Raw genomic sequence first — 68486 nt, 5'->3', positions numbered from 1 at the left:
GAGTTGCTTTGAGCTAGCATAAACTGGAATAGCCGTTTCTATCACTTTTATTGGATTGAGATCTATAGATTGTTGAATAAGAGCTGTCATCGATTCAGATCACAAGTCTTTTAAAATCAGATTCTCAAATGTCTACATTTCTTCAATACTACACGAAGAATAGCATTTGGTCTAGACTTTGACATTCCACCTTAAGACAGTGTGTGTAAAAGTAGGTGTTTCTTAATCATAGAAGGAATCTTGTAAATGACAGGAGTGGGTCACAGTCTCTAGGGCAGAAGCTACACTGAAAACAGGGAGAAAACTATTTACATTGCTACTTATTTGGCTTTTGTTAGGCTTCAATGTTTGAATGAGAACAGTTTATTCCTGAGGATATATAGCAATAAACTACCGAATAAATGACTTAGAAAGAAGAACCCTTCCTTCCTGTCTCTCTCTGCCTGCTTTTAAAATGCACTAATGCAGAAACACTGCAGTCAGCGAAAAGGCCCATGGGTGCATGTCTGACACACAAAACAAAATAGGATCAAGGTGTTAAAAAAGTCTATCTATGAAAATAACAAAATTCTTCATCCTTTATTTTAGTTTCTCAGTCTACTACTCAGAAAGATGTCAAGAATGTTTTGCTGCAAAATTATTGGAAGAAAGCCCAAGTTAAGAGATTAGAGCATTGTACAAGCCTTAATCACAGGATTTCTCCCGAAAATCTCCATTAATATACCTGATTATCTTCTGCTTTTCTTAAAACAACGAGAAACTCTAGAATAGTGTTTGGAAAGTCTCAGCTTTTCAAACTCTATCTGATGGCAATTAGCTCTAAGGAATAAAAATAGCAGAAATGTTGTTTCCTGCTCTTCTTGGGAGATGGTACAGGTGTTTTCTGTGCCACATACGAACGGAGCTAAGAACTTAGCATTTTTTACCACCGATTTTAAAACAGTATAGTCCAGAAATCAGAATATTTGCTCAAGGCGCAAAAGATCCAGGTTCTAGTCTGTACTCTGCTGTACTAGATCAAACTGACTTACAGGCTTGTCAGTTGGAACAGTACCCATTTGTATGAATAATTACATAATTTATGGTGAAGAAATATGAGCTGGTTTTCCTGTATCCTAGAGAGTACTCCTGTCACTGTGCTACCGACCGTCTTCCGGAAGCAAAGCAGAGAGTTTTATCATCAGACATTTTCTGAGGATTCTCAGTGAAAGTCCAATCCAAATGAACATATCTTCAAAAACAGATTCATTTTCAGTTTAAAAACAAACTATTAGAATATTCCTGACCAACCCTACTGAGCAGATAAGTAATCCAGAAAGTTAAAATACATCATGTTTTAAGATAAATTTGATGACAGTGTTTTCTGGAACTAAATAGAAGAATAACAGACCTGTGGTGAACAGGTAAAGCATGACGCAAGTCTATACCCATCTCCCCTACTTTCCTAAGGGCAATTCCATTACGGTACAGTCAATCATTTCTTGAATTTCTTTCCTCTTATGCAGAGTAAATAAAACAAAGATCAAATGGGAAGGTCAAAGAAACAAAAATTAACCACTGCTTTTTGCCAGTGTTCAGGTACAAACTACATACTAGTTTCAGGAAACAACTGCCCACGGGGAATTTTTTTTTACCTCATATGACCTGGAATCTCCAGCAGTTGTACATCATAATGACGTCAAGAGTGCTTGAATTTCACCAGTGAATCCTAATCCTACCAGCCAGCAGATCTTTTCTGTTCCTTTTCTCTTCCTTTTCTTCCAGACTATTGTTAATTAGTTAATGATTCCTGAATTGTTAACAATATATATAGTTATCCCTGTTTCTATTCATTTGCATTGAAAGATAAATGAGCCAGGAAATGCAAACTCCCTTTGGGAAAGGAAGTATGCACAAGAACAAATAAGGATGAAAAGGGCAAGAAACAGAAGGGTTTGTACAGCATGTATTAATGAGTAGAACTGATTTGAAATGGCTTCCATCTAGGTGCATTTTAGTTGTCTTTTTTTAATCATCAAAATAGTTATTGTTTTAGTGAGTCATGCAACAAAGTATTTTTTTCCATTTTTTAATAATTGAGAAACATTTTTGTTTTTGATTTGTCTTTTAATGTGTTCTCTCAAAGTTATCTAAAATGAAAAACTCTCTCAGAAAAAACATTTCAATAAAAAGTTAACATTGTTAACAGTGATAGTCAGGATTACATCATTTTCATGCTGTGATCTTTTTTCAGCATCCCAGAAGGCACTCTTAGCTGGCTTATTTTTCTTAATAAAAGATATATCTTATTAAGTTGGGATGTTCATGTTGGAAAAAATACTCTAAAATTGTTTGAAAAGCAGACCTGACAGAAGAAAAGGAGCTTCAATACCATGGATGGAGTGCGGGAGAAGTCAAAGAACATCACTTACTGCATCCTTCATTCTTGGACAATTCCATCTTGTTCTTTGGCAGTCAGAGAGTGGTAACATCCTTCTATGTATTGATTTATGTTGCTGTAAATGAGATAGATACCGACAGGATTTAACTGGTAAAACATCAGTGTCGGAAAGGTCAGAATCATTCTCCAAAAGGTGCTCTAAAATGCTTTTTTTGTCATTAGCTCCTTAATATGACATCAGATGTGAAAACTATCTGCTGAAACCAGGAATGACTAAATGTATTTTGTTAGTTTTTAACCTATTTTCTTAATCATTAAAATGTTAAATCGAAGGTCTCAGCACACTGTAATGCAGTCCCATGTGAGACAGACCACATTCTGTGACAAGGATGGTGTTTGATAGAGCTCCTTCACAAATGGCCCAGAAAATTCAGGAGAGACTATATATAGTGAATTTTTCTTTTCAAAAGTAGAGATAATAAAAAAATGAGATAATAAATAAATGTTCAAAGGTTTTTTAGAAAAGCCAAAGGCAATGAAGAAATATAGAATCTATAAGTAGAGAGATCAGTAGTCATCTCTATATTCATTCATCTCTGTAGTGATTGGTCTCTCTGATATATAAAAAAGATCTGAGAACTGGGAAGGAGACATTTGCTGATGCCAGTATAGCTATGACAGCCAAAGGTGTGTTTCACAATCTTGCCAGAAGCAGAGGCAGCAAGTGACTTCTGTCTAAATTAAATTTTGTCTGATTTGCTGGCTCAAATGCATGTGATACTCTCATGCTCCTTACAGATTTGAAAGATCTCCTATCAACCTGGTGAAATTTGTATTGTCCTGCACTTTTACTATACATTACCTTCTTTTTTTAACTTCAGAATATCTCAAAATTCAATAAAATGCCAGAAAATATTAGACGCAAAATAAGTTAGTAATACTCTTTTAATCTGGTCTGAGCCAGGCTTTTCTTACCAGCTAATTGGCATATATCAAAGTTTAAGTCTCCTACAAACCACACTGGTAAGATAAACATTTTGGATTAAATGCAATAACATGAAATTAACTTAAAAAGTCTAGGAGAAAACATAACATTACAAATGTTTTGGTGTGAACATGAAAGGCATCTTTTGCAGTGCTCAAATCTTGCTGCTCAACAAGGAGAAATTTTCACAAGTTTGCTTTTAGCTGAAGTTTATATGCTTCACTAGGCTCTAATATATGTCAAATGAAGATTGCACTGTAGCTATGTTAAGAGAGTAGAAACACTTCGAAGTTTTTTTTAATCCTTTTTCTGTTTTCTTCTCCTCTCAAAAGCCTATTAACATGCTCGTATAGCAGTGTCTGTACCCTATGTCAAGGAGCTGTTAAATATTTTCTCTGCAGTTACCTCAAATGAAAAGCATCTCTTAGTTTCAATGACTGATGTGACAGACAACCCATTGAAGAGGGCATGCAATAAAATAAGAAGTATGCAGTTTCCACAGGAGGGACAGGCCACACTCAACCACAAGACCTCAGAACTGAGTGCTCCTGGCTAGGAAGCATGGACAGTGAAGCTGGGAATATTCAAGGTATCATCTATGTACATTCTTCTAGTGAAGCCCTTGTTGACACATTAGTAAAGATTAAATCTACCCTGACATCAAATACTCTATGATCCTTACTGTTCTCTCAGTGAAGTGCTCTGGGACTCAGGGCTGTAAAGGAAGACCCTCTTTATAGCTTTTGGCAGTTGAAAGGCTGAGTTTGACCTTCTAACTATAGGCTCTCCTGCTGCTGATTAATTTGAATAATTTTCTGGAAAATGAAAGCTTTTGACCATCTTTAAATTTCTAATTTACCTTTTAGAATAGTGCTTCTGTGAAGTATCCTGATGCAGCTTTCCTTCCGTGGGAGAGAACATGGATAGACAAAATGACTCCCCACTCTGTATCACACTAACATCTCTCTGGGTACTCCTGTATGGCACAAAGTACACCAATGGGGCTATATGCCCTGCTTTTCAACCTTAGGGGAGCATTTAGCTAACAAGGTTATCCTTCTTTTATCTCAACTAGCTCAGTTGTCTCTATTTGGCATTGCAACATCCTATGCTGTTCTTCAGTGAGGTGAAAGAATAAACCATTTTCTTCTGTTATGCACAGACTATAAAATATCTGTGCACCTTTCATGAGCCCAGTTTTTACCTCTAATGCACTTGTAGAATTTATTAAATACAATGAGAATTTCCTAACAGCAAAGAATTTACCTGAGTATAAATGTGGGTCCAACTGCCAATTAAACCTCTGAGTCATGCTACTTAGAGTTCTACTTTAAGTCGCTATGTATCTTACATATAATTATGAAGTATACTCCTGGGGAGAGAAAGATAGAAAGAGATCTTACACATTTCTGCCACATTTAAAACAAGATCTCAGGTTTATTATCCCATGATTTCCAATGCATAATGCAATACAAATAAATGAAAATCAGAATACTTTGTATGAATCCTGGGCCCACTGAAAACAACAGACATTTTATTACTGGCATCAATTAGACAATGACTTATGCATTTTTTTTACATTTCAGTTAAGCTCCTAAAATGCAGTCTTTTAGCTCAGCTAGAAAGTAATGGGAGAGAAATGCACTTAATAAACTGCAAGTTCAAAGTTTTCTTTATCTGCTTCCTTGTCTTCGCTAAACTCAGCTAAGTGGAACCTTTAAAATTCAGGCTGGTATTTACAAGGATGGAAATATATTAAAACTGTGAACCTGTTTGAGCTAAACAATTCATTTGATACAAATTTCTGATTGTTTCACAGTTGTTTAGCTATCATAAAAAGTATGTTTAAAATACTCAAAAGCTTACTTCTTCAAACGCCTGGCTTTCTCCATGGGCTTCCAAAACACCCCCTCTCCCTACCTCTCTCGGAAGGTCACCAGCTTAGATGGAAGGGAAGAAGATAGATCTTCAGAAGCTTCATTCCTCATCCTGGCAGGAACAGTTGTTTCCTTGGAAGAAAAGTGTCATTTTTGGTACTCATACTAATCTGCTTGTCCAACCTCATAAGCCTCTTTTGTTCAGAGAGGATACTTCTTTGGGTTCAAAAGTCCCTTTTAAAAGTTGTCGGCCATTTTAATGCCAGTAGGAGGAAATGGGGCCATCCGATTTTAGGATGTTTTGCTAGGGAATCTCAACACTTATTCTGGGAAACTGCAGAGAATCTCTGCAACTCATCACTTTTCCAATATTATTCTGTATGTTAGAGCCAAGTGAGAGCACAGACATGGGTCCAGTCAGTTAAAGAAGATTAAATTTATGTGATAAAAAGTCATGACATTATACATGCTAGTTCTTTGCTTTCTAACACATTTTAAGATTAATAACACATTAGAAATGCACAAATGCTAGCTGCAGCTACATATATGTAATCTCCAAAGGCGCCAGTGGGGTTCCCTGAGTAGAATTTGTAACAGAACTTCATAATCCTTGACATGAAATTTGTGCTGATTTGATTTTTCTTTAAAAAGGGGAATAGAAAACAGAGTAGGTACAGGATTATTCCTTACTCATATCTAGGATAAAGCCTCAGCAGTATTTAGCAAAAGCTTAATCATTGAACCAAAAATGTCATAACTGTGTGACTTAGTTGCACAAGTAGTAAAGTAGCCTATTCCAAGCCTTTGCATTTTGTCATGTAACTTATTAAGGAAAGTCATGAGTTGATCATGGCAATAAGGATAGTGTTGTAACATACTCAAAAAATATACCAGAGTCATCTTTTTTGTCTACTGATAAAGAACTCTGAATTTTTTAAACTATGGCTCTTACTCTTGTGTTTTTTACTTAACAAATCATTATTGTTATGAGTCCCTTACAGCTGAAGGTCATGACATTGAAATGGGGTTGAGAGTAAGAAGTGTTCTCCTGACCTACAGGCAAAGAGCACCTCTTGTTGCAAAATTAGTGACCCTTTTCAATCTATAATATGGTCTGGTATTGCCACCTCATTTTTCACCTCAATACTTGTCTTATCCTTGCCATGCTATGATTGTTCAAAGATGCCTTGGCTTTCCCTCACTTTGGATATCTGTTACTGCTCATTCATAGTTAAGACCTCATAGTCATACCCAACCGTAATAATTTTCACCTGTTTACAGACACGTGGAAAACAAACTGCACACAAACAAGGAACCTGGTTTGTTCTAGAAAGGCACTTTTTGGATTTTATTTCTTGTAATATCTAGATAATTATTTTTATTAGAAGCTGCATAAGCTGTGTTAATTATATTGACAGCAGGATTCCAAACAGCTTTTTAAAAATGTGCTGACTAACAAGATACCTGGCCTCACTGAGAACAGGCTGATACCTTCTGGAGCGAGTGGGACATCATAGACTAGCTATCTGCTCTGTTCTGGTCGGTCACCAAGCTGTGGAGGGGAGATTATGCTGTGATTGTGTTTGGAAAGCATTAATATTCAAGGCTTTTGGTGAGAAACATTTCATGACAAATTGGACTGAAATCTGCAGCAAAACCCTTGGATACATGAGAAAGCCAGGAAGGCTGTAGTATGCAGTAGTATGATTTTCACAAGGAAGAACCTCTCACTTTCTGATCAATAATTATGATCACAGGCAGTGCCTGGGTTAGTTACTTAAACATTTAATTCCATCAACCTGCTGCTAGCTCATGGTTTTGGCCACAGATGTTTTGTCCTGAGCTGCTATCATGAATCAAAGTAGAGGTGAATATGAACTGGGAAATTTAGGACACAGTGAGGGAGGGACTGGGAGAAAAGTGCATTGCCTAAGTAGGTCTTTAAAAATCACCAGAAAAGAAAGACCAAACAGTATAGCAGACTATATTGCCAACAGTCCCAAAAGGCAGTTCACAGTTTCTGTTTCAGGGAATGACAGGTTCAGGAAGATCAGTCTGGAACACTTTAGACTCAGTTCTCATTTCCAAAATTGTTTTCCCAGACAAAAGAATTGTAAATATTTTTATGAATGTAATTAAAAAGCCAGTACTCTACAAATGGGTAAATATTCTGCTTGGGTTCTCTAACATGGAATCAGGAGTACACAGAGTCCTGAGATCTGTGCTATATTAGTCTTCCACCACTCAAAGAATTTGGCTAAGAGAAGGGAAAAATGCAAGTTTCCTCCTCCAGGGAGACAATGATATAATTGTAATTAAAAGCCCTGCATGAGTGTCAGCAGGAAATGTTCATCCTGCTATTGTGGTACACAGATATTACAGATGTTAAGAGAGAATGGTTATTGTAAAACACCAAGAAGATTTAATGGCTGTGGCAAAGCCACAGTGAAAAGGATATGGGATGAAAATAAATAAGACATTGCTACTACATTTTTTCCTGATCTATGACTGTGTTCCTTCAGTTTTATGTCAATATAACGTGACTGAAGTCAGTTTTTTTCTGGCAAATTGGAGGATTCTGCATCCAGCTGGTTCCTTTACTACAGACTAGCAGTTTGGTATAGACTCAAGGAATTTCCTATGAGGTTTAGGTAGGTAAAGTCCTTCTTTAGTGCCCTCACTCTTGGTGCTTCTGAGGAGAAAAGGCAGAATTATTGAGTGACCATCCATCTCTCATTGTCAAAAAACTCATTATTTGACGAAAATACATCATTAGTCAAAAAAAGCCCCAAAAACCCTCACATGTATGTCCGCCAGGAAGGCATACAAGTTCTGCATGGGCTCATGAGTCCAGGGTGAAAAAACGTCTCAGAGCTTCTTGCTGGGTTTGGGTCTATAGGTCCCACTCATGTCTGGTTCTTAATCTCAGCTGGAATAACCTTCTCCCTAGATCAGAACTCCCACCTGGCACAGTTACAGACTATGGATGTCCTGCTAAATAACACAGGGCCAGGCAGCAAGCGAAAGCACTGTAGTGACTGTTAGTATGTGGCATGGCTTTGGTCTGTGCCAGCTAGCCCACTCTGAGACAATACCTGAGCCCAGTTTGGGAGATGGCAGACTGCAAGGACCATTCCTACTAGGCATTAAGAACAAAACAATGCCAGGTTTGGCTCCTCCACCCTACACAGTCCTCCAACATTATCCCAGAAGACTTTGTGCCCTCAGGCACTCCTACCTATCCTTCAGGTGACTGCTGAAGGCATGCAACACACCCAGTTCATGTCACGTTATCAAACCGCCTCCCTGACGAGTTACAACACAGCACTTAAATTATTTCAGACACTTTGAACTCAAGAACAAACAAGCAAACAAAAAGTACTGTGTCCTAGGACCTCAGAAGCTGTAATGCCTAGGACAGGTGCAAATCCAAGCACTATGTGGTATCCTCACTGTTGTCCGAAAAGCGGATTCGTTGCCCGATGTGCAATAAGCCAATAATTACACACTCAGGAGAGACATTTGTTTATTTATTTCAGAGTTGCGCAAGCCTGGGTGCTCGGTGGTTTCCCACAAATCGAGCACCCCTCCCCAACTTTTCAAGTAGCATTTATATACACAAATTGCCAGATTTACGACTTTCCCTTTTACACTGATTGGTTAGTGATTTCTTCATTCCCTGGATCCCACCCCTGCTCCTCGAGGTCCTGGTCAATTAACACTGCCCCAGCTGGGTCAGTAGGTGTTATCTCCCAAGGCCCTGAGGAAGAAGACATAATCCAGACCCCTTAATCAGCACTGTTTCAACAGTGACAGGAAGCTTTGCTTCCCAAGGTCCTGGTGCCCAAACAGGCCTTATTTCTCAGCCTTGGCATCCTCCCTTTCGGAGAGTGGGGCACAGGAATGCAGACTGCTTGTAGCTCCCTTATCTTTCCAGCCTGCACCAGCTCTGAGGCCCTTTCTTACCGAACTAGGAGCGTGGCCTAAGGCTTCAGCAAATTTAGCTACTCATGCTAAGCAAGTGTGCGGCTACTCATGCTAAGCAAATTCTATCTAAGATAGAAGTTATCCAAATCTACCTACTTCAAACATTCTTTTTGAGCTTCTCAGGGTTGTCTTGTAACATCACCAAGGCCAATCTGTTCCACTTGGTACTGTTTTATTTTGCAGTGTGTAAGTAGCTGTAGGGTGTTTGAGCTCCAGACTTGCTGGGCCTGGTGAAAACAAGAAATGGTATTTTTGACAGGGATAGAGAGTGGGGTCAATCTTCACGAAGCACCAGACAGTGGTGCAGTTTTATTCCCTGAAAACTTAATACGTAACATCACTGGGTGAAATTTAAATACCATTGATATGCATCAGGCTAGATTTGATGATCTAACAGTTCACTCTGACCTTAATATCTGTGAAATATGCCACCCAGGATGCTGCCTCACCAGGAGTCGCTTGAAAGCAAACTACAGGCCACAATAGAAGTGGCCTGAATTGTTTCCTTCAGGAATTATTTTAGCACGACACATCACCCAGGTAATAAATTACTCGGGTAATAAATATTACTCAGGTAATGAATGTCATGGGTTTTTCTCGACTAAGAAAAAAAACCATACAGATTATGAGAAAAAAAGCACTAACACAACACTGTTATAGATAAGGTAACAGCAGTATAACATTGAGTAAAATTCTCCCGTAACATCTACTAGTATGTAACAATGGTTATAATGTAGGTATTATCTTAGGCATAACATGTGATGATACTGATTGCAAAAGAGGCAGTGGTTGAACAGCAAACAGGAAAGAAATTCTTCTGCTTATTGCAAGCACAGAAAAAAAATTTGTTTGTAATAAAATAGCCGTGATTAAATTATCATGCTATCATCAATTACACTTGATTAACTGCCACTTATACTATGCAAAACATAATTTTGGCAAAGCATAGTACTGGCACAGTACCAATCCTACCATGCTCATGAGGCAGGCATATGTGGCTCAGTAGAGAAATACACTGGTGTTAAACAACTCTAGGCCCTTTTCATACTATAACCATCTGAGATCAGAGCTTTTGTGCTGTGAATGGCAGGTGGGCACACTGTCAGTGCATCTCTAAAGGGTAATCCCCCAAATCCCCATATGTGATTGCTGGTGGGTGCTTTGTCTTCTCTATGTGTTCAGAGGGTAAGTACTCACAATGAACAAAACAGACAATAGAGGAAAACAGAGTGTTAAGTAGCTAAATAAATAGTGCAAACCAGTTCTACATGCTTTCAGTAATACATACTGTACCAGCATCATGCTGCTCATAAAGGGACTTCACCTAGATATTTGATTATAGGTGCATTAGCTAATAATAGACACACCCCATAGAGAAATACAGGATGGAAATTTTTAGGTGCATAATTCCAGTTTAAAACCAGGTATTGTTACAGTTCAGCATGTTGTTGTCGTTACAGTGCTTTCTTAGGTCATAGTAGAGAGAAAGGGTTTCACAACTAAAGAAATTCCTGCTATTGACTTCCAGCTAGAAGAGTAGCAAAAAGGAAACTCACTTTATCTCTTTAGGAACCTGGTGCCATGGTGAAATCAAACCATTGCTAGTTGTGTGAAAACAATTAGGATGATTCTGATTTATTTATTAATTCCTCTTACAATATTCACATAGCATTTTTTTATGCTGCCACCATGATCTAATAATCTAAAATTTAATGATTTAATGTAATTTAAAGTGAGCTTCACAGCCTGGTGCCAAAACGAACAGGTATATTCATTTTCAAAAAGCCTATCTATTATATTTAGCAGAATCTGGCACCAATTAGAAAACCACTCCTAGGAGATGTTATCTTTGATACCCAGATTCTCATTATCCAAATTTGCTTTTCTTTGCCTTAAAAATATGCAGACAGTTAAGAATACTTGGCAGAACTTAATTCATTTTGCTAAGTCATTGGTACGCTATATTCTAAAACCCCAGTATTGCAACACGATTGCTTAATACATAATGCAAGATGTCCCAGATGTTAATATTTATATTAGTTTAATGCCAAGGTTATCAGTGGCTTGAAAAGAATGATACCTGTGAAAGCAGGCTCATCTTTCTGTAAATAATCACTTGGAAGCCAGCCTTACCTTTCCATGTATTTCCAGGCAGAAGGAAAAGATTTCAAAAAGAAAAGGCTAGCTCATAAATGTGGTATCAGTAGAACCGTCCAGCAGTGCCTCATGGATGCTGCATTCCACGAAACTCTCCATGGAACGGGGGAAAACCAGCAGGGTGACTGTATGCTTTACTTTCTTTAAAGTTTTTCTCTCATAAAGATGGGAGCAGTTCCTTGTCTTTGGAACAGAAATCCTTTGATCTGTAATGTCCGTACTCTCTTAGCAAAGAAAGTACTTCGGTCAGGTCATTTACAAACTACAGTGCAAGGAAACAGAAAGAGCTACTATGGAAAGGGTAAGTATCTTCTATCTCAGGACAGCATTTCCAAAGCTCTGGCAGGGCCTTGGGATGTCAGGATGAGACTATGTGGGAACCAAAATGGAGTCAGTCATATTAGAGCTAGCAAGTGCTGACTGGTGAGAGCTTGTTGCTCTCACTCTGAGTAGGAGTGCACCACGTGGACATCCATCAGTACCACAGTCTTAACAGGGACAAAACAGGCATCTTCCACTGGGAACACTTTGATTCATCTCAGGGAAGCACTATTCAAAGATACCCTAATCAAAAGCCATGATATATCTGTGGCTGAGACCTAGCAAAAACTAAGCAGATTCTCATCATTGTCAGCATCTGAAATCTGATCAAATAAAATCCAAGAACGTCTATCAGAAGACAGAGCATGGCTGAGAAGGAACTGAAACTACCATTATGAATTTCAGACTCTGTGACAGGATTAGGTTAATTTTCTCAGTTTGATTGAGGTACACATTGCTGCTACTTGCTGTTAATAATTGTTCTTTTTCAGCCACTTGTCCAATATGGGTACGCCATGATGTCTTTTCTCGGCAGGAGGAGAATTTCGTGCAAAGTCCTGGAGTCTGTTAACAGCCCAAATAGTGGGAACTGGTACTGGTTATGATATTGGTCTCCCCAAGGTCCCCATGTTTTTCTCTGGAGGAGCAGAATAATCAGGTGAAATATGCAGAACTCAAATCATACAAAACCAGTACCCCAACCCCTGTTAATATGACAGGAACTTGGCTCCAAGAAGTAAACTGTCTGTACTTCTTCTTTAAAATCTACACCACTGACACACAAAAAGGGCTTTGACTCTTGATTATAACACAGATAAGAACTATGAACTTTTAATTTAGAAAGAAACTCACATGGGATGAAACAAAATTTTAATTTACAGATTGTAAACAAATCTCTCTCATGTGCCTTTACTAGGCAGCTCCTTTCCTTCTGGCCTGCTCTGAACATCAGCAAACATCAGCAGTTTCCTGGTTTCCAGCAAACTCTGGGAGACCTGTCTCCACATGAATTCCCCACGGTAACCAGTGCTCTCCCTGCTAGGCCTCTCAGCCCGCTTGCCTGCCTCCGGCTCTCGTGGTGTCTCCCAGCTGAGTGCATTCGGTCACGGAGAGGGCAGGCACAGCTCCACTTTCATCCAGAGGGTCCCCCACGGACCAGGGTGCTGCGGACTGAACAGTCCAAGCCAGCAGTCTTCCCCTCTGCTGCCCAGCCAGAGTCTGTTAAACAGAGCTTGATTCATGCTACACAACCAAATGCAACAGCTGTACAGTCTATCAGAGTGACCAGCAGTACTATCTTGGACATAACATCGACAACTCAGCTCAGCTGAGTTTCTACACATCCGTCATGGGCCACAGTCTGATTTCCTTTCTGGTACCCTGAAATTGGCTTCAGAGGAGTTCCCCTGCACACCTTCAGAGGTGAGCGAACAGGAGATTTCCCAGAGCCATATGATTTTATAAGAGGCATCTTTGAAAAGGGACAAAAAGAGAGACCGGAGATAGAGACCTGATCTGGAGACTACAGGTAGCCTCCAGATGGCCTCCAGCCTGAGTCCACATATTCTTGTGGTAGGATGTTCTGGGAGGATGCTGAGATGCTGGCCAGAATCGCCAACAATGGTCAGCCTCTCCACAGCCCTGCCAGAAATACTGCATGTGAGTGGATGAACTGATGATATTATCAAGCGAACCTACTTCTGCATGTGGAAGCATTGCTTCTTCTTCTTTAGTGGCTGTGACCATCTGCAAGAAAGACAAGAAGAGTTGTTGAAAGGTACTTCTACACTGGACAAGTACTGAGCAAGCCTCAATTTTGTCAGTCACCTCCCTTGTAGCAGGTATGCCATCCTTCAGAGTTTTTCTGGCATATCTGCATCGCCAAAAAGTGTTACAGTCGTTATGCTCACAGCCCTATTCAGCATACACAGGCTAGCAAAGCCTGGAGACAGCCAGGAGACCTAAGCCTGCTCAGGTTTTGACCTCTGGGTTAGGTGCTGTCCCCATGTCCCTGGAGCATTTTGCTGTTGGCACACCCCGCGTTGCCCTTGGAGTCCTGCACACACTGCCACTGCGGGACAGCCTCTCCAACATAACCACACCAGCCCGCTGCAGTAGACTGCCTGCAAAACTGAGCAGCAGTCAGCTGGCAGGGCCAAGGAGCATAATTCAACCTTGACAAACCTTCTGCTCATATCAGTCCTTTGTTGGCTCAGCTGGTCACGGACTCTTGCACAGTCCAGCTGTGATGTTCTTTGTGCAGTGGTTATCAGGGCAGGATTAGCAGCTCTCTCCAGTTCCAGCTCTTTGTACAATTGATTTTGCTGTTTCTTTATGCACTGTGGGTTTTCCTTCCCCTCTGACTGATTCTCTTCTAACTTTAACTGTAATAAATCAAGTTATGTTGACCACAATAACTAAGAAATTAATTTAATTTGTGTTAAGTCCTAGACCATCTGATCCTTTGTATAAATAAAGACTCATTAATTCACGTTTTGTTTCAGCATCAAAGCCACTGTACAAACCTCTAGTTTTTCAGCCTTCATTTTTTCTCAATTTATCAACCAACTCACTGACTCACTTCATATGGTTCAACTCCTATGGCGACTGCAGGTGCCAAAACTGCAGTACATCCATCTTCTCCCAGCACCTTCTCTGCTTGGTTCTCTCAACAGTTCCTCTTTCTTCCATTACAAACTGAAGACTCATCACCATGTATTTGATTCAAATTTGATCAGACATCACTTTCTCATAAAGGATCGTTACAGACTTGCCATTATACAAATAAATACTATATAAATAAATTCAGAATTTATGAGTGCCTATTTCTGATATTATCCACCTTTTTATCTCTTCTTTTCGTCTGCTAAAGTTATCATTTCTTTAGGGATGATTACTGCCCTCGTACCTTTTTTTTTTTAATCTGACACAATGTACTGCCTGTCAACCCTTTGTTGAACAGTCTTCTTCCCCATTAGACATACTGTCCCTATTCTATGGTACTTTGTTCACTGGTGGTACTGTATAAACGAAAAGTGGTAGAAGAAACCTAGGTAGCCTGCATGTGAACATAGCAGAGATGTGAGATATATTTGGCCAGAGCTGTGAGTTAGCCTAGCATGTGCGCTGCAGGTTGAAATCACAACAGAAACAGGTAAGTTGCTTCTGAAACAGAAACAATTTCCAAGTGTCAGTCTGGATATTGTAAGCTTCAACTGAAAATACTGGGAAAACAGAAGTAAGAGATGCAAACTGACAGTACTGCTCTGCCATCTGGTGCTAGAGCCGTGTCCTGGCAGGTCACTGCATCTACTCTTCTGGCATTATACTCATTCTTGGGATTAAACCTAACACTGAGAGTGTGTCTCCTGTCAGTGCCACCTGGATTATATCTTAAAACTTGGGAAATACGTACACCATGTTACCAAATGTAACTGCCAAAATGTTTAAACCCTTTATGACTTCTAATACTAGTAAATGTATGTTCTTTGCATAGGGCAACTCCGGTGGTTAAATCATGTCCTTTGCAACTGGTTGCAAAGAAGGAACTATTCATTGTCCCTTTTTTGCCATCTATAATTATTATTTTCATTCTCACTGTCTAAATCTAGTAAATATCAAACACATGTATAAAACACATGTATGATCTGATATGATGTGTTCTTAATCTGTTACTTACCTCCTCAATGTTTCTATTTTACATTTTCACATGTTGCGAGACCTCTGTGGTCATAAGCCAAAGCACTGCTCATCTGCTGTGTGCACTGAAGATTTGTTTTTTAAATGCTTGGAAGTGAATTCTCAAGAATTCTTGAAGGAAACTCTGAAGATGATCAAAAATACTCAGCAGAACAGGCCATCTTCCATCTCCAAGTAGACACTGTTGGGAAAATTGTGGAAGAGTGTCTCTAAGTAACTTCAACTTGTTTGAGTGCAACTACTTCCCCACACCCTTATTTCCCCACCCTGAAATCACTTACTCCTGCCTTATATCTGTATCTTGATGAAGTTACCACCACGAGAGCCTCTGCACTAATATTGATACTGAAAACTAAGCAGAGCAGGAACAAACCAGTACTGCTCCCCAGCAAGTGAGTGTACTGTATACTAGACCTACAAGGCAACACGTTGCAGCAAGTACATTGTTGTATAGGCCATACACACATTGCAGACATTATACAGGCATAAGTTACCTGGGGGTGGGGGAGAAATCAACTATGCTAAATCAAAAATTGGTGTCATTTCTTGCTACCTTCAGAGCATGTGAATCACAGCACAGATGCCTGTTACTGAGGATGCCTATTCACCCTAGGATGTACATGCTTCAGGGTACTCTTATCCTGAGGAGACTCTCTCCTTCCCATTTTAATATTACACAAGCCTTATAGAATAAAGCAAATCAACAATAGACCTAGCTGACATATTAAGGTAGCCGGATTCTTGACAGCTCAGCATGAATTATTTCAATAAGCTACATTCTCTGGGGCTGCTAAATAAGGATGACTGATTTATTCATGTGGCACAGACTTGCTGTAAATCATGCAAACCAGGCAATCTGGAATGACAAGCATTTCCGGGTTTCCAATAAGAAATATCTTTTGGTATCAGAGATAAACCACATTTCACAACTTTTATCTTTCTCTAAGGAAAATCAGAACTAACCAGTCTAATTCATAGACATTTAAGGACTGACTGCCCACAGTACATGTTGGTTAGTCCGAATCAATAGTAAACACACCTACTGCAGGTGTTCAGGATTACCTAAATAGTATGCTTAGTAGCCAGCTAGCCTGCAGAATAGGAAATTAAAACAGCTAATGCTGCTGAGTGCATGTGTGTGTGTGCACACTCATCTAAGCTTAGCTTATATAGAGCTAGCATGAATCATGAACCAGAACTTGATGCAGGAACCTACAGCTACCTACAAGTCTCCTATCATAGGAATGTAATGTGTATTACAGCGACATGGTTGGATATCTCAGGAAAAAGACCATAAATTCAGAATGCGTTTAAAGAACGTTTCACTTGCAATATACTTCCTGTAAGTTCCAGGCCACTAGGCCATAAAAACTGAACAGTATTTCTTCTACAATCTTTGTTTTAATGGAGAAACATAGCAGTGCTTCAGATATTTATAACAGCACATATAGCAATATTATCTTCTGAATTACTTAAGGAAAGGCGGACCTGTTGTTAAATGGAGGGAATAACCTACCTCCACACAACGTGGAAAAAGCTCAAGTGCTCAACACTTTTCTTTTTTTTTTGGCCTTGATTTACACAGGCAAAGCCTACTCCCAGACCTCTGCATGTACCAGCGTGGTCTGAAGAGGAGAGGGGAAGCTATCAGTAGGTAGCAATATTAGGGACTACTTAAAAACTGAATGTATTCAACTTCCTAGGGCTGTGATGGGACTCGCACAAAGCTATTCAGAGTTGGCCAGCATGATTATGAGATAGATAACTATCAACCATGAAAAAATCATGTTGATAAGGGGAGAGCCTTGATGACTGGAAAATGGCTAATGTATGCAATAAATGGCTGCAGCTTTGCGGGTGGGGGAAAGCACCCAGGAAACTAGAGGCTAACTCGCTTTCACTGCAATCTCTAGATGGATGACGAGTCCCATTAGAATTCAATCCCAAAGACTTAAAAGACAGGAAGAAACAGTTAATACAGACTTACAAAAGGCAAATCGTGCTTCAGCAATGTGATAGCTATGAGTTTCATCATAGATGGTGATGTGGATGGGGGAAACAATGTAAATGTGATAGACTTCAGACACCTTCGCCCACGACACTAATTTAGAAACAGAGGAATGGGGGCTGGAAGAATGGACCAACAGGGATGAGATAATCAACATCTCAACATCCAGCTGGTGGCCAGTAGATAACAAGTAAAGTATTCTAGGGTGCAATACTAAGGGCATATTGTTAAACTTCCTCCTGGCAGCAGCACAAAATATAACACAGGACAGTGGCCACTAAATACATCTTGGGAGTTTTAGGTTGAACATTAGGAAAAGCTTCCTCAGAATAGATTACTCAAAGAGGCTGTGTAGTCTCCAATGTTGTAAGTTTTCTAAGACTATGCTAGGAAAAACAAAACAAAACAAAAAAAAAACACACAAAAAGCCCCACACAAGACAAAAGAGAGAAGAAACAATCAAACAAAACGCCACACAACTGACCTGATCTAGTATTGTTCATAGCCCTGCTTCAAATACGACATTAGACTAAATGGAGGAAGGAAGGGCACCTTCAAGGTCCTTCCACCAACATTTCTATGAACTGGTTTAACTGATCCCAATTCCTGTCAGTAGAAACACTGGTATTTCGCAAAGGAACTGTCCTTTAGGGTGTGAAAGGCATGTATTTATTCTTTCACTGATGAGCTGCATTCCTGAGCCTCTCCAGGGAGCCTTGTTCTCTTATCATAAGCATTTGCTCTGCATATGAGAACTTAAAACTTGTCCTCAGCTCAGCCAAACTGCATCATTCCACTCTTGGGAACAAGAAAGGTACCTTTCCCCCCCCCCCCCCCCAGTACGCTTTCATTGCAGAGATAGCCACAGCTAATTTTACCATAGGGAAAAGGTTTGTTCAGCAAATCCCTCCTTGTGCCACAATCATGAAACAGTATCTGCAGTGACATACTAACACATGCTTTAGGATACATTTTTAATCAGAGAATCCAAGAATTTAGCTTCAAAAAAAAAGCCAATTCCAGCTTCAAAGACCCTGTAGCTTCTGATTTTTGCTTAAGAACAATATTAATTTAAGTAAGATTTTTGGGTTGCTACCCTCACTCCAAGCTGTAATAGTTAAGCAAAAGAATTGAGCAGAGGAATAGAAGTTGCAGAACATCTGTTGTGGGTCTATATCTAACTCTCATCACATATCCAACTTTCTACAAAACAAAAGTCTATCTCCAAATGATTTGTTATGTCTTTTACCTTTGCATTTATCAAAAGCCGGTTAAAGACACCATTTAGGATTTGCTGCTGATATTCCACAGAACAGCTGCTGTTAGCTTCTGGCTGACAGCAAAGACCAACTTCTTGGAAGGCCAACGCTCTGTATGAGCACAGCAGAAATGGAACAGGCAAACAGGATTAAACCACACTGTTAAAGGGGGAGGGGGAAAATAATTCATGCAGTACAGCCTTGTGAGGAATTACAGGTCACATTCGTTTTCCAAATCTATCCCTGGCCTAATTAAGCTGTATTTTCACTGTAAAGCAGGCAAGCTGCCAGACATGATGAAGTGAAACCTGCTTTCAAGTAACTTCTGGCTAGACCTTAAATCACATTCATGCCTAAAACACAAGCCTTTAGCAGTAAAGGGGGCTTGAAAAGCAATGCTTGGTCAGGGCTTGAACTAGCATTACGAAACTAGACTGTTGATACAGCAACATCTAAGGGTTGGGGTTTTTTTTCCCCCTCTCCTCCTTTTAGTGCATTCCTACTTACAGCCTTAATTTGATACAAGTATCTCGCGTATTTCCTTTTGAGATCACCACAATTTGTGCACCACTGCTAAACAAACAGAATTTGGAGAAAACAGGACTCATGACAGTTCATTCCTGCTGTTTGTTTCACAGCAGGCCAAGAGTTTGACAGCTTGCCTCAAGAGCAGCTCGCTATCAGCTGCCATCTCTGGAGCCTCTCTCTCTCATCACAAACAGCCAGAACAGGGTTCACAGAGACCATGAGAACAGAGGAGAAATATGACAACTTAAACAATCTTAAGCTTGGCCAGCCAAAAGAATGGTTTCCATTACTACACACAGAGTTAACCTGACAGTGAACAGCTGCCCCTATCCCTTGTTTTGCAGAGGTTTTGTAATAGTCTACAGTTTTCAGGCCAAACAGGGTTTTTCAAGAGAAAGCTTAAACTAACAGTGATGCTCTACTTCCACATAGCTATCTTCAAGTTCTGCATTCTCTTTGGAAAAGAAGATCACTTGTAATATAGCCAAACAAAAGTTCAGTATTTAGTCCCCCTTTTAAAAGAGTAGCATTGCTAAACATACACCTGGCATTTTAAGCAGTCACTGGAAGTCATAATAAAAGAAAAATTTAAACTTTGGGGGTTGTTTGTATAATTGAAATTGGAAAACAGGAGTCATGCTGTAGCTGGCTGCTCTTCCCTGACTCCCCTACCTCTAGGTTACTATTTCTTGACCTCCAAGTTTAGCTTAGGAGATTGCACTTTTTCAGCCTGCTGTACAAATACAAGTAATCAGGTGGCCTGATTCAGAAGAGTACAACTGGGCCTCTTTAACTCAGTTTTTGTTCTATCTACATTGGATCAACAAGTAGCCTGTGCATTTGGTGTAGAAGAACATCTCTTCAGTTCTGTAGAGTCAGGATTTACTATATAAGACAACCATATTAGCCTCTAAGGAATTCAAAACTCAGGCTATAGGCCAATAAACAAATCCAACGGAAGCTGAAGCACGAACACCCCCACACTCCGGCATCCGAAAATGAGTCATAATACAAGGTTTCTAGCTAATAGGCATTCATCATGATCTTCCAAGAATCAGAAAACAACTTGCCTTACACTTATACCACCTTTTGGACATTGCGCACCAGTTCTGAGGTACAGGAAAGGATTGCCCCCTCCAGTGTGGTAGGGGATGTCAAGAAATTCTGCTGTTTCCCTCAGAAAACCATTTCACTAGCCATAACCACTTCTTACAAAAAGCAGAATTTGTCAATGAAATCGGAGTTATTTGCCCATAGACATCTGCATTACCTTTACTTCTCCTTTTATCATTACCTAAATGACAGGGATTCAGCCACCACAGGAACCCAGTAGGCAGATTCAGTAGCATCCCTTCCAGATCTGCTTTAGGGAATGGTTTTGGAACTTATACTTAATTTCAGATATGCCCTTTTCCAAAACTTCTCTTCTATTCTACATCTCTTGTCCTTCAGCTGTTAATAAACAGACATGCAAAATTCTAATGGAGAGGGGCAGAAAGCACAAAGAAACTGTGATGCAAAATATTCTGCTTCTTAGGTAAAACCTGGCTGAACTGTTCAAATCTGTAAGTTGGTTTATGTACCAGAAGACACACTCATTCTGATGAAATTCTGGTCGCCACTCCCAAAAAAGAAATCAAGTTCTTCCCTTTTAAAAGATGTCTTGCTAAGCCATTTTTGGCAAGCAAAATTTTCAGTGACTGAGCAATGGTCCATGGGATGAGAGGCAGTAAAAGCATTTTATTTGCTGTACATTTAGTGTCAATAGATTTTAATCATTAGATATGTATTTTTATCATTAGATATGATTTGTAAATAAACAACATGCAAGTCCACACAGTAAGGAAAACTTAATACAACCTAAAGAGCAGTGGAGAGGTGGTGGTGGTGGAGGTGAATACTTAGTAGAAAACAAAGTTTTAAAGTCTTTCAAAGTTTTGGACAGCAGCAACTTCCTTCTGCCACAAAAGATGGTCACAGATCTACCTACTAATTTGCATCAGAGTCTCCTCCTCAACCCTTGTCAGACTGACAGGATAAAAATCACTCAAATGCACTGTAGAGTGTGAAAAGGGAACTAAATACATAAGATCGTGATCTGTTCATATTAGGTTACAGCTTACATGCAACTGTTCCGCACATGCAAATGCATAAAACTTACTCAAACAGCTTGATTATCTTCTCAAAAATCACTTCAAGTCAAAACAATGCTTCACTTAGTTTAATTCCTGTACTTTTAAAAGGTGTTAGAAGTACTCCATTTTTTTAAATAACATGCTCCTCCTCCTTCAAACAGAAAATATCTTTAATCTTTCACACAAAGTGATTTTTTCTGACATTGAAATGACCAGACATTCTTAATTCATAAAAGTCACAAAGGTGTTTCTGAAGCAAGAAATTGCCATGACAGTTATTTGTAAACATTAAACCCACAACATTAAGTACATCAAAATCCCATACTTCCATCCTAAAATAAACCACAAAGCTTTGACATGAAATACATAAAAAGTTTATTATGTATGTATCCCACTTTGTTTTCTGGAGAAGAAAATCTGAGGCAACAGTTTGGTGCAGTACAGAGAAGCAAAGCAATATACAGTAGCTGCACACAGCATGATTGGTTTCAGATAACAACTAAATATTCTTACTATGACCATTAGTACAGAAATGTTCTGTAATTAGAAAAAATGAGAAGTATTACTCTCATGCTGTACAATCTCACGTTTCTTGGTTAGAAAAGAACGACTGATTGAGTTTGAATCTTTCACGCCAACTTGCTAGGCTGTTGCCTCTGGAATGTTCAGCACAAAGGTTAAGCTCCAGACATAATTTAAGTGCTTTTCATGTGCAAACTGTTACTGGCTAAAGCTTTCAAAGTACATTTAAATACAGATATGAACACCCTGTAGAGATATGAGGATATGATAGAAGACCCAGAGGCCAACAGAGATCCTTTAAGAGAAATGCTATGTTCCACTGCAGTAGTTCTAGTCCCTGATTAGGTCCTTCCAAAGAGGGCTTATTTCATTGGTAGGAGATAGACCACTCTTTGACAGAAGCATCATGGGATGTTGTTACCAGAGTACGTTCATCCAACCATGCCAAGCCGCTTACATGATGTAGTCTGTGAGCATCTGTATGGCAATGCGAGATAACAGAAAAGAGTTAGGAAGGCTAAGCTGACATAATATCTTCAGCACATGCTCCAAATGTAATTTTCAGTTGATAAAAAAATACACTATTAGTATTTAAGAATATACAAGATTATTTTATGAAATACAAGAATGTAATAGAGGAGTTCTAGCTATTTTAGCTAGATAGAAGAGGCTGAAAATTAAAGCAGAATTAGTTTGGAAACATTCAAAACAATGTATCTGGCTTACCATTTAGTTCTGGAAAATATGTACTGTGTTACATTTCAAAATAGATTGGCAACTTTCGAAACAGATCTTGAAGCAAACATACCTGGTATCTTGACTCTGGTCTCTGGATCACTTACAGTCCAAACATATACCATCATGTCCATGCCTCCAGAAGCAAAATGTTCATTGTCTGGTGACCAGGCAATACAAACAATTTTTGCATGGTGTCCATAAAAAACATTATGCTCCTATTTCAACGTGATCAGGAATACAGTGTTACTTCATTCATTTAACACATTTTAGTGTACAGCATAACATAAACAATGATAAAATCCTGCAAGACTCCCAATATTTTACATCTCAGGTGCAGACTGATGCCCCAGACAAAGTAGTTTTGCAATGTGTAAGGCACAGACAACTGCAACAGAGCTCTTTTAAAGCTTCATCTTGTGCCACTTATTTAAACACTAGCAGGATCAACAAAACCCAAACCTTTTAGTAGAAATGGCAAAACTGTTTCTAAGAAAATTGAGATGGTAACGTGCAGATGCAGCAATTACTCAGGAGCCTTTAGAATAACTCGATAGATGTTTCTAAAAGCAAAATTCTTTCAGGTTTTACTTAGAAAACGAAACATTTTTCTGGAACAACACCCTGTATTTTTCTTTTCAGTGTGGTTTCAGTCAAAGCCTAAATGACTTAAAAGGCTGATTCACAAATTTACTATTCAGCTTGAAACTGGAAATTGCCAGTTACTTGGCTCTTGATTAAAAGACACTAGATCGAAGGATGGAGCAAGACTGTCTGTCCCTGCGATATCCCTTTCATTGCTTAGTTCTTACCACAGAGCTGTATGCCACAGGCAAAGTTTTACTGCCAAGTCTTTGTCTCATTTACTTCATTAGTTTTACTGTACTGTATGGATTTATTGTACTGCACAGATTGCATGGATCAGATTAAGCCTACATTCTTGTCCATTTTACAAAAGCGCACACAAATTCTCTAGTAAACAGAAACACCAAATACACATCAGTGATCTAACAGCTGTACCTCATTGGCTACATCACATTTCACTACAACAGATCTTATGTCAACATATATCAATTTTTTTTTTCTTCAAAGAACGACTGATACAGCAATTCTTACCGCATAGCCATCAGTGACACTAAAGACAGTGACAACCTTGTTTGCATCACAGACTGCAAGAAAGGCACCATCGTGAGAATATGCCAGGTCAGTCACAGGACCTTTAGCTTCCAAAGTCTTCTCACTTTTCAAAGAGGTTCCTTGGATTGAATACAAATAGACATTTCCATCCTACAATTTAAAAGTGGAGAAGAGGGGAGGGAACAAAAACCACTTTACAATAGAAACAGGAAGGCTTACTGAGCTAGCAGGGCTCTTTCACCAACTCCATCTGGTACTACTTACATTGGGAAATAGTTTAAAGAACCTCTCATTCGTATTAGCTACAGTTCACCAAGCCTAGAATATACAACTGATTTCTAGAATTTGGGCAAAATTCTGTAAAATGCCTATTTCAAGCTCATATTGAGTGGAAACATTAACAATTTAAAGACTGCAAATACAAAAGAAAAAAAAAATCAAACAGATGTTAATAGAGTCACAATGAAAGCCCATGAATTCCAACTGCACATAATTTACCTATTTCAGTACTGCTGCTGTAACAGCTGTCAACTATTACTTCTCAACAGAAACAGACCTACTATTGTTAAATGCTACTGTTAATAGTTCAAGTGTTCACAGGAGTTTTAGAAGTGCAACCTTACCGCTCCTCCCACTGCTGCTGTGCCTCCTCCAGGATGAACAGCTACAGCTTCTGGCTCATAGCCAAGATCGTCAATCGCAAAACATTTTTTCTTATCTTTCATCAACACAATCTGTAAATAGAGAACCATGAACTACTAAGATCCTTCTTCCAAATGCCTGATAAATGACTGTGACTAAGCTATGTTGCCTAGTCATAAATACAAATCCACTCTGCTCAGACCTTCACTGCATTTTGACCTAAAGCAAAAGCCGGGCGGGGGAATGCCTGTGTGTGGTGACTAATCCGCTATGTTGCTGTACTTAAGAGTGATTTAAATGCTCTAAATTAAGTAGTACAGGATACACTCTATTGCATTCAGCTTCACCTTGCTTGGTCAGAACACAAAAGAACATAGAAAAAGCAGTGTTTTTAGCAATACTTATTAACGTCCTGATTCACTCTTAGGGGAAGGGAAGCAGGGTCAAGTTAGCAGGCAAGCTTGTACTACGATGTGCAACTGGAGTTGTAACTCACATTGAAAACACACATTTGGACAACACTACTGAAAACCCTAGACACAGAGCCAAGATCCACATAGAAGGCAAAAATCATTAGAAGTTAAGCATGCTTTGACACTGAAATAGCCCTGATGACACAAAAGTCTCTCTGGTTTTGCATAATCTGAATACTACTGGCAAGCAAGCTAGAGATAACCACACTGTACAACAGCATTAGTTTGTTGGTTAGCTGCAAAACAAAAGTGCAGAACTGAGAAATCCTTTCCCCAAAATTGCCTCACTGAATTTATCAGCTAAGAGCATTACTTAGAGATTAACATGCTTATACAAACATATTTGTTAATTCCTATTGTGTATCAAACAAAAAATAAAAAATAAAAATCACTTTCATAACATGATCAAAAATACATATATATCAGAAGCCCTAAACACTTAAAAGCAAACATTGTTCTTACAGGTCACTTAATGGTACATAAAAGATGAGAAGTGCATTTATTGCATCCCAATTACATGACAGAACAAAGTTACCTTTCCCACTTTACCCTTTTCTGCTTCCCCCTTTTTTGGCTCCCTCTCTCCAAAAAGGAAAGAAATAAGGGAAAAGGAAGGGAAGTAGAAACAATAACTTTGAAATTAGCAATTCAAAGGTTTCAGGAGCTCTCTACTCTTTACTTTATTACTCTTTACTCTACTCTTTACTCTTTATTAGTCAATAGCTAAGGTAATTTATTTCAGAAACACTTGAATCCACAACTTAAAGCATATCTAGTCAGTTTTTTTTATTCAGCAGGTAAACAGTGTTCTTTCTTCCCTATATAGATTTAGATTGGTGTAGCCTTCTAGCACAACGCTAGATTGACAATAATAAATTCAGATGCATCCACATTAGGGACTACATAAAGTTTAAGTCTACAGATAAAACAGTCAAATTGGTACAAGAAGCAAAAAGAGAAGCCTGTAACAAGTATCTTGCTTAATTCTGTTCTCATGAACTTATTAATAAATGCCCCAGAGGCATGAGGTGATCACACACTAAACAAGTTTCCATCACAGTTACCATCATGTTACTGTATACTACATTATCTAACAGAACAATTGTACTGCTAATCCATGAGATAATACTTACTTGTCCAATGCATAAAACTACAGTATATCCACCAGGACCCACAGCTAAACATTTTGGTTGAACATCCATTTTCACAGTATCCTGGCCACTGGAGGAAGGTGTAGCAAGATGGAGAAACAGGAGGACAAAACAGAAGTATTCCATGCTTATTATTTAAAGAATAAAGTATTCCGTGCTTATTATTTAAAATTGACTGTTCAAACAGTCACCTCCTAATGATCCTCTAGAAGTTGAATAATTTAAAAGTTTCTTTAATAATCTGCAGTTTACTTGTGTTTACTCTTTCGAATGTTAGTATCTTGATCAGGTGGTATACCTTCAAAGTGGAAATCAATGTTACTACACAAAAGTCTGCTTTTTGAGTTTAACTAGGTGATCCTAAGATTCCATAATTTTTTTTGCTTCAATTGTGATTTCCATGAAGAAACAGCCATTTCCCACACCTCCTAACCACACATTTCAAATTTATTAAGTCTTCCCATGTATTTATTAAGCACAGAAAAACACACCCTTCATCACCCGCCAATTAAGCCACCCAATACAAGGCAGATATGTAACCTGTGAAAGGGAGGAGACACAAAGAGAAAAGTCTAGGAGGCATTTCTTGTTCTCATAGAAAAAAGTAAGGTTGGTACAGCAAACATTTTTACAGTTTCCATGGTAACTGAACTACTGAACAAGTTGTAGCACAGGATTCTCTGCCATGTAAATCAACAAAACTCTTGTTGTGTAACAACAGGGGCTGCAACACCAGAACAAGAGGCAATAGTTTCACTAACCTGTAATCCCTCTTGCTGACGTTGGTGTAGCGCACAGTGTCATCCATACTGCAGGTGACCAGCTGATCCATTTCATCCACTGCCATTCTAGAAACCTGGTTTGTATGGCCTTTCCCAGAAAAGCCATCATTCTCTCCAGTTTCAGAATCCCAGTAATGTGCACAATAGAGTTAAGGAACATTTAAAGATGTTGGTGCAGCATCTTAACTAAACACATCACAGCCCAACCCTTTGACAACACCATTTGAGAACCTAGACCATATTCCAAATATCTTGCTCCAGAAACCAACAGGACTGGAATTGTTGCAGTCTTCACCAAATTACAAATTCTCCTGGGTAGTAAGAAAGCCCAATTACATTTGAGATATCAAATAAAGAACAAAACTAATGTGACACAGAACTTCAAAAAACTTACTTGGTGGGTGGGGAAAAACAAAACTCAGAAATGCTTGTTACTGAGCCAGAAGATACATCAAAAAGCTTATGGTCTCTTCTCATCTAAAAGGTAAAGTGATCTACCTATCTATTTCAAGTAACAGCAGCAGCAAGAGACAACACAAAGAGCAATACAAACCTGGCATATGTGGCAAAGTACACATTGACAATTACAAAAGAATTTACTCTTACTTCCTCCTCTCTGCTAACAAACAATCTACCACATGAAATGAGAACTGAAAATTAAGAATTGGCACATATTCAGGACAACAAGGAGGCAAGGTTAAAGGCAAGCACTATATACAATAGAAATGTTAGAGGAAAAGCAAAACAAACTTTTCCAGCAGACATAAAATATTAATTCATGTCCAGTAAAGATAATTCTTGTCTTAAGCAAAGCAAGTTTTTAAACAAGCTCTCTCAATCTATATGGCTAAAACAAATATCACTTTACTACTCAAAGGATATTAATATGACCATCATTACTTCCAGAGTAAATATAGGACTTTCCACCATTTTTATGCACTGTGAGACACTGAATTGATTTACTATGACCCTGTGAATAGGACACACAGTAATAATTTTTGATCGGCAATTTCTCATTTTTAATATATACATAAATCAAACTTGTTTGAGAAAGATCATAGGCAATTCAGAACACATCATTTTATTCCTAAGCATTAAAAGGTCACCCACAATACAAATTACTAATTAATGGTGCAGTGATTTAACTGTTGCAGCATTGCTATTTCCATGCACTGCTCCTTAAAAGGAATGAAAAGGCACTGTAAATAACCCTGTTACTGAGCCTGCTGGACCAAGATACTTTCACAGCCTTTTCATAAAGTTTACTGTTCAGCCACTTTATGATACAGGGGAAGAAGACTAAATATGGTCATATACCCACACTGATCGCCAGATTTAAAGCAGCAATAGCAAGAATCTGGGACGTCTATTTCTAGTTCATGTAAAAATGTAAGTTCCCGTGAGAGTGCTGTGTCAGCGAACTCTATAATTCCCAAAATTAAAGCTCAACTGTATAGTGACCCTAGTCACCTTGTTCACAATATACTGCTGTGGTAGAATGATGAGAAACAGACATTCTTGGTAGTTTCCTATCTATGCCATATTTCTTTTATCATCTCAAGAATGCTTAAAGCTACTATGATAGACAGTTTGATAACTTTAATTGAAACCAAAATTAGCCTGGGTGTTTGCACAATGCACAGTAACTCCATATAACATCTTAACTTTGATTTATGTGACTCGCAAGAGTCAGTCACACGCAGCTCATTTGGCAATGCAAAGTAATTAAACAGAACTGTTTTTCAATAGTTACTATTCCATCTAAACAATTTCAACCACTGAACTGTTTATTGCAGAAACTGTGGTGCAACAACAGAAGTTCAACCTACCTTTATGACACGTAAAGGCTTATTTGGATTGTTCTTGTCCAAATAATTGATATAGCCAGAGAGAGAAATACTCAATAAATGGTCTTTCTGCCACAAACAACCCAGCTGCTGATCCAAAACATTTGATCCCATGTTAAAAGTACTGACAATAGAATTAGCACCAACATCCCAGATTTTAGCAGTTTTATCTCCAGAAGCAGAAAGCAGTTGACTACTGTCAGGGCTCCAGCTAATCTGTAAAAACAAATGCCACCACAAGATAGTAAACACATTTATTACTGCAATACTTCACAGTCCATGAACTCAGTAATGAAATAAATACTAAGGATCATTTACACAAATGAGGCAATACTTACAGCATAAATACCTCCATCATGAGCTTTGCCTCCACCGAGAGCACACACTTTCTCTCCAGTCTTCCCATCATAGACAAAAATCTTAAGAGAGCATACATACATACCATTTAAAGGGAACTGAAAAGTTACTTGCATTGCACAGATCACTTTTCTGTTGCATGGTGCACTTGCAAGCTTATCAAACACTACATTCAAGGAAGAAGCATAAATATTCCTGCACTTAAGACTAACCAAATGAAATGAAAATTGTAAATAAGCACAGTGAGCCATTGTACCACAATTTTGAATGTCAGGATCCAGTGTACAGATGCCACATTTTTGACCCCTGCTGTGATGGCAGCTTGACAACAGCACTGCAGGCATGGGAATCTGCCTACTTGTAAGGATCTCCCCACAGCAAAAGTGCTGTTGTCAACCTGCCCTTATCAGCAGGGAGTCCACATGGAGTCAGAATGCTATCTGAGAGTTTATGTATGTCCTTGTTACAATTCTGAAAAATCCATCTGAAATACTAAAGGGCATACATATTTCAAAGGTCTGACAGAATCCTGCCAAAATAACCTCTAATAAAAGTAATAAAATAGAGAAATAGAACAGAAAAAAGCAGAGTCAGAATAGTCTGATGGACATCACAGCTGTTGCAGCATTATAGCAAGGCACTGAAAGTTTAAGCCAATCATTCCACAGAATAGAAAGAGAAGCTACACATTTTACAAAACTGATCCTATTCCCAAAACGTCTGGGAAAAAACCCTCTTTTTCTCATCCTAGAAGAGCTACAGAGGGTGTTACTTATCTTTACCTGGCCATCTGCACTAGCTGTAGCCAATCTGTTTCCATCAGGAGAAAACCTCACACAGTTCACAAACCGTGTATGGTCCTGTAGAAGAAAGAAGAATCAGCACACAACATAACAGCAGACCTATGTACATTTACCTACTTACATACAAGATAGTCTAGTGACAGTGAATTTCTCTTGCATTCAGGCCATAAGTTAGCTGTGTGGGAGGTGACTTGCTGTAGAGAATGCTGCTATTCAACTGCCACAGAGCAAGTCTAGCCTCTATACTAGCCTCTAACTGAATAGGATCATGAGGATCAAGGAAAAAGGAAAAAAAATCCAGGGAAAAAAAAAAATTGTGGGATCCACATTGATGTAGTTCAACAAACTTAGCACAACACCATGCAAATGAGTAGTGCTGTTTAGGAGATTGGTAGAAAAAACTTCAACTGCAGCCTAGATGCAGGGATGGGATTCTTCCCCTCCAGTCAATGAACTCTTGTCCAGCATTCTCCAGATTTTGACTCTTGCTTCATTGTGCAATCAGGTTTTACATACAGAAAAGTATCTTATCCCTGATATTGTAAAAAAATATGGGAATGAAGAATAGACTGTTTTATTGGATTTCCACTTCTGAGAGATTTCAGCAGTGCTAGCTCTGTGAAGTAACCAGACGAGTGATGTGTACTCCCTAAATAGAGTATTTACAAATAGGAGACTATTCAAATGATACCAGCTAGAATACCTGTTAAATAGGGAAGCACCACAACGAGGCCAAAGCTCCCATGAAAAGAGATTTGGGAGACTATTTTTAGCATTATGAAAGGCAGGTTCTAACCTACTTTCTTTGATTAAATATAGAATTTTTCTAGATGATACCTCAAGCTCTAGTCTAAACCATGCAACAGGCTATACATGAAGCCCATACATCAAATCAAATATCACTTTAAAAGGGAGACACATACTAGACTGAGCACTCCTGGTAAGCAAATCAGACTTCAGAGTTCCAAAAGAAACAGTTTAGCAAAATGTAAGTAGCAACTTAAGTTCAGAAATATATTTGGCAACTACATCATTTCACTGGATTGCAGAGCTCAAAACAATTCCTTTTCTAGAACTCAAATCGATGCCTTAACTGAACTCAGTGTATAAAGTCTACTCAAGACATATATTTATGAAAATAAAGCCTTACGTTTTAAATGTAGTAGTCCCAAGCTTTGTTTCATTTATATAAAACATTTAATTAGTACACTAAGAAACAAAAACTGAAAAGTAACATACAAATGGAAAACTGACCACAGAAATTACGTATCTATTTCTTGTGGAAACCAGTTATGTCTTCAAATACCTACGCTCACCCTCATGAACCTGCCTTGGGGATTTCAGATTTGACCACTCAAACTCTTAAGCAGATTTGAAAATTCCATCCATACAACCACATTTCTTGAAGGAAGCACCTTGGAGAATATTAAGAAACTCTAGGCATGTCTGCACTTGGAAGCAGAGCTGAGAAAGCACCACAATAAGGCCAGTGAAACTTGCTGCTACTTATGTTATGGAAAAGGATGTAAAGCCAAAAATCAGAGAAGTGCTTCAGATTTTCTTCCAATCATTTATTTTGGCTTTGTTGGCTTGAGAGAAGCCTTCGATTATACTCAGACATGAATTTAAGAAAGCCACCTGACACTGACTATGCCTCAACAGGGGAAGCTAAGAACTTCTGTTACGACAATGAGTTGTGACAAGAACTGCAAGGTTGTTGGAAAGCTTTTGTCAACTTGCTGCGTAGTTTAACAGAGCCACTACTAAACTTAAACTCACGCTTATTGTAAACTTGAACTTGAATGGTGGTCCCTCAAAGAAAGCGGCACAGTTGTCATCACTGCCAGTTGCTAGACGATAAGGTCTTGTTTGTTTTATGTCCACGCTATTGATCACTTTGTTGTGCCCAGTAATCTCACCAACAGAAGAACCACTATCCCACAGGAACACTGCTCCAAATCTAGTTAGAGAAGCAGACAATAACTATAATTCATAAAAGTGTAGATTAACTTCTTAAGCATCTGCAAACAGCAGGTTTGAGTACACTCAAAGAAAAGAAATTAGGTCATCTCGTTAATCTCATGCAAGGGCATCATTGTTCCCTGAAGGATATTTGAGATCTTGCTGGAGAGAAACATTTGGTGAAGGGACTAGACAAGTTTTATGTATAAAGCCTCTAAAATTCAGAGAAATAAAATTTTTTTTTAATAAGTCTGAAAGCTCAGGTTTATAAAAGAAAGTGGTAAGCTGTTCCCAGCTGTCTAGTCACTACACAAAATGGAGAGAGCCTGGATAACAATAGCATCAGCTCTATTATTTTATTATTTAGCTTAGACTGGATACCATCATATTTAAATAAAAGTGTTCTAGGTTTCCACATGTATTTCTACAACAAATCAACAAAATAGCTACTATGCCTATGCTGACTAGCTTGCTAAGAATTGAGCTGCCACATTGTAACTATTACAGCAGTACAATTCAATAAATCCCAGAAGAGAAGGCATAAGGAATATTTAGATTTACCATGTGAACCTTAACAAAATGTCAACAGTTACTACTGAAAGATATAAGAAAAAAGTTTATGAAAGCATTTGTCAGTTCTTATTTTAAATTAACTTAAAAAAAAGAAAAGAGTATAATCAATACACTGGCATTACACTGGCAGAACACTGCTATTAAAAAGGGCTCTATGGAATCACTTCAGCAAAATTCTGAAGTACATATACATAACACAAAACTGGTAAGCTTTTTCATGTAGGATAGCAAGTTTATTAGTACCTACTTCTACCCTAACTAAGGGGCAGGTGGGGGGGAGAAAAGATGCAAAATAGCGACAGTACATCAGTTTTTCCTGTAACAAGAAAATGAAGCGCTAGGAACCAAAGAACATCTCTCAAATATCAGGACACATATCCAAACGCCCACAATTTTAAAAAGAGCAATTCTAACAGAAAGGTATTTTCCAGTACCTAAGCCACTTCGTTGTACAGTTGTCAAATACTGCATAAAAAATTCTGCTGCTGCGCAGCACATCTTGAAGTCTAAACAAAGAACGAGCCATGGCTTTATTTCCTTGAAGAATTGCAAGTTCTTTGATGCAGAAGTTTTTTCTGTTAGAATACAAGAGTTTACAGCATATAAAAGAATTACTCACTTTTCCCTTCCTTCTCCAACTACAGCTATTCTCTTGCTGTCTTCAGTCCAGGCAAGATCCTTTATTTTTCCTGCAAATGGCTGATACTCATACTTCAGTAGGTGTTCCTTCTGCGTAGTATCCCAGATTCTCAGCTTTCCAGAGACATCTGCCATAATATAATAGAAAGTAACTATTGTTGTTCCAGCATGACTCAGTCACATGACTCATCAATCTGCCAGGATAAAAATTCTCAGCTACCCTGAACACTTGTACTAGAGACACACAGTCTTTCCCTACTACGATGACTACAAATCCCTTGATTTAGGAATGCTGAAGGCTACATCCATTTCACTGAGACTTGGTGGTTTTTTTAACTAGATATTCAGTTAAGGTGTGCAGCAATAAATACAACATATGGAATCAATTTTGAGAAAAGACATGCAAAAGAACTGCATATGGAGAGGGTAGGAACTCGCATGTTATCTGCTGGTCAGTCTTAAGTGCTCATGTGCACGCATGCTTATCAAAACAAAAACAGAAAACTCCCTACCAGTTACAAGATAGCTTATCCACACATCACTGGAAGGTAGGCTACTAGAATAAAGACAGCAATGTGGTGGACAGTAGCTCATGCACTAAAATGCATACTTCAGCTTTTTTGCACCCTTGAAGCAAATCTGCTTTGCATACAGGTATCAGTCATCTGTATATCTGTGAAGAGATTTCTGCCCATAGTACTGGTTTCATGAGCATTTGGATCTGCCTACTTTTTCCTTTACAAAAGCACATATGCACTTAATTGTGCAGGTATCCATATACAGCATCTGGACTACTACAAAGGAAGCCAACAGAATATTAAAAAATACTAATGTCACAGGCAGCAGACATAGCACAAATCATAACAACTGCAGATGTAATATAATTAAAGCTTCTTTGGTCATTGTCTCCCCTCAGTATTACAGAGGCCTAGGGCTTGCTTCTATTCACAGCAAATACTTTAGTGCAGCATTGTAAATAGAGTAGTTGTTCTAGACACAGACAACCTCATACTTTTGTAATGAAACTCACATAGCAGATTACGTGCATTGGACCCCTCATAAAAGCTACCGTTTAACAGTAAACGACATATTAAAAGGCATGCCTTTCACCTCAGCAGAACTCTTGATTCATTATCTACCATTTATCAGTGCATCTTTACAGTCCAGCTTAGACATAAAGCATCCCCATATCTTTGGGACGGACCAAGGGCTCACCTTCTCCTCTTCTGCTAAAATGACGGATTTGGAATACTCCATTCTAATCTAAATAATTTGTTATTGAAATGAAATTTTAATTTGGACTTCAAGAAATCCAATTGTTGTGCTCTCTCTCCGATAGGACACATACAGCTTTAACTTCATGTTATCCCCAATTACTACACCTGTTATGACTGCAGTACAGGAGAAATTACCATAAAAGCCAGAGAACATTTTGCCAAAGGACTGTCTAATCAAGCATATCAAGCATTAAAGTTGCACGTCTAGCTCAAATTTGGTTATGGATACAGACATGAATCTTATGTTATACTTAGAACCGCTTAAACAGTCTAATGCTCTCTTCATAACCATGCTCAGCAGTATCATGAGACTTTACAACTGATACAGAAGACAGTTTAAGGGAAATATTGCAGCCTAAGCTTGCTTATTTAGATGGGACAGACAACTTCTGAAAAAAGTCATCCGAATACTTCCCTAAAATGAAGGAGGTTCTTTAATTTGATCACTAATGAGTAGCATCTTCACATGGGGACTGTGTATATACTACTGTACTTCTACAGAGGAATGAAAATCTACAAGGTTACAAGAAAAAAAAAAGAAAACTGATGGTTATATTGAGGGATCAATACAGCAAAAACCTAAAGCACCAAATCTGAAGAACAAAGAACACATCAGTTTGACATATGGTCCATACACAAGACTGAGCCAAGAAAATCCTGGCTGTGGTTCCTTGGGTGGGGAGGGGGAGAAGGCTGTGCTAATGAATGGCCTTAAAGCTTTCTCAGTACTCAGGTACAAATGTTAATATAGCTTTTGGATATGCAGAAAGCCTAGAAGGAAAGAACTGAAGTATTTCAGGTTTTCAAAAAGGTCGCTCCCTTAAAATTCCCATTCTATCAAGACCTGTGCAGGAGTCTTGCATCCCTTTCTAAGGGGGTCATATTCAGAATATTTTATTTTCAGCAACAGCAACCAATATGTTATTTAAAAACAAAAAGTATTCCTGAATGAAAATCTGTTACTTACTTATGAAGTATTTCTAGTTCACAACGGCAAGCAGATTTAAAGAAAACTAATTAACTGCTGTTGTTTTTAAGAAAGGGAAGTTATAGTATTGTATTTATTAATAACTTTTCAACTGTATACCAGGCCTGAAGAGCCTTACTTGAAAAAGATCAATTATTTGAAAGAAACTTCTATTAAGGTGGGTTTGTTTAGTTCTCTGTAAATCAAAAATTGCAACTACTTCTGCTAATAATCCAAGAGAGCCTGCAGAAAATTCACACTACCTATTCTCAGTCTATTGATTCACATACATTACACAAAGTTAAGAATGAGCATGCTTCCCCTGCTAACTTACCCCAGAAAGCCTTTAGTTCAGGTTACAACAGTGAGAACAATTATGCCAAACCTTGCCAAGTCCTGCCAGCAAGGAACGCTGACAGAAAGGACTCTACTAGAATCACTGCCATCCAAAAGCATCTAAGCTTATTAACACGCAAAACCAGTGGTCCTATATTTCAGAAATAATGTTTCATTCTGCTGCATGTACAAAAGCAACTCATTATGTTAAAATATGTCCTCTAACTCTAAACAGACTAAGCATTTAAAGTTCATTTTCAGTTTCCTATTATTTAAATAATACCACTTTTTAAAAGAACAAGCATGCTACTGAACTCACTGCCTTAGAAAGGGGTTAGAAGAACAAGTATAAAAACTGGTACAAAGTACCAAAATTGGTCTTTACCCACATGCACGCAGAATCATATTAAAGTGGGTCATATTGGCTACATATATTCTGTACAGCAATGCTAAGCGCTGCTTTACTACACCAGTAAGTTCTGCAGCAAGCACTTTAACAGCTCTGTCCACACAGCTCATGCAACATGCGCACTGATACTTTACCTCCAGATGCTATGTAAAATCCGCTGGGAGCATACTTGGCAACTACAACCTGATGGGCATGCTCAGTGTAGATGTCAGCAATTGCAGGATTCTAGTTTAAAGAAGGAGGAAAGAAGGAGAAAAACAAAAAAAAGGAGGGGGGGGGAGAGAGAGAGAGAGAGAGAGAGAGAGTTACTAAGTAGCATTTCCTGATTTTCACAGGAATAAAATCAGATGTCTCAAGATAAAACTCAATTTTTCCCTGCATTCCTTCTCTCATCCCTTCCGTCTTGTACTTTAAACTGAAAAACTAACTAAAACCAAAATCTACACAGAAAAGCACAGAGCACATTGCACAACATTGCACTACTATGCACAGTAATTTCTAATAACTGCCACAATTGAAAGTATTTCCTCTGCTATTTCCTTCTTCAGAATCTGCTGACCCCCAAAGAATCCAAAATAACAAGTCAAGTTATAGGCATCTTTTTAATAGGGCTGGCCAGCTAAAACAATTATCCAGGTAGAATATTAAATATAGTCTGTGCTTTGCAGCACACATCCAAAAGTTCTACTACATTTAAGCACAACATATTGCACTCAAGTTACTCATTGATACGTACTCAAGATCACTCAGTAACCAATGAGGTGTGCAAGACCTGCTCTTTCTTGCCAACTGAAATCTAGTCAAAAACCTAACTGACTAGCGTAAGAGATGTTTTCCCCAGCATCACTAGTTGTACCGGAATAATGAAAGAAATGCATCATTCACTGCCTCTCTATCACAGTTATATCTTTTCAGTCTTAAACATGTTTTCAGATGTTCCAGGTTGGATAATTAAACTGATTCAGTGTCTCAGCAGATCAGGGTTACACTATTGAGGTGCCAAATCAAAAGGATGACATCAAGACACATAATTCTTCCAATATCGGCTCTCAAATTAAAAAATGTATAAACCCCCATACTGCACATCTTCCAGGTACAGCAATACAGTACAGCAATACACTAGTACATCAGTAATACATTATTCTACTTTTTGGAACATTTTTTAATGCCAGTTAACAAGTATTTTCCAGTTCCAGAAACTTGACTTACACAGTCAGGAAAAAAAAAGTCCATTTTAATTGCTATAATTAATATACACTTGTTCAACTGTATCAGAAAACCACCTGGTGTTACGGCATGACTCAGCTGTCCAATCAGGAAAAACTGAAGCACCTGCTGTTTTAGGAAGCAGACAGTCTCTTACAGTACTGTAAATCTCAGGAGACAGAATATAGTTTACTCATGCAAGAAGCAGCTCTTTTCCATTTCTAGTACAGCATGCTTTCACATTGCTTGAGTGCATTATAGCCCTGCTTAAGTCACAAATGTCTGCATTTACAGCATCTACATGTCACTCTCCATTTTGTGTGTTATTGGACTTTATCTAAGCAAGACAAGACAATGTTTTCCCCATGCTGTAGTTGCATCACCTAAAATTTCAGGGTGCTCAGAAAACCATATTTTGTTAATAATGATATACATAAGCAGTGGGTGCTTTATAGCAAGAACCTCCAAGAACTCTTGAAGCTAAGTAGATAAGAAATTGGACTTACAGACTGAACTAAGGGGGAAAAAGGAGGATAAAAAGTCAGGCTCCTAAATTTAAGATATGGTTAAGAGATTTTTGGATATAAGCAAATAAACTAGAGCGGGCAGCATAAATGTTCATTATTTGACAAGATTATTTCTGCTTGTAAGCTCAGTTTTCTAACTTGTATGTCTTTCATAGCCAAAAAAGGGCATTTCTAAAAAGATTTAAACATAAAATTGTAGCGTTAGCCAGGACAAATGTAGTACCTAATACTTATTATCTACTGTTGTTTTTTGAAGAGGGCTAGGAGTAAGTTCAGGGATAGATTCAACGAGAGAGCTTAGGTGGCTTATTTTGAACACTGAAACCAGAGCCACTTAAGAAAGTGAGTAGTTTAAGTTCCAAGCTTCAAGTAAGCTTGGACCATGAAGATGATACAATATTAATGAGGCATGAAACCTTACAAATATCACTAGTCCTTCTTACTTACAGTGCTTTTCCAGCACTCTTTCTACTTCAAAGAAAGTCTCCAGATCATGTTCAAAAACCAAGCGTGAACCCTTTACTCAGCACCATAGCTTAGCTGCTGCTACAACTTCAGAAGATTTACAGAGCTGATCACTACATTTTCATGATGTGCATGTTTCTTTGTTTGTTTTTAATTAGAGCATGACTGCTCTAGGTGACCCTGGGAAAACTGTGTGCAGAGGGACTACACAGTCCCAATATTTCATTTGGTTGTTACAAGCTATTTATGCAGGCTTCCATACCTTCAACGGAGGCATGTTTCTCAGCTAGGGAGTGGACATATTTCCATGTAGGTTTAGCGACAAACTGCAACATTCTCTGACACAAAAGCCCTACTGTGCGCTTTGGTCAGTTTTTGTGTCATTGCTACAAAACACTCTGTAGTAGTCTGAGGAATGTGTTCTGTCAATCATTAACAGTAGCAGCACCTTCCTACTTGCCAGTTCAGGTAAATTTATATACCAGCATGAATTACACCATAAAACTAGAGGTTTTATGACTTCCATTCTCAACTTCCATTGAGAGTTTAAACAGGTCTAAATCGGAGTTCTCATAATCCTACCTTTCCTTTATTAAGACCTTGCCATGTGCTCTACCTTCTGGTTTTCGCAGGGACTGTCATTTGCATTGTTTGATTCTTCAGTGAGATTATTCAGGAAGCCAAAATAACAATTGTTTTCTTCCAGTTTACCCACAAAATAGGGTTGGATGAATGCTAATGACAGTGCAAGGGAGGAGGTCACAATACATAACTGGGGCAGAAACTGTGCTGTAAGCAGAATGGCTCTTCTTCTCCCATCACGCTGTGTGCCATTATGGAGACTTCTGGTTTCAGGAAATTGAACTTTTCCTGACAGCAACAGTGAAACACTATTACCACATTATACTAAGACATTAATAAGAAAAATAAAAACAAACTTGTACTTTAAGTGAAAAAAATTTAGCTGATATCAAACAAGAAACTTGCAAGAAATTAAGTGTTTAGCAGCATTTCTGTATTAGGGCATGACAATGAAATAAGAAACATTTGTACATAGCAAGGGTGGTGAGAGGAAATCAGGAAAATGCTCATAAAAATCAATTTACAAAATCGTTTTACAGGGACAGTCATAAACATATCCATTGTTGTATAGACCTGAAAATTCCAGAGAGGTATGATCTGTCCCACTGCAAGCCAAAGTTACAGGATAAAAAGAAAAGCAAACCTAGGAGTTTGATTTTTCCAGAGTATAAACATTTATTCTGAAGGAAATAGTGATTTTTGAAAACCAACAGCAAGACAATAGTCCAGACTTGTAATACTTCCTCCATCCTTTTCAAAGCGATGCCATCTTTGAAGTAGTAATTTAAATAAAACACTTAACACTTCTTATCACCACAGAAGAACTCAACACCACTGAAAACATTAACAGTGGTATTCTAACACTTAATCAATGAGAGTTCTCTGTGATCAGGGCTGAAAACCCAACGTGCAGACAGCCTGCCACGGAGTCAAGTAACTGACAACTGTTTTGATTCCTGGAGTGCAGTGGAAGAAGCTATGTAGTAACGAACTTAAACATAGCTACTTGTGAACATCTGCATGCTTGTCTTACAAGAGGAAGGCCCAGCAGAGCAAAAAGGGAAGAGTTCATTCATCAGACAGATCCATCTCTCAACTTCGTAACAGAATTATGATGATAAACAGGGCCAACCAGAATATACCAGTCTCTTGTCTACAAATGCTATGTAATGACAGGGAGAGAACTGCACATTTCACAGAGATTTTCGACAGATTTTTACAGTCACTGCCCATAATTTTACACCTGAGTCATGCACCCTTCCTCTTCCCCTCCCGCTGATCACAGATCCGTGACCTCAACTGAATTCACTAAGTGGAAATAAAGCACAGGCTATCACAGGAGAGGGGCTGGGAAGCAAAATGAAACTTAGCAAAACGAACTATACCAGGAAATAAAATAAATCAGGATACATTACATCAATGTTTCTGATGACGACACATTTTCCATTCGTGTAAAGAAAATTATTGCCCTTAGGATCACCTCCAATAATTTTGGAAACGCCTCTTTCAACCTGTGGGAGGCTGGCAAACACTTTTTCTACGGAAAGAAAAGGGAGGGGGGGGGAAAGAGAGATAAAGGTTTTATTCATCCCCGTTAACAAACGCCTCTCAGGCAGGCAAACGCCCTGCCCGGCGCCGACCGGCAGCCGCGGTCACTTGTTGCTGTCACCGGGCCCCGAGGAACCGCCGGCTCGGCGCCCGCCCGCGCGGCACCGCCTCGGGGGCGGCTAACGGCCGCGCCAACGGCCGCCGCACGGCCCCCGCGCGCCGCGGGGGGAACGGCGGCAGCCGCGGGGAGAGCCGGCCGCGGGCAGCAGGATGGCTGGGCGAGGCTCCCGCCGGCTGCCAAAGCCCGCCAACGCCGCTGCCCGGCCACGTCGCCTCCCCGCCGCTCCAGGCACTTACTGATCTCGTACGGCATCTTCGCCCACTTGTTACCGCCGCGGGTGGTGGCGCCGGGAAGGGAGGCGAAGCGCGCGGCGCGCAGGCAGACCGGCCTCTCCCCGCCGCCGCCGCCGCCTCAACCCCGCGGCGCCCAGCAGCACGAAGCAGGAAGCACCCGCGCGGCCCGCCGCTCTCCGCTGCCTTTGACCATATATAGTCAACTCTGCTCGCGCCGCGCCGCTCCCCGCGAGGCCGCGCGCCGCTCCCTCCCCCGGAAATGCCGTCGCCTCAGCTCGGCTCGGCTCGGCTGGGGCGGCCGGAGGAGCCGGCCCCGCCCCAGCAGGGAGCTGCGCGCAGGCGGCGGCAGGCCGCGCGAAGCGCCACACGGCGACTCTGCCCGGCCTCGGGGTGGGCGCCGCCGGGAGGGCTGCGCATGCGCGCCCGCCACCGTGGCGCTCCTCGGGGCATGCGCGGCGTTTGGCGCATGCGCAGTGAGCGGCGGTGAAGCCGCTCCGCGCCCCCTCTGTGGGGTCTGAGCGTGGACGGGCTGCGCCGTGGGGCGCTGTGGGGACGGGCGGGGCGGGTGTGGGGTTGCGAGGAGGCAGCGGCGGGGGAGGGAAGTCTGCGGCGGGCCCGAGGAGCGAGGGCGGCCTGGGGGGGGGGGGGGCGGGTCTGGGGTAAAGGACGGAGAGGGAGCTGGGGCGGTTATGGAGCAGGTCATGGCGGGGAGGAAGCCGAGGGAAGGGCGCCATGTTGGCCCTGCAGGTCAGCTCCCGGTGGGCTCGCTTCGCCTTGGTGCGGAGGCCTGGGCTCTCCGCGCACGAGTAAACGTACCTGTTCTGGGGTGCTTTGCCCCACTAATAGCCCTCGCAGGGACAGTAGGTGTGTGCCCTAAGTTACTTACGGGAAAGAGCCCGAGTTTGATTTCAGAAATAATCGTATTTGTAAGTAGAGGTTAAGGCAGTAGTAGTTACCTCTTACAACACAGGCTATGCAGGTCTTCTGGTACCTGATTTCTTTCTTTTCTAGAGGTGTTAAGCCAATTCCTATCTATAGTAAGTATTTCCTTGAAGACAAATCTTACCTCATCCCTAATGTTCCACCTTTTCTATCCTTAAAAAAAAAAAAACTTTGAGGTTAATAATTGTAATTATTAACAACATCTAGGTTTTTTTTTTTCCTGTAGTTTTTTGCCATTCAGCTCTAGATGTTACTCAGATTCTTTACAAGCTGAAAAGTTTTCTCAGAGCTGTCCGGAGAGGTGTAATAGCATGCTAACTTCAAGTAACATGGACAACAAGCTGTGAGGGGAAACAATGTATCCAGAGTTACATAGGAGACATAAAAAGATGGCATATGTATTTTTCTCTGGGATGGTATTGATATACACAGTGAGGATACAAATGGTCAGTTCTTCGTAATACAATGATGGGAAGAATTTACTCTAAGAGGCGGAAACTGCTAAAATGGATACGTTTGTGCTTTTGTCACTGTAACATTTCATTCATAAAGTGAGTTTTTTCATATAGTATCAGGATAGATGGGTATGACAGGAGTGCTTTACTCATACAGAATAAAATACAGCAGTGGCATAGTCTTAGTGTGTCTGCTGACTTGTAAAAAAGACATGGGAAACCATGTGGAATTCTGCTTTGGGGATTGGGGGAACAGTGTGAAAAATAAATAAATAAAGCTTTAGATTTTCAAAAGCAGAAAGAATTTGCACTTCAGTACAGGTATATAAAGTAGAGACTTTCATGCAAACCAGTACAGGCAGTTTAGGAAAGAAGGATGCTGAAATTTCCCGCAGAGAACCTGGCCTACGTGGCTAGCCTTATCTAGCTACTCTGGTTAAGGTTCCTTGAGGGCAGCACACAACTATCCTGGGATTACTGTAATTCTGTATTTCTCACTTTTGCACTAAATGGGTTTGGGGTTTTTGCTTGTCCAGTGTCTGGCTTCATAGTGTTATATTTTCCTATGTGATTGCTATTTGCCCAGTAAAAAGGAAGTTAGTCCTTTGAAAGCAGATTTTTTTTTCTTCGGGTATTTGGATTTTTCAAAAATAAATGAATCTACATATATTCATTATATAAATGCTTGATGCTAAAGACAGCATAAAAGATTTGGCATGAGATGCGATAGAACACAAATTATAATGTCAGTGGACAAAGAATTTTATTACAGCTTATGGAGTTGAATAAGATTTTACATGCCCAAAATGTTGTTTATGTTCTTTTCAACTACATTAGTTCATAAAAGATATTTGCTCTCCCTGCATGTATTGCCTTAGTCATTTCTTAAAGCACAGACTTCTCCAAACGTCCTAGAGATTTTATTATTATAAATTTGGTAAGGACTTGGAATGATGGAGCTAGTGTATTATAGATGTCTCATTAGCTTTACATAAACATCCAAACCATGGCTTAGGCTCGGAAGCAGCAAGTAGATAGGAAGTATGCCTGTGAAGGTCTTGTGAAAAATGTAGGGTCAGAGTTTCAGAACTGATTTGTAAGTGCCTGGAGTTTCTGTTGTTTTCAGCTCATACTGGGGATAGAATTGATGTTTTTCCTCTGCAAGGACTTGACTGAGTTTTTATTAACTTGTTTAGCAAGTTAATAATGTTTACTTGGTGTTAGCAGTTTTTCATGTTTTCATAGCCTTCCTCATGCTTTAGCAAAGTCTTGGGGGCTTTTTGAATGGAAGGTTTTCAGCCAGCTCAGGCTGCAAGTGCTCATTCTCTTGAAGAATCAAAGTCAGCTTATGTTTGGTAGCAAATTTATTTGTAGTAGTTGAAGAAGTTACTACTCCCAGCTGTCTTTCAGTTCTTCTCCTGAATGATTATGTCAGTTTACATCAGCATAGCTGTGGAAATGGTGGTCTTTGGCAGAAGGGTGGGCAGCTAGTGCTAACTACTCCAGCCATCGCAGCTAAATCTGCCAGCAAAGTCTGCCATCCCTAGATTTAGGCTTGATACATACTACATTACATTTTTGAGTATTTTGGAAATCCTAGTTTTGCTGTATCTTTTTCAAGAGAGTGAATGTGCCACCTGCTAGTACATGCTTCATGTTTCCAGTCCAATTCTATAGTAACAATGATCATATTAGGTTGTTTTAGAGAATGCTTGAACGTTACTATTTATTTAACAGATCTGTATGGGGTTTATAAAATAGGTAGCAATAAATTTCTATTCCAGGAGTTTTATAACCTACAGTCTCAGTTTTCCAAGCGTGTGTATGTTCAGCATTAGGCATGTGATATCAAACATGTTATTCACGTATTTAGAGCCGAGTACAATTTTTACGCTTTGAGGCTGTGGGCCAGCATTAAGACAACTATGCATAAATGACAGCATTGTGTGAAGAAGATATATAGACTTAAAGGTGGACTTCAGACAATTAGCTCAGAAAGTGATGAAAAGTCAAGAGAGATTATGTGCTTGCATTGCTCAACACAGGGAATTTCTAAATTATAAAATACGTAGCAACTTTCTGGATTTTTTTGGCTTTATTTACTGTTCTCTGGTCACTGACAAATGTGACTTGAATACTAATGAAAACACGCCCCTTAAATTTGCAGCTCGGCAGTTTAGCCTAAGGCACACGTTAACAGCTCCTTAGAAAGTATTTCAGAGTCTTTTGGTATTTCCACATCACTTAACATAGTATTGCATTTATGCACAAGTTCTCTGTGATGCTGAGTAGCCATCAGCTTTTCTGAAGAAGAATGTTAAATAAAATACTTCTTTGTGCTGTGATTTTGCTCCACGCTGCAGCTGGTTTATCTCCATTTCCTGAGGTCTAAATGGTGAAAATCGCTCCCAAACAGTCAAATAAAAATGAAACAAGAAATTTTAAATGAGTTATTAGTATTGCTGTACAGTGAGACACATCATACTTGGTGATATTATAACTAGTATTTAGAATGCTTGATGTTGATATGTAAATGTTTTAGATAGTATATGTTATTAATATTTATTACAAATACTAGTGAAAATAAATATCCTGGTTTGTGCATTGAGAAATACTGGGTTTTGATTCTGGATAGGGTTCTCTGAGGTCACTGTCAGAACGTTGAATGTAGCATCAATGAAAAGAGACATACCATCATCTGACCACGACATTCTCAAATACACTGAAAGCTAAACAACGTAATGGTTTGAGTTATTATCCTTATAGAAATACTATAGCAACATGATCATGCAATATATAAAAGTGTAAACATACAAAGATTTAGGGTGGCATTCTGGTTTCACTGACATCACTTGCAAAACTTCAGATGACTGTTGTGGGGTCAAAATGTGTTCCAGATGAGTGAGGATAAAGTTCCACTGCAATCTAAGAGAACCTCATTCTGGGTTGCTGCAGTCCTGCACTTTTAGCTTCCCCAGGCCATGCTGTATTCCTCCATCCCTTGTGCTGATACTGGCACTCATGTGATTGTATTCTTAGATCAGAGACCTGAACTGAACCAAAGCAAATAAATTTTTTGCCAAGTTATTTTTCAGTTAAATTAACAGTTTCACAGTACTTTGACATGAGCTCAGGGTTTGGTGCAAAGGACTGGGAATACACGGCAAGGTGGGTGGGAATTCAGCAATAAAGGTTTAGATTAGCTTCAGCTGTCACAGAACTAAACTTTGGTTATTTCTCTCTTTTACAGATTCTTAGAGTTGTCAGAGAGCTAAAAGAAAATCTAAGAGAAAGTTTGACTGTCATGTAACTATTAGAATAGCAATCACTTACATGTTTCACATCCATCCAGCCATAGTGATAAGAGCTGCAGAATCCCTGGTTCCCTATGATCTCTGTGAGTTGAAAAGAACTACAGGAGCCCTAAAAAGCCTAAAGTGAAACCGGGTTGAAACTTTAGGCTGGGGACCTTATATGGACCTTTTTTGAATTGACCAAAGCTCTATGGTCTTTTCCAAGATAAACAGTGTTATTAGCAGATGCTCTGAAACAGAGAGTTATGTGCTGAAATAGTGTTGTTCCCCTTCCCCAGAAGCTACCTCCCTCTGTGTGTTTGAATCAATACGGCTTTAGGTGGTGCTATTACTAATACAAGGATATGACCTTGTTGCACCAAATTTTGGTAGATATGCTGAACAATGGTTATTTTTAATGGGGCAGGTCTCAGTAACATCAACAAACATTTAAAGATGCATATCTAATACTCTAAGCTGTATAAAGGAAAGGAAAAGGATATGGAAACTGGGCGGGGGAAGGGGGGAAGAGGGGAGAAAACCTGTTGTATCAACCCAGTCTGTGTTTTCACCAATAGTACAGGATTCTGTTTTGGACAGCTTTACAGGCAATGTATCAGAACGAATCTGAAGAGATGACAAAATAATTAGCAGCTGGGAGAAGGAAGGTGTTTTGATACACAATCCAGTTAAATTGCACAGAAATGGAGCACAGGAGTAGGAAAGTAAATTTCAGAGGTGTATGCTTTAGTTACAAGTGGTCCATAGGGTGGCGATTAGATCCTTTTCACCTCTTAAGGGAGCAGCCATTGAAATTAAGAGGCAATTGATTTAAAAGTGATAGAAGGAGTGTTGTGTAATTAACCCATGAAATTCTCTGCTACAGGCTAAGTTCAGGTCAAGTGGCATAGTCAAATTCAGTGACTTACAAAGATAACATGTAAGAAGGCATACATTAGAATATCATCTGTAATTGCCTTAAATAAGAAGAAGGATTGCTTTCACGATTCAAGTCATAATGTGTCTACCACTTGGTAGAAGGTATAAATTTTCCCTATGTCAAACATTACTTGAATATATTTTAGAGGCTGTATGTCTTCAAATATATAGCTTTGAGTGGTGTCTGTAATGTGATACAGGTTATGGACTACTGCTCTATTTTCTTCTATTTAAAATTATACTGACTGAAACAGATGAGATAATAATCTTTTTTTAATGGAGGCCTGAACTCTTCCATATTCACTCCTCCATATTTCACAACAGCCATAAATTAAATTATATGCGGTGATTTACAGTTGCCAATATTTTTGAGCCACTGAAGTTCCTTTCTTCCTAACTAGCTTAACTGACATAAAAGAGGATCTTTGTTACATTTGGGCACAAAAGAAGCCGTTGTCATGTAATGGAATGCAAGACATAGTTGTCATGTAATGGAGCACATTATAGATTTATTCCTATGACTGCTATGCTGTAGATATTCCAGTGTTAAGTATGTTTCCACATCTGCTGCCACGCAGGAGAAACTGTACCTGTATGATCCTAACAGCAAAATAAATACATAGCTTCTGAAACAGGTAGGCTTTTATTCTTCCCAGAGATACTGTTTGTAATGAGACATAGCAACAAACAAAGCATATTCCATTCTAAATGCTCATCCTTGATTTGGGCTGACAAGAAAAGCTGTAGCATTTGATTACAGTATTCTTACCAATGTGAGGAGAAACGTGAAAACATATTGGAGACAAATAAAAATCCCTGAAATTGTTTATTGTACAAAGAATTTTAGCTATTTCAAAAAATAAATGAGAGTATGATGGCCAGACATATACTTTCTAAAAGCACATTGGCTTCCAGCTGTCACTCATGTACATGGGAGATCCCTAAGAGTTGGACAGTATCCTTTATAGTTCTTTATTTGCTAGTGCTGATGATGCCATATACGGGATTCAGTTTTGACATCAGCATTTTATTTTGGATCGTGGTGCTCTTTGCTACATGTTGGCTTTGCAGCTGATATTCAGCTACTCATTCCATTTATAGTTGTCACGTTTTGCTGATGACCTAGTCTCTGCTCCCTGTAGCATACTGCTAATGCCATTGGTAAGAGCCAAAATAATTTTGACTACCATGTAACATTGCACACTGTCAGATATAGCTCTCCTGGACGCAGTAATTCTCCTGTGCCATTTAGTGTACTTTCCTGCATTTTAGTGTTGTGATTTTTAACAACTTGAATCCAAACTAAGGTTGCCAAAGCTGAGAGTGTTAAGGAATGCAATTTAGGCATGTAAATAAGGGGGCCTCATTTTCAGGTGTAGTGAATACATGCATCTCCCTTCATCTCCATTAGAAGTAGTGTTTGTGTGTGACATCAAAAATAATCAGACCTTTTATAGAAACAGCTTAAACTAATTACCTTGAGGCATCCAAATTTGAAAATGTTGATCTTCAGCCTTCTAAGGGTAGTTTGTGTATTATTAAGGTTACTATAGCATAATTAATAATATAAAGAATACTTCTTATGTCTTGAGGCATTAGAAGGTTCTTTCTCCTAATATTAATACTAATCTTGTACTGGAAGTTCAATTATTTTTCAAGAATTAGAAACTTAACAGAATTTCTCCATACTATGTTAACAGCCTTTACAGGAGTTAGGTTTTGTTCTCATTAGTGGAGCAGAACCATACTTTTAATTAAGCAAATGAGGCAGACAAAGATCGACATATGCAAATTAGAAAAAAGCCTGACAGGCGAGAGCAAAAAAAGAGGCAAGACTCCAGAAAAATGCAGCAGTGTCACAGAATATTCCATCTAACTACCGGGAGCTACTGAAATGAGTGTGGTGAAGAATTCACATCAGAAGATGTGAAAATGTAACCTGGAAAAATGTAATCCAGAACACTTTACAGAGAGCCCTGGAAGATGGACTGTCTCGAGTCCAACATGTAAACCACCAGAATGTTTATTTACACAGAATGTTCATTTACACAGGAGACTACTCCATCTAGCCTAGGGAACTCTTAATTGTGCAACATTTATGAGGACATACTTGAAATGAACTGCAGCCAGTTTTGCGTCATTTTCCATGTAATGAAAATCTGATTCTGAACTATTTAAGTAGCCTTCAGAGAGCTTTGTTTTCCATACTTCTTTAATCTTGTTTTTTAAGTAGAGTCTGCCAAGATGACCCAATTGAAAGACAAACCAGAGCTTCTTAAATGAGAAGCTCCTTAAATGGGATTAGATTAACTCCATTTGTAACCAATTTCTTAAATGGCTACCTGAGTATTCTACCATGTTAAATGTCAGGGAACTTCTATTGCATAGGAAATAGTTCTAGCATGGTCATAATGCAAAATCCAAGGTATTCAGTGAGAGTCTTTCCAATAATTTTCCAATTATAATATAGACCAGTAATTGATCTATAAAGTCCAAAGCTGTATGAATGTGTTAGTTGCTGCAGAGGCCAAAAAGAAAATATTTTTCTACTTCAGAGTACTTTATTATATGTGCCAAAGATGCAATGCTAAGTGGCAGAATAAAAATGAAATGTTATGGCGAAATTTCACGTGGACTTACTAGCTCTACTAATTTCTATTCAGACATGATAGAGGTTTTTTGTTCTTTTGTTTTTGTTTTTTCTTTTTTTAACAGTGCTATTATTAACACTTAAAAACTGCATTGCTAAATATAGCCGATAACCATCCAAACTTCTAGAATTTTTGGATGACATGTAGTGACCAAGTTTCACAGAGCCTAAAGACCCAAAAGCCAAAACCATCAACACTGGACTGTCTGGAAAGAGGTGGTGAAACTGCCAAATGTGGAAAGACAAAGGCTTACATCCTTAACAGAATTAAATGTCTAAATTCTATTTAAATTACCTTCTTCCCACTGAAACCACTGAGAATTAGGTCTTTAAATAGATGTTAGGAACCTAAATATCTGTAGAGGTGTACCAAAGTCCTCATCTGCAATATCTGACTATATAACAGAAATACCATGGGGAGATAATAAACTGCTTGTTTTAACAAAGCATCTACTGATTATTATATAAGGAATCATAGGTATCTAAGAAATGGCTTAACTATTTTTTTCAATTAGTTTGGGCTATATAATAATTGGAATTGGAGGAAAATAGCTTTTATGGCTGTTTACATATGTGATAATGTGCCTAAGAATTACTGCAGGCATGTAACTGTTGGATCACTTTATATTAGCTAGATTTACCATAGAAGGAAGAATTTTGAATTTTCAGAAAGAAAACTTACTGATATTACTGAGGATTTGGCGTGATTGTTAATGATGGCATGTTATCAGGCCTGTCACTAGACAACAAGCATAACAGCATTTACTGGCAGGGACATTAGGTTGTCTGGTGGGCCGCTTTGTCAGATGACATCTCACTGAAAAGGAAAAATGCTAGAAATGATTGTGTTTGCGGTTCAGACCTCTTCCTGGAGATGGTAACATCTTCGTTTCTGTCACAGCAAAAACATGCAAAATGACCAGCTTACTAAGAGGAATGCACTATGGTAATGGTAACAATTATTTTTAAGATGGAATTCATAAAAATTGATCAGCTGATTTCAAGAGTTAGCTCAATTAAATGAAATATGTTTAAAAAGTAGGTACATGTACCAGTAATGCCTTCTTACATGTTTATGCTTAAATATCTTCCAAAAAGATACAGACAAATGAACTCTTGTTTCTTGTATAGTCGTTTTTCTACAGGTTGAATTATTTCCTCTTCAGAGAAAAAGAACTTTTGTTCCTTCAAGACCTTTCTTGTTCTTTGAGACCTTTGTTGAGACCTTTTAGGTCTCACTTAATTGCAGCTTTAGAAAGTTAAGGCAGCAAACAGTCCTGTGCTATTATTTGACACATATGAATGTTCTTCATTATATTCTGTGTTCCTGACACCTTCCTCTGGAGAACAGGGAGAGAGCAGACTGAAATTCAGGCAATCCCAGGTTTCACTCCTGGTTAAATGGGACATAACTATTCATCAAAAATAGTTTTGACTACTAAGTAAAGCAGGAGAGTTGGGCCATGAAATGTGTTTTCTGCAAAATCACTATATAAAAAAAATTGACCTCTTGTAAGGCTCTTATCCTTAGATCATCAGATGAAAGACTTTTTATAAATGCAGAGATTTATAATATATAGTAAGCTGTCAAGAAAAATTGTCATGCAGTAGAGATCATAGGCCTCCCATGAAAGAAGAACATGTGACATGTCATTTAGAAGCCTTTATTAACGTGATGTGGCTTTTGCTAGAATGGCAGTGCTTACACAGGCCTGACAGAGAGTGTAAGTGGCATGTTTGGATTGCCCATAACGCACATGTGCATCCAGGGCTTACATGTTACTAAATGATGACAAGACCTGAATGTTTCTGACTTATGCTAGTTATTTGCTAATAACAAGTTATTGTTCTTGAATAACAACATGATAATTGTTACTGTTACTGCATCTGGTTATTATTATCCCTGTCTGCTGTGCTAACATTAGGACAAGGCGACACTTTCATGGCTATTTCTCATGGAGAACTTACTTCTGGATTGATGTGGTTTCCCTTGCTGGACACATGAGAACATGGCCACGCTACAGCAAGTATCTTTCTGTCCTAATTTGACACAATCACTAACAATTAATTTGTTCGTCCCTGACTTTGTATTTTCACATATTGGTGCCAAACATACCTATAGACTGCAATGCTTAGATTTTTAAAAGTTCACCTGTGTTAACAATAACATCCAGAAAACCAATTCTATTTCAGTCAGTTGTTTCTGGTATTCACATGCATGGCAAATATATTTCATAGAGTGAATGACTTCACAAAAATTGTTAATTTGCTTAAATGCAAAAAGGAAGCATGGACATCTCATATTTTTAGGAATGTTAGCATGTTTGGGAGGAAAATTCTTTTTTTAATTGGTTGAATTATTGCAGACTTTCAGACAGTTGCAGGATGAGGGAGGAATCAACACCAAGGGGATCCAGAGAATGTTTAGTAGCCAAACTCTTAGAATTTAAATTAAAGACTTAAGAGTCTTGCAAGAGCTGTTTTTTTACGTACTGAATGATATTGAGATTTGAGATTTTTAAAAGCAAAGCTAAATGAACAAACAAAAAATTACGGTTTTCTAGTTTGCTTTTATCCTCTAATAGCTTAAGTTAAGTGAAACACCATGCTCATTAAAAAGATAACGTGGGTTTATAAAGGAACTCAAGAGAAACACAGAAAATGTTCTAGATTAATAAATCCCAACTGTCAGTGTCAAACAACAAGGTTATCTAAGATGAAAGGTTGCTCTGCTTGAAAGACTGGCTCCTCAGACATGAAAAAACTTTTGTAGTTTGAATACTGCCTGCTTTCATTTAAATTACAGTAGCTGGTTTTGAAATCATGTACATAATACAGTCATTTGCAATGCTGGATTACCTCTCCAAAATGTATGCAAGCTATTCTTTCATTCATCAGGAGTGCTGTAAAATGTTTCATCACCGAGTGTTTGTTTAACAGATTTGGAGTCTCTCTCTGTGTATGATGACAGTGTGTAAGTAATACACTGGCTGCTTGAGCACTGCGGAGAAAAGGCTTGGCTTTGTGTCTAGAGATAGCTTCTTGGGGCAGAAGCCTCCAGCAGTGTAGAAATAGCTTTTGATTCTACCTGGTTCTTGATTTAATGGATTTTTTGAGATTACAGGTGTTGTTCATGAACCAGGGAGTCCACAATATGACTAGTTGTGCTTTCTCATCTGCCCTTATTCTTGATACCTGCTTGCCATGTTCAGTGACTGAACACTGGGACAAGCTCTCTGCAAGGACAGGAAAAGTCCTCCATCTCAGTATGGGTCCACTCTCATTGCAGGGCAACACTACTATCATGTTTCCCTATGTGAACTGCTCATGAATTGGAATTCAAAGGGCAGTGTGTAGCTGTGGGTGTGCACAGACATTTAAATAGGCAAGTGATGGCTAGTCCTGATGACCCTGGAACTCCAGAGGATGCACAGACAGACAAACAAGTTGATATGAGATGGAAGTGGAAGAAACTGATAAACATGCAATGGGCTTTGAAATGCGAATACATCTACAACTGCTTTATTGTAGGTGAATTCAGGCTGTATCTCAGTTAATCTGCTTCCAGGATGAGGATAATAATATTTTGAATGCCGAATGGCTGACAGAAAATATTTTTCATTCTGGACACAATGCTGGAATAAAATATAACTCTAGTTAATGCACAATGGATGCTAAGTTCCAGCAAGGCGATGTTTACCTTTTAGCAAGCCACATATTAACTGCATGCAGAAATGCGCAGACATGTACATGTACATACACCTTGCCATATGATTCACAGAAGTATTACAGACATTACCGTGTGTTCTTACAAAGTTGATGAGCACATCTGTGTTATTAATACCTATGGAACACTGCATCTAAAATGGGTATGTGGGAGCACCTACTGTAAATCCTCTTAGTCTCTTTTTGGAGACGCTTACTCCGATCCATTGCCTATATAGGGAACCATAGTTCCTAGTTTTTCTCTTATGGATTGTACTTATGTTGAATATTTTAAGTAGCTTAGAATACATGATAAGAATACACCAGTGGGGGAGATTCACCACACATCTGCTGCTTTGCAATGTGATGTGATACAAACCAGCTTTCTTATATAGCTGCAATAGGAAAGGAGAAGAAGTATTTTGACACTGACTATAACTGGCTTTGGAGTTATGCATGTGCCATGATAAAACAGCAAGAGCAGTTACTGAGTGAAGGTTTATTGTTTTTTTTGTTTTAGTTTTCATTGTTCTGTACGTTAAACGGTGTAACAAACTACATAGTAAACTTTGTGTATTTTGAAACAAATTTCTAGTACTAGCAGGAAGTATTTCATTATATTTCTAGACCAAGGAAAGAGATTTGTTTCAAATTATCATACATGAAAGGGAGGAAGTTATCAAAATATATTTTAAAGTTACATGGTGGTAACTTGGTTACCATGCTACACTACCATTGGTAGTAGTGACACTACCAATTAATTTATATGCTCAGAAAACCTCTGCTTATGGAATTAATAGATACAGTTATCAGAAACTATGTTGCTTACATACTAAATACTGCAATTGTTTTAAATGAAGTATTTTAAGAGTTTATTTTTCTAAGGCCAGTTAGTTTTATCAGCTCTCATTCAGTGTCTTAGTGATATGCAATCCTAATAACTTCTCAAAAAATGGATATTTGGCCTATCTGTGGAAGCTGTTAAAAAACAGAAGAGAGATGGACGTTCCAGTATGCATCTCTAAGGGTGGGTCATTATTGGGCATTTAAATAAGTTCTGTGTTAGCTTTTAGGTCTAAAAAGGCCATATATTCTGAGCTGCAAACAATGAATGCAGAGCAATATATGTGTATATTTATACCACCTTCTAATGCTTTTTTAATTGCACATTATGGAACTGCAGTTAGTACTTATAGTAATGCCTTGGTCATCTGAACTACCAATGGTAAAATATGTAAATAATTTTCCAAATGACAATGCTTTTTGCTGAAGCTTAGCTGGTAGAGCAGTATTTCAAGATTTCAAGTTTTAACTATACCATAAGCTTTTTTAAAGAGGCTTAAGAAAAGTTATGTGTATTTTTAGCCAGGTGGAGTCAGACAAAATTCAAATTTTTCATTTAAGGGCAATATTTTTAGTGAATTTTGAGCTGAAAAGTTTCTATGCATTTTTTTTTTCATATTCAACATAAGTCTCATAGTTTTGGGGCCAAGTTATTTTTCCAAACCAAAATCATGAATTGTTTATTTAGGGCTTTATAATGGAAGATATTCAGTAAGGAAGGACATTTGTGCAATGTCACACATTTTTAGCTTTTAGTCTTATATGCTTCAGAATTATATTTCTGCTAGCTCAAGTAGATATTTCTCACTACTTTTTTGTTCACCAGAAGATATAATTAGAATAGTTAATAACACGCTTCAAAACAATGACACTTTATGACACTGAAGGGTCGTAACACTTCTGACAATGACATGTAATGTGATTCTGCTCGCTCTTTGATTAGCTATATAACTAACACCATTATTATATGATTAATCTTTAACTGGAAAAAAAGAAAGACTCTTTAACTGAAGAAAGCAAAGGAATCCTGTTAACATTAGCTATTATTGACATTTGTCAGCTATTGCTGACATCTAACAGTTAAAAAAAGTTACCTCTTTGCCTAGATGTAAATATAACAGATTCCACCATTTCTCACTTGAAAGTCCATGGAACTAATTATTTTCACGGAAAGCCTACCACTCCACTTTTCTTTATGAACTGAGTGCTGTCAACTTACTATTTTTCCATGAGAAACGTACACCCCTCAGTGTTATAGTATGATAACTTCTCAATAACTACAACTAAATTTCTCAGCATCCCTAAACAGAATTGTAGTAGTATATCCTTCAAGACTTTTTCAACTGATGATTTGCCGCTCAGCTAATTTGCAGGATGAATATAAATGAAATTGAATTTTCTATTCCAATTGTTATTGCAAAAATGTATATTCTGTGTCATATAGTGAAACTATTGCTACTAGTCCTTAAAAGTGTTAGTGACTACCTAAATGTTGGATAAATCTTCTTTACTAAAATGCTTTTGTTGCCACAGTGAGATTCTAGCTACCTGTATGCATTAGTTTGGAGTGATTCCAATACTTGAGGCAGATTTGCAAGAGTGATTAACGCTTGATTTTCAGATGCTGTGCACCTTTAAAAGCCTGCTTCTTCACCTTGTTCTGGTTACAGCATTCTGGGCCAGACTGAATGAAAGGTAGGGCAGAAGAATGCACCTTCCTCCAACTGAACATACATGGGAAGAGCTGTCTGGGGCACACGGTGGAGCAGGTGGAAGGAGGTGCACGTGCAGTGGGCACTTGCAACGTACCTAGAGATCAGGAGACTTGAGAATAGCAAGGAACAATTCACAGCCAGGCCTTAGGAGAGGACAGGAAGTAAAAAAGAAACTCTTCCAAGCCATCTGGAGAGACTTTGTGGACATGACTAACTCAGAAAGTCCCTAGAAGTTGCTGCATTGGAAGCAACTTTCCTTCCAACCTGCAGTGACTCAGAGGGAAGAGAGAAAAATATTTACAGGCAATTTCTTTACCAAGTTTCCTCTATTTTAAGAAGTTTATTGTTTCTGCTTATGTTTTAATACAACTTAGATTTTGATAGCCAAAGTCTATTTGTGGTGCACTCACTTAAAAGGAGAAAGCCTAGGGGCACCTGCCTCAGAGCCTAGCTGACACAGGATCACACCACAGATTTTTAAGAAACCTAGGGTAAATTTACTTTTGTTGCTTTAATATCTAGTCTAAACTATTCAAATTATGAACTTTTGTCTGGCTCTGCATCAACAAGTTTTGTCTTGAAACATCTATTCTCGCATCATTATGCCTTGCCCAGCTCTTACATACATGTAGGGAAGCATCTGAGAGCTAGTTCTTTTTCCTCCTCCAATTACAGTTACCCAGGCACCATATTCAAATTTAAGGGAACACCCCTAATCTAGGGCACCCAGTATCGATTTTAAATATCTTTGTTAATCATTCAGTTTATGAGTCCAATGTACCACAGTAAATTATGTGCTGAAAGCTTTGACTTTTTTTTTTTTTTTTCCTGCTGTTTCTATTTCAGGAACACTGAGGTTTTATGGTCTAAAAACATTTCTGGCAAATGGAATTGTTAAATTATTGAGATCCTTATTCCCTTCTGTGAAGAACAGTGAGTGAATCAGCATGATATATTCTCAGCTGTGAACATTAGTGCCGAAAGGTCATCATTTAGAACATTAGTCTTTGTAGGACTAAGCACTAGGAAGACAGTAATAACCCTGACATGGCTAAGTGCACTACAGGATTGAGTATGGAAAAGAATCAGATAGCTTTGTAAGAGATTGGAAGTGTGTAGCTCAGGATTACTGTCAGTTTGTTTTGAGAGCGGTAGTCTTGCCAACTGGATTTTTCAGCCTTCCCTCCTCTCTTTCGCCACATAAGGGCTTGTATTTACATGGACTGCCTTACTGCACCATGCTACAATTTTGGTTTACTGATATCATGGCATTCAGATTGTCACTTGCATCGTGGCACTCTAGTTTTGATGTTGCAGAGTAGGGAAACACCAAACTCAACATAGACATTTTGACTTCTTTGAGTTTTTAAAGGTAGAATCACTGCTGCAGTGGTAGTCTACAGACACCTAATACTTTCAAATGATAGGTCTGTTCTGTCCCCAAAGAATAAATTCATTAAGGACTGGATATGTCACAGCAGTATCTTAGCATTCTGAAAGATTTCTAAGCATAAACAGCCTCTACTTAGATAGAAAATTAGTATTGTAAGTGAAGGAATATGGTAGGCTAGCCATTAATAAAGAAGCATTTACAAGAAGTATATTCTGACAGTGAAGACATATTTTCTAGGAAGGGTTATTTAAATGGATCAAAATACAATACCTCTGCATTCAGTGTAACAGCATTATCTGGTGTTTGATGTAGACGGACATCATCTGGTACTCCTCCCACATTCCAGAAAGCCTTACTTCACTGGGGGAGTGGGAGAGAGGAGATACTGACAGGCTAAGAAAACATGAGGGAGATGGAGCTCTTCATTCTGATTTGGACTTCAGCTTTCTTTAGAGACCCTTCTCCTAGAGATATAGGATTGCTCAAATTCTTTAGAACTCTGTTTTCTTTACAGATCGGTGAGATTAATGGCAAGTGCCAGTAGACACAGGAATGAGTCCAAGGTTATCTGAAATGGTGCCATAGTCTAAAAATAGCAGGAAGGTTTTCTTCTTCTTCTTCACCCCTCTTCTGCCCCCCCCCCCCCCCCCCGAAAGCAGTCATGGAATATAAGCTCCATTCCAGGAGGAAAAAAGACTGTATGTGAGTGAGGGGTTTGAGATATGCAGATGATGCATGAACACTAAGTGTGTTTGAGTCTATGTAGAGGCCAAGAATATAGAACTGAGTCAATGTCGTAGGGTAGCAGTGTCTCTTCCACATAGGTCATTGTGAATCTGAGGTAATCAGTTTCCCTTAGAGCTACTGAAATAGACCAAATGTACCCCAGTGCACTGGGGGATGAGTATGCTGCAGGAACTGCAGATTGAGTAGACACTCCTGAGCAAGCATTTAACTACCTTGCTGGTGTACTTTTGGCAGCAAAGCACAGCAGGCTCAAAACACAGGATTTCTTCTCTGTGTTAAAGTGAGGTCAGTCATGTTCGCTACAGTCATACTGCAGCATCCTACAGGCTGACATGTTATGCTCTCAAGAACCACAAGAATACACAGGTTAAATCTTCTGCATTTTGGATTACTGAAGATGCATTCTCTGAATGAAGCAGAAGAAAGCTTTCCAGTGATAGCCACTAAGTCTTGTTTAGGGATGAGGGAAGTACCAGTGTTTGTTTAACTGTGTTACCATAACATTTTGTTCTGGCTGACCAGAATCTCCAAAGCAATCTAGATAGAGTTTACTAAAACACATCATGTTGGTTAGGCTGATTCATTACAATACAGAAAGGGGTCCCCATGATGACTTCTCTTGTATCTTTCTGAAAACAGTTAAAGGTTGCAAGGGTAAAGTCTGGAGTTCTATGTTTACTGAATTCCTTCCCTTAGCTGCAGGAATGAGTGAAGACGACTGCCAGTGCTTCAGAACTGGCAAAGTTAGTGTACGGCATCCTTATATGGGTTAACCTCAAAAGAAAATTCCTTTTTAGGAACCACCTTATGTTATACAAAATTGTACACAATGGCATAAGCATTATTTTGAAAATAAAAATAAAGGTTATGAAATTAAAGATATAGTTTGAGATGCTGCCAAAATGCTGTTCTACTAGTACTGTCTGTGGATCAAGGAACAATAATACATTGATGAAAAGAGTATTCTGACAAATTAACAAGAGCATAATGGGATTGTCATAGTTTTAGGAAAAGCTATCCAAAGGGGATATTAAGAAGCCCACTAGGACAACTGAAGAATGCCTGCTTGATATGTCAATAAACTTTGTTTGAAAATGAAAATGGAGATAAATTTGATAGATTATGCCCGCTATGTAGATGATAAATAATTTGGAATTTTGTTACAAGCAGTTCAGTAGTATCTGAGAACAGTAGCTTCTTGTGATATCTGGTTTATGAAAATCCTAATTCTTGAAAATATAGCTAAAAACTGCAAATGGCAGCCCTCAACCTGTGGAAACACTCCTGGAGTTCTAACTTAGCACTCCAATGATTTTGCCAGTTTATTTATGTTGTCATTGCGATGAGAAGCCCCAACCGAGATGAGCGGCATTAGATACTGCACACAGTTAGTGAGAGGCAAAGCATTTGCAGCCTAGATAGACAGAGACAAAGGTGAGAGAAGGAGTTGTACTACTCCTGTTTCACAGACAGGGATACCAGCACAGGGAAAATAGGGAGTTGTATTACTGTTTGTGTGCTAGCAGAAACAAGCCTGATACCTCGTGTGTGACAGCTGATCCAGAAGCTAGGCAGTTGCACTAATGTGCTGCTGAATCTCAGCAGAGCTTGTTAATTTGGTTCAGCATTGTGCTGCTCGTGGTCACAGTGTGACTTCTGATTTGGAGATGGCCTTAGAACCACTCAGACGGGAAGGGACCTTGGGAGGTCTCTAGTCCAAGCTTTTGCTCAAAGCCGGATCAAAGCTGAATTCAGACCAGTTGCTCAGGCCTTTATCCAGTCGAGTCTTGAAAACCTCCAGGGACAGGGATTCCACAGCCTCTATGGCAACCTACTCCAGTGCTTTATTTTCCTTACAGTGACCTTTTTTTTTCCTTTATATCAAGTCAGAACCTCCCCTGTTTCAATTTGTGATCATTGTCTCTTGTTTTGCTATTGCGCACCTCTGTAAAAAGCTTGGCTCTGCCTTCTTGGTAATCGTCTTGTATGTATGAGAAGGCTGCTATCAGGTGCCCCTGAAGCCGTCTCTTCAGCAGGCTGAACAAGTGCAGGTCCCTCGGCCTCTTGTCATAAGGAATGTGCTCCAGCCCCCTAACTATCTTGATGACCCTCCTTTGGGCCTGTGCCATGTATCTTTCTTGCACTTTGGGGGCCCCAAACTGGACAGAATAAAATCTTTCTCAGCTTCTTTGGATTCAGAAATGCACCACTTTCAGTAAAAAGAAGTTCCTTCTACTGAAGTATTCTTCAAAAGGTGGGTGAGAACTGCAGTATGAAACTGTGAGTTTCAGTTCTTTGCAGGGTACAAAAGTCTGGTTAGTCAAATCGTAGGATTATTCATTTTTAATTTTCATTAAATACTGCAAGAATGCTTTATGGTAAATAAGACCAGGGTTTCTAAAGATACAGATTTTCAATACTGGAGCAAACTCAAACCTCTAATTCTTGAGGATTCAAGGGAAATATTTCCAGGAGGTCAGTAATTCCCTAATCATCCACAGTATCACTTTTTTCCACCCTCCTAGAAAAGCTTTGTTAGCGACCAGATACTGTATTAGCTGGATGTTCCACTGCTCCAGTATGGCAATTTTTCCTCTTCTAAACAAGATGCTCCAGCTCCTAACTATATAGGATTATTTTCTACATTTCATTCACTAGTCCAATTTTCATTCACCAGACTAACTCATTTTCCCTGCTATAGCTGGGTCAATACGAGAAAGGGGGAATTTTCTTTGCACCATGTTGAAGGATGAGAATTCTTTAACCCTTCATGTGAACTAAGCAGGGATCAATGATACTCTGATATGACTGAAAAAAGTCTTTCATCACTCTCAAAAATGCAAGGCATGCTGAATGTGAAGAGGATGCGGCCCTGTGATTCCCAAAGAACAGCGTGCGTGAAACTTCAACAACGGGAGGACCTTCCAGCCTTCTTGCCAGCAATATGCATAGCCAAAGATATCTATGTGTGTATATCTTTATATATGCAGGCATAACACAGCGCCAGAGTTCTAGGTGTGTGACATCCCTGCTCGGCACTGGGGACTTTCACAAGGAATTGGAGGATTCCCCATAGCTGTGGCTGTCTCTCGTCATCACTGATCCCCTCTGTTCAGGCATCAGTTTGTGTCTGAAATGATAGTCCTAAAAACAGGCTGAAGAAAAGGGCAAGTGTATTTACAGCAACAAGAGCAAAAGGTTCATATTCATAAATATTGCAGATTACAGGCCTCTGCCAGCAAGGCACTAACAGCAGGCCTGTAGCAGAACAAGTTGTTTCATAGGGAGACGCAGCGGCAACGACATCTAGTGTCCAGAGCTCAAATAGGTTTCAAACCGAGTTACCTTAACCAGGACCTAGTCCGTTGCGTCTTCCCACATGAAACCTGTTTTATTTAGCCCTGTTTTCTTACCAATATCACACTTTTTTTCCTCCTTAATCTCTTTACAACTCATTCTTCTAACGGATATTGGATTTAAGTTGCAACCTCCATAGGACATGGCAAGGAATATTGCAGTAATATCCTGTGTGGATGTGCTTGATAGATAGACAGGACACTCAGTGCCTGTCTGACTGAGGTTACAATGGAAATAGCGAGGGTCAGTATGCATCATGTTAATGACACATTTTCTCTTTTTATTGGGTGTAAAAATTATGACCAACTAGCAGTGTTGCTAGTCTTTGCCAACTATTTTATTGTTATTGGTCTTAAGAATTTTTATCAATTTAAACTATCACAAGCTAGGGAGACAAAACTAAAAATATTTCCGCTATCAGGATTGTTCGTCATTGTTTCCAAACATATACAGTGTCAGGGTTGACTGCAGCCAGGATGAGGAGGGAGAGCCTTGTCTTTAGGAGGAGAGAGGGGACAAAGGGGTTTTGCGGTGGCAGAACTTCCACACATTGCAAGTGTGTGCTGGGAAAGCTATAACCTCTGTAACTTGATACATCTAACTTATAGCTTCTAAAGGGTATGGTGTTTTTGCTGTGTGCTCAGCAGAAACGTAATGCTTTCTATGGAATCTCTTCAACTACTTCCTCTGCAGAACTGGGGAAGAAATATCTCCTGTTCAGCACAAGATTTCCTGCATGCCATAGGATTTCCATGCCACTTCCTCCTGCAGTCCTAGGCCTGGATGGACAGCTCAGGCAGACTGACTGATTCAGTGACATAGAAGTATGTGGATTTCCCGGGGGTTTTGTTTTTTAAGGATTATGCCTAAAAGGAGTAAAAATAAACTTAATTTAAAGGTGAAAACAGCAGAGACAAACAGGGTTATTATTCTCCTGTTTGTATCTACTTGCTACAAATTTAAAGGAAGCGTCTATTTGGAAAACAGCCTGAGCATATCTGGTGCTCTCTGCAAGAGACCCTAATCTCTGCCGTCCTCCTGTAGCAGTGACTTTGAAGGCTTTTTGCAGTGATCAGAATTCCAGTGTCTAATTGTGTCCTGTATGGATGGAAGAAGTCTCTGGCTGTCGTGCATACTTTGAGTCTGGTCAAATAAGAGAGAGAGGTGGAAGGAACTCTTTAGCCACCAAGAAACTATTCCTAAACCATGAAGATGTTCCAGCTGTGAGAATCTCTTTCTAAAGTAAGTCAAAGGACTGCTTATCCTCTCAATGAGAATACATTTTGCTCAGAAAAGTAGAGCACCACTGTGATTATATCAGACACACAGATCACAAGAGCAAGTAAAAAATGTGAACCGCAAATAGCTTAAGGTGTAAACAGCAATGGCAAAGGATTTTTCTTTATATAAGATCAGTGACCACTGCCTGCTTATAAAACTTTCTTCTTAAAAATACAACTTTTGTCAAATGTTATGTCAGTGTGCAGTGAGCAAAAATGAAAAATAATAGCCAATTATGGTGTAGAATCTTCTCCTGAAAGTAAATGTGGCATAATAGAGCAGTGAGTTTAGTGAACTGGTAAGGACACATGAATCCAGTTTAAAATGTTCTTGAAGTCTGAAGGACTCTGTGGCTCAGATTTCAGTGAATGGTATTGCTAATCAGTGTATGTCTGCAGGGAGAGTCCTTGTTCAGAATGAGAAGCTTCAGAATTTGCTCTTTCCAGCTGCAATCCCTGTTAAATGTAGTGATGATTATCTATAAAATATTTATAGTCTGTCTCTGTGTCCCTTTTTACCAAGACATGCAGATATTCCAATATGTTTGATATTCTTTCAACTGGTATGTCTTCACTTACTGATCTCATCGTGCTTATGTTGTCTCCTGGGATTTTAGACTGAGCTTTAGGAACTTCTGCCCTACTTACCAGGCACAGCTGAGGAGTTTGTATGTTCTTGGATGCTGTTCCCAGAGGCTTTCCTGGTGCAACTAGTATTGACTTCCTGGAGGCAGGAAGTAGCAGAGATTTCTTCTCTAGAATAATTGCTCAATAACTTTTGTTTATGGTTACTCCTTACAGACCATATCTACAATAGAGACTATTTTTGTTGTATATATAAGTAGTTAGCCTTCTCTGTTGAAGTTAACCACATCTATTTAATTCCATTTTTAGAATTATATTATATTCTGTTACCACTGGTTAGTGGACTTTCTGCAGTGTCTCACATCCTTTATGGAAATGCTGGTTCAGGTTTGGCTGTTGCTGCTTTTTTTTTTACATCTGCTAATCTAAATAAAAGTGTGAGGCTGCCTGTTCTGCCTTTGGTGGGGAACACTGCCCAGCCATTGGTGTTTCATTCTTTCCAATAGGGCAGGAAATATACGAGTACCCTCTGACTCTATTCTCCTTGTGTGGCAGTACCCTCACTTTCAGGCCATCTCTTCCTGGTACAAGAATTCTGATCTACAATGCACTTTATATAAATTGCCAACATAAACTTGTTGGTCCCTACTGTGATTAGAAGGTAATGAGAACCCTTATGATGGCTGCTATTCACTGGTAGGTATAAGACTTCTCCCTTAAATTGTGCTTCAACTGTTGCTGCCAGCCATAAACTTCTGGATAATTGATATTTGGATAGTTGAAGGGAAGAACTGTCTGTTTAGTCTTGGTCCATAGCATAAAGAATAACAACGGCCTTGTCAAATGTATTCCCCTATGTTTAACTCTAAATTAATTCAGGTACACGAGTTGTCTGGAAAAGAATGGGGCAGCAGTATCTTTTAAGTTTTATTGTAGGGACAAATGTCAGGATTACATTCACTAATGTTGGATTACATTCACTAGTTATTTGCTGTATGTCTTGAAAGCACCCTTCTAGAAGGAAGATTAACACACATAAATGTTACTAATCATATTTCACAGAATGAGGAACAGGTTTACTTTATTCCCTTTCTGAATATTTGCTTATGTTCTTTTATTAATTTTTATAGCCTATTGTTATATTAAAATAAGACAGTAATAGAGTTCTTAACTAATAAACTCTGCTGTATAGAAATACTCTAGAATAGAGTTTTCTAATATATGTATTCCAATTTTTAAAAGATGTTTATGAAGTCTCTTGTAAGTGGCACTTTTTTATTATTTAGTCTATAAGATTTGGAAGAGGTAATTTGTTTTCCTGTATATCTGTTGAGGGCCTGATGCTTTTACAATTATAAGGTAAAATAAAATAATCATGATCAGAAACAAATCAATCTTGCTTATATTAGAAAACCTAAATCAAAATACCCCCCAAAAGTTAGAGCTGAATCACAGAATTATTAATATTATTGTAGGTATATTTTTTAAGAAAAGCTTTTACATTTTTTGGGCTGAAATTCTAGGAATATAAAAACTCAAGTCATAAAAATAAAGGATTAAAGTGAAAACGTTAGTTCCTGCTAATTGTGTAGAGTAAGAAAATGTAAGAGAAGAAAGTGGTAGATAAAAGATAATGAAGCTCTAAGAAGCCACAAGGCTGTAAAGACTCAAAAAGCTGAGATGCAGGATGATACTATGAAGCCAGCACCATCTTCCTGAATTAATAGTGAAGAACTTATGCATGCTTCAAATATAAACTTGTTTTACTCTGTACAACAGAATGTTTGCAAGAGGGAATGGAACACCAAAGGTCTTCTCAGCTGCCCAGGAGGAGTAATCAAAGTACAACCATCCATTTTTCTTTTGTTTCTATTGTTCAAAACATTCACATATTTAATTGCATTTTTACACATTTTTTACACAGCAGTCTCCATTGCTGCTTTCTCTTTGAACTTCCTTCCAGGCTGCTGGCAATACTGTGTTGTGGTTTTGTTCCTCACACCACAACCACATCTGCAGAGGGACTGACTGAAAATAGAGGATTTGTGTCCCACATGGAGCGTGAGGAGGCATAGCCTGTTTGGATGTAGCTGGATTTCTATTATGATACTGCATCCTGGCAGCCTAAAAAGCAGCTATACTGCTTGGGCCAAAGAGAGCAAATGTTCTGGAGAAAAGAGAGAAGTCTGTGGTTTTGTGCTCAACTGACTGTTTTATGTATTAGTCCTGGATGATTCCTTGCACTATTCCAGTTACTGTTTTTTCACTGGTGATTCATTAATCCACACCTGTCCTTGCACAGTGTGTCCAGTTCTGTGATGCAGACCATCTCAGACATGTTAGTGCATGACTCACCAGCAGCTTAAGCTTAACATTGATAAAACTGAGCTTCTTATTTCTTGTCCTTAATCCTCTTGCTGCTGCCTTTCTCTGTTGCTGCTGACAACAGCTCCATCCTGTCACTCAGGCTCGTAATGTGGAATAGGGACTCCTCCCTCCTCTACATCCTGACTTGCCTGTGTATATCTTTCTGCTCCTTCCTTCCGTAGCATTAACTGCAGTTCCTCTGTTGAAAGGTTAACATACTTGCTGACCTTCAGATATCTTTCCCTTGATGCAGTGTCTTTCCTTGCAGCTTCACTGGAAACTGCCTCACTCCACTCCTATTCATTCAAAATACAGCACCCCACTACATGTGCCCGTCGTTTCCTCTTTTTGCTCTTTTCCACTGGATGGATCAAATGTCTCAGCTTTGTTTTGAAGGCTCCATCTCATTCAGCAGTCTGGTCTTATTTCTTACCTTGTTCCCCTTGCTCACCTTGCTCCATTACTGGTTCCAGTCTTTTGTCCAGGTTATTTTCTTCTTTTATTCCTGTCTGCATGACTTCGCCTATGTTGTATTGTTATGGTTAGATCTCCCATCAGAGATTCCCTCCATCTGTGCCCTCCAAGCTTTCATAAAGATTAAGTATTTCTGGGAAGCTGTCAGACACTGTATAAAACTTCACACACTAGCACTTCTTAAAAGGTATGAGCAGAGCTTGAATCTCTGATTACTGTTTCCATGTCTTCACCTATGTCTGTCTGTAGGACTAAGCTTTCTGGACAAGGGCTGGTTATGATTGTTGCCTCTTTTATGTGCCTACCTGCCATACCTCACAAGTACCTTTGTGAGCAATCCAGTAACATATTGCCAGAGGCTTTAAGATGTAAGCTATATTTTTGATTATATCAGCTATGCGAGCAACATTTTTTGTAATACTTGGCATATCTTGCCATGTTGAGATGGCAGTTTGGAATGCAAGTGCAGACATCAGGAATAAATTTCAGAGTAAAAGTCTTACCCCACATTAATTTGTGTTGTTGCTTTGGCAATGTCCTTCAATCTCAGGGCTTTTTTCTCTAAATGTTCTGGAAAGGGAGCTGAGAGATCTCTCTCCCTATTGTAAAATACCTTTGAATTTGGGAGACATCATCCAATATTTCTTATCCATTGACTGTGTTGTACATGAATCTTGGCTGATGACATCTGCTCATTCAGAAAGATGTATTGGTCTCATCTGCAGTTAAAATAATCAATGCCATAGTTTTAACTTATTAAAATATTACCTTCCATCTGCTTGCCTATCAGCTGACTGTGAGATATGCACATGGTGGACCTTGGTGACAACTGAAGTACAATATACAATTGTGTTCTATAGTCTAGGAAAGCATTAGTATTTTCACCATCTGTTCTCACTTTGATTGTAGCATGTTGCCTGCCACATAATATTAAAATGCTGACAATCTCGAGCAAAACATGCGCTGAATGTTTGTTCCTGTTCTTATCATGCTCAAACAGATCTGCATGCAGTTTTTATTTCACCATCACAAATTGAAATAATACATGCTGATTTAGCTGCAACATTCATGTGTTACTGTACTTGTACCTATAAAGTTCCTACTAAAGCAGCATTTGATTTGATGAATATTAAACTGTATGTATTTTATTCATATTTTTGTTTCTAAACAAATAGGAATTTTAGCAATAGCCATGAAATCCAACATTGTACACAGACATGGAAAAGAATTCAAATTTCAATCCCATGGTGAAAGTCACCCTAGCGGTAATATTAGCCCTTAATGTTGATCACAGCATTAATCAGTTTATCAGCCTATAATGTCTTCTAATCTTATATGTTTCTTCTACACCTGTATTTATATATAATATATATATCATATAAATAGATTTCTAATATTATATCAGTGTTATGCCTATTAAAGCAGTAAGTAATCAATGAAATATTTTCTTTGCTGGCTGCTGCTAATCATAAAATCCTGGCTTTCTCAACCTGATAAGTTGCATTCCCAAAGCAGTATCTGCTGTTCGTTAGAGGCTAGTCATTAATTGTCAAAAATAGGTCATTACAGTACGTATAATATGGAACACACTATCTGTTAAGAGTGTGCAGTTTCAGTCATGAATCTGAATGTATTTCGTATTTGCACTTTTCTCTAGCTCTCTGGAGTTGTTCTTTAATTTTGTTATTTTTCAATATAAAAAATACAAAAAGTATCAGGTACTTGATGTATGCTGTTACTGCTGATCTGAAAAGACAGAGGTAAACTCTGTGTGTGAGGTATGTGTACTGTGCTTATTATACCACTTTTGCATGTTGTTATAGGTATTATGGCAGCCTGGTAAGTTAGACAGTGTTACATGTACCAGCTTGTGAGTAAAAGTGGGACAGAAGGACAAAATCATATAATCAGTCCACACTAATTTATTATACAGACAGGCACCTCTGCTTGGTCCAGATGGGTTTTCCTTATGGACAGGTGGTAATGTGGCCTTCTCTTTAGGTACATGGGGTGATCAGGCCGAAAGTTGAGTGAAATAGAGTCCTCTTTTTTTCTTTTTGCTGGTTTTGGCTTTCTATTCTTAGCTCTCCTTCACAGAGGAGCCACGAGTTCCAGGACCCCTGCCTCACTCTACACTGGTTTCAGCTGGGTTCCTCTACTGTATGTGAGTCCTTATTACATAGAAGGCCAAGCACAAGCAAGACAGCTTGTTACAGAACAATATTCAGATGGGTCAAACATGGAGCTTCTGTGGGCTGAGCCTCCTGTGCCTACCAGGTTTAATGTCAGTGCTGAAATGAGCATGGGATGTAGGTTGTTTTTGTAAGTGGTGTAGGGACCAAAAAAAGTGTTCAAAAGCCTGAGCAGAAACTCCATATGCTTTACTGTCCCAAATGTAGACTGTGCTCTTATACACTGTATGCTTACTGCTCATTTTAGACTGAGCTGGGCATTTTAACCTGAAGATATTTTGCTGTTAACAACAGAAACCATCATATTGGGAGAGTCAAAAATTCAGTACTGTGCCTCCAGTAACAGCAACTGCAAATGTTAAAGAGTATAAGAAACAGACTGCTATGTTTTCCTATCTTTTCCTGAGCTAGAAGCTATGTCTGGGTTACCGTATTCAATAACCAAAAAATAACCATGGGTGTCCCTCTCCTGTGTACATTTGTCCACTTCTCTTCTGAGCCAGTTTATTCTTTTGACCTCTAAAGTATCTGGTGGCAATGGGTTTTATATTGTAATTGAATGCTGAGTGGAAAAACACTTTTCTTTGTTTTAAACTTGCTGATGGATAATTTCATTAGCTATTCCTGTGGTTATGTTAGGAGAAGAAAATACACAGATGCTGAATGTGTATTCTTATTCTGTGGTTTTGCTTTGCCCCACTGGAATGCAATAGTTGCTTGAACTAAAACTGAACCCTTTGTAAGCACTGTTGTTTATGTTCCTATAACCTTACCAGCAAGCTTGATGCCTGTTAAAAGAGTCTCAGTTTACAATCAACACTGCTGTAAATTTGCACACACTCTAAAGGCTTCTGAGGTTCATCATACAGGAAAACTTACTATTGACAAATGTGGAATCAGTAGAGGTAACTATCTTCTG

At 38.8% G+C, this 68486-nt stretch overlaps 1 protein-coding gene across 1 annotated transcript; it reads right to left on the bottom strand.

The window, feature by feature from the left end:
- Positions 1-20921: 20921 nt before the first annotated feature.
- On the bottom strand, positions 20922-41010 carry WDR1 (WD repeat domain 1). The gene is made up of 15 exons (XM_064511429.1): positions 40634-41010; positions 40144-40265; positions 36083-36173; positions 32940-33087; positions 31565-31745; positions 29765-29842; positions 28964-29044; positions 28608-28841; positions 27656-27748; positions 26758-26909; positions 25979-26066; positions 24354-24464; positions 23710-23880; positions 22667-22811; positions 20922-22335 (listed from the first exon to the last, which is right to left on the bottom strand). The coding sequence occupies exons 1-15, from the start codon at positions 40647-40649 to the stop codon at positions 22226-22228; spliced, it is 1821 nt and encodes a 606-aa protein (XP_064367499.1). The 5' UTR covers positions 40650-41010; the 3' UTR covers positions 20922-22225.
- Positions 41011-68486: the final 27476 nt, after the last annotated feature.

This window comes from Dromaius novaehollandiae, chromosome 4, assembly GCF_036370855.1.
Source record: "Dromaius novaehollandiae isolate bDroNov1 chromosome 4, bDroNov1.hap1, whole genome shotgun sequence".
Lineage (NCBI taxonomy): Eukaryota > Metazoa > Chordata > Aves > Casuariiformes > Dromaiidae > Dromaius > Dromaius novaehollandiae.
The sequence above is the reverse complement of the archived record's forward strand: the minus strand, read 5'-3'. Positions and strand labels throughout refer to the sequence as shown.

Bases quoted from the DNA above. Each gene is read 5' to 3' on its own strand.
- WDR1 (XM_064511429.1), bottom strand. The intron at 36,174-40,143 runs GTAATGTATCCT...TCTTTAAACTAG, and splicing joins TCGTCATCAGAAACATTGAT to AATCCTGCAATTGCTGACAT. The intron at 29,843-31,564 runs GTGAGTTTAAGT...TTTCTTCTACAG, and splicing joins AGTTCAAGTTTACAATAAGC to GACCATACACGGTTTGTGAA.